At 40.7% G+C, this 60,948-nt stretch overlaps 2 long non-coding RNA genes across 2 annotated transcripts; both read right to left on the reverse strand.

The window, feature by feature from the left end:
* Positions 1 to 35,942: 35,942 nt before the first annotated feature.
* On the reverse strand, positions 35,943 to 51,426 carry LOC141982279 (uncharacterized). Its single transcript, XR_012638007.1, has 3 exons — positions 51,371 to 51,426; positions 40,168 to 40,277; positions 35,943 to 36,015 (listed from the first exon to the last, which is right to left on the reverse strand). It is a non-coding gene; the product is annotated as an uncharacterized LOC141982279 (long non-coding RNA).
* On the reverse strand, positions 51,427 to 54,892 carry LOC141982278 (uncharacterized). The gene is made up of 3 exons (XR_012638006.1): positions 54,628 to 54,892; positions 53,513 to 53,658; positions 51,427 to 51,629 (listed from the first exon to the last, which is right to left on the reverse strand). It is a non-coding gene; the product is annotated as an uncharacterized LOC141982278 (long non-coding RNA).
* Between the last annotated feature and the right edge of the window lie 6,056 nt (positions 54,893 to 60,948).

Below are 60,948 nucleotides of genomic sequence, written 5' to 3' on the forward strand. Positions count from 1 at the left end.
TTGGGTCATCTGGGTGGGATACAGAAGACCTCACCTTGAAGTCCAAGAACAAAGAGTCAGATGCTTCTGACAGTGGAAGTGCAAATCTAGGTGGGACTGGTGACAGGTAGCCCAAGCCTGGGGATACTGGGGAAATCTTGGGAAACTTTCCTTTAGACAGCATGGGCTTTTGTTGAGGCTTGGATAGCAGCACCATAGGATCTCAATGCAGCAAGGTTTGAACCATGGTCAGCAGTACTGACTGCAGACCTTCTCCTCCCACAATACTTGTACAAGAGGCTAAAGATGTCTCTTGTGGCAGCATATGTGTCTGGGGTTGTTGGGATCAGCACCATCTGTTAATTCCACAAATGTCTTTCAAGGGGATGGCCTCGACAGACCTGGCACAGGCTCTGAAGGCAGCGATCCCCTCTTGGGATGGGATGAGCATACAGAGGAGAGGGGTCTCTCTCCCAAATGCTTCTTTGGGTCTCTGCCTCTGCCTGGCTTCAGTACTGATGCAGTCAAGTGAGCAACTGAACCTCAGGAACGGTCATGAGGAGCCGCAGAATCTCTGACGGAGCGCTCCATGCCGAAGTTGGTGTACTTGGGGTGAACTTCCCACGTGATGACTCTGATGAGCAGCACTCCATAAGCAAGCACTTAAGCCTTGCCACCCTTTCTTCTTTTTTTTCTTTCTTTTTTTTTTTTTTGGAGCAGGGACTCGAATCCTTTGCAAATGTGACATCTCACTAACATGGGATTTCTCCAAACATTTCAAGCAGGCTAGGTGTCGGTTGCTGACAGACATGGGTTTTGCACTCATACGGGAAGACTTAAACTCTGGCAAATATGACAATCATTCCAGCACCAGTCTCAGTCCTGAGAGATAAAGAGTGGTCAAGAGAGACCAAAATCAAAAACCTAGCACTAAAAGTTGTCTAACACTAACTATAACTAAAACTAGAAAAAAAAAGAGAGAAAGAGAAAGACAGGATCTATATACAGAAAGGAGTGAGGGAAGCTCTTGAAAAAAGAACAGGAGTACTTGTGGCACCTTAGAGACTAACAAATTTATTAGAGCATAAACTTTCGTGGGCTACAGCCCACTTCATTGGATGCATAAAATGGAACATTAGATAGATAGAGAGAGAGATAGAGAGAAGGTGGAAGTTGCCATACAAACTGTAAGAGGCTAATTAATTAAGATGAGCTATTATCAGCAGGAGAAAAAAACTTTTGCAATCAAGATGGCCCATTTAGACAGTTGACAAGAAGGTGTGAGGATACTTAACGTGGGAAAATGGATTCAATATGTGTAATGACCCAGCCACTCCCAGTCTCTATTCAAACCCAAGTTAATGATATCTAGTTTGCATATTAAGTCAAGCTCAGCAGTTTCTTGTTGGAGTCTGTTTTTGAAGCTTTTCTGTTGCAGAATTGCCACCCTTAAGTCTTTTACTGAGTGGCCAGAGAGGTTGAAGTGTTCTCCTGCCGGTTTTTGAATGTTATGATTCCTGATGTCAGATTTGTGTCCATTTATTCTTTTGCGTAGAGACTGTCTGGTTTGGCCAATGTACATGGCAGAGGGGCATTGCTGGCACGTGATGGCATATATCACATTGGTAGATGTGCAGGTAAACGAGCCCCTGATGGCATGGCTAATGTGATTAGGTCCTATGATGGTGTCACTTGAATAAATATGTGGACAGAGTTGGCATCGGGCTTTGTTGCAAGGATAGGTTCCTGGATTAGTGTTTTTGTTGTGTGGTGTGTGGTTGCTGGAGAGTATTTGCTTCAGGTTGGGGGGCTGTCTGTAAGCGAGGACTGGTCTGTCTCCCAAGATCTGTGAGAGTGAGGGATCGTTTTTCAGGATAGATTGGAGATCCTTGATGATGTGCTGGAGGGTTTTAGTTGGGGGCTGAAGGTGACAGCTAGTGGTGATCTTCCGGAAAACACCATCCTGGCCACTATGGATGTGGAAGCCTTCTACACCAACATTCCACACAAAGATGGACTACAAGCTATCAGGAACACTATCTCCGATAACGTCACGGCAAACCTTGTGGCTGACCTTTGTGACTTTGTCCTCACCCACAACTATTTCACATTTGGGGACAATATATACCTTCAGTCAGTGGCACTGCTATGGGTACCCGCATGGCCCCACAGTATGTCAACATTTTATGGCTGACTTAGAACAACGCTTCCTTAGCTCTCGTCCCCTAATTCCCCTACTTTACTTGCACTACATTGATGACATCTTCATCATCTGGACCCATGGAAAAGGAGTCCTTGAGGAATTCCACCATGATTTCAACAATTTCCATCCCACCATCAACCTCAGCCTGGACCAATCCACACAAGCAGTTTATTTCCTGGACACCACTGTGCTAATAAGCGATGGTCACATAAACACCACCCTATACCGGAAACCTACTGACCACTATACTTACCTACATGCCTCCAGCTTCCATCCAGGACACACCACACAATCCATTGTCTACAGCCAAGCTCTAAGATACAACCGCATTTGCTCCAATCCCTTAGACAGAGACAAACATCTACAAAATCTCTATCTAGCATTCTTAAAACTATAGTACCCACCTGCTGAAGTGAAAAAACAGATTGACAGAGCCAGAAGAGTACCCAAAAGTCATCTACTACAGGACAGGCCCAACAAATAAAATAACAGAATGCCACTAGCTGTCACCTTCAGGCCCCAACTAAAACCTCTCCCGCACATCATCAAAGATCAACAATCTATCCTGAAAAATGATCCCTCACTCTCACAGATCTTGGGAGACAGACCAGTCCTCGCTTACAGACAGCCCCCCAACCTGAAGCAAATACTCTCCAGCAACCACACACCACACAACAAAAACACTAATCCAGGAACCTATCCTTGCAACAAAGTCCAATGCCAACTCTGTCCACATATTTATTCAAGTGACATCACCATAGGACCTAATCACATTAGCCATGCCATCAGGGGCTCGTTCACCTGCACATCTACCAATGTGATATATGCCATCATGTGCCAGCAATGCCCCTCTGCCATGTACATTGGCCAAACCGGACAGTCTCTACGCAAAAGAATAAATGGACACAAATCTGACATCAGGAATCATAACATTCAAAAACCGGCAGGAGAACACTTCAGCCTCTCTGGCCACTCAGTAAAAGACTTAAGGGTGGCAATTCTGCAACAGAAAAGCTTCAAAAACAGACTCCAACAAGAAACTGCTGAGTTTGACTTAATATGCAAACTAGATACCATTAACTTGAGTTTGAATAGAGACTGGAAGTGGCTGGGTCATTACACATATTGAATCTATTTCCCCATGTTAAGTATCCTCACACCTTCTTGTCAACTGTCTAAATGGGCGATCTTGATTATCACTACAAAAGTTTTTTTCTCCTGCTGATAATAGCTCATCTTAATTAATTAGCCTCTTACAGTTTGTATGGCGACTTCCACCTTCTCTGTATGTGTGTGTATATATCTTCTTACTGTATGTGCCATTCTATGCATCCAATGAAGTGGGCTGTAGCCCACGAAAGTTTATGCTCTAATAAATTTGTTAGTCTCTAAGGTGCCACAAGTACTCCTGTTCTTTTTGCAGATACAGACTAACAAGCCTGCTACTCTGGAAGCCCTTGAGTTAACAAGCCTGGATTGCTCTGACAACTGCTCTGACTGGCAGTAAGAAGGAACTGAGGTGGGTCAGGGATGGCTATACTCTCTTACACAAGCATCCAGTGGCACGTGGTGACAGAGGGCGCTTGAGCCACCCTGACAGGTACCGCTGATGAAAAAATATCCAACATCAGTGCACGGGGCTCATGCGCTTCTACAGTGGAATGGACATGTGCAATTGCTCAAAGAAGAATGTTTTCTTCCAGGTCAGGTAAAAATGTTAAATAGTGACATCCAAGGATCGTAGTCACCCTTTTGGCCACAGCATCACACTGGGATCTCAAGTTTACCTCATTATCCACCCTGACTGGTAGGTCTTTTTCAGTCACTGCTTCTCAGGATAGAATCCCCCATACTGTAAGTATGGCCTACATTGCTAGATGTAGAAGGCAAGTGAGGTATACATAATAAAAATTTCAATTGTTTTTAGTGGCCTCATCCCACTCTTCACCTCCTACCTGCAAGTTAATTACTAACGTGGATTTGTCTTAACACTCAAAAGCATCTTTTAATGTCTTGACATATACCACTAACTCCACCAAAGTAGAGAAAGAAGATTGATTAGAAGCTGTCAAAGCACTACTTAGGAAACTAGAACAGCATGTCATGCTTCCCAAATAGCATATATCATATCAGTTCCACAAATGTAATATAAATGGAGTTATGGACCTTGGGGGACACCATGGCAGCTGACAGAAGCAAATGCACACTGAAAACAGATCTTCTGACATCAGAGGCAGAATTAGAGAGTACGGAGGTTTCTGAAAGGATGCATCAAATCCTGGAACACAACAACAGGGCCAAGTGAAAGAGTATTAAGATACAATCCTGTTTCTTCTCTTTTCCAAGTCACCTCCCAAACAGCATAGAGGAAGCCAACAGGGGACAAGGTCAGCAGGAGCTGGACTGAACAGGCCTATGAACATGTTAGGGCTGACCTACCACTTCTCTTTTACTCCAGACAATATTTTGTTCTCCTTAACCTGCACCTCAAGGTCTCCATGAGCTGAAATGGCCAGATGGTCTTTGCAGGTGTTTCACACCATCAATGTACAATCACCAGCTTCCTTTGGGAGATTTAGATCCATCAAGTTTTGCTCCATACTGATGTCATCACCGGCTGAAGTAATTTTCTTGTGTTCTATACATAGATCAACTTTGGATACAGGGACCTGAGGAAAAACTTAGCTTGGACTAGGAATGTTACAAATATTTTGTTCACGTGTGTTTGAAAGGAAAATTACAACTTCCAGTTTGTTTGATGGCTTGAAACCTAAAATGTAAGCAAAAAAGTTTAAAAAATAAAGTCAGATTTTTTTTACTGGCATCTTCCCCATCAAATCAAGCTCAGTGTTTGGTAACTGGAAAGTATGAACAGAAGTTGCTTATTGTGTTTACAACAAGGGCATTTATTATTGCTTCTATTATACTTTTCCTCTTTCAACACATCATTCTCTCTCTCTCTTTTTAAATTAACATTGCAAGCAGTCTGTTCAACATCAGAGCCTCTCTGACCTTCTTAGCCTACCACAGAGATCCAAACAGGACCAAAAAAAAAAAAAAATCAATCAACTATTCCCTACTTCAAAAGTTTTCACCTGAGATCTTTCCATCCTTCAGCCTCTTTAATAAACTTTTTCAAATAGTCACTACGTTCCCACCACTACTTAGAGCAGGGCAATAGTTGTCAACATAACCCTGCAAGTTGCACATACAAAGAATACCAAAATGCACACATCCATCCATATTTACAGATGAACAGAAAGGGTCAATTTGACCAATTTAGCCTTCACCAAAGTACAGACAATGGCTTTTGAACTAGATTCTAACTGCATAAGCACTTCGGAAATGTGTATTTATAATAATTGCAATTATCTTTACTGCAGTATTGAAAGGTCTGTAATTCATCTTCCACAAAGGAGGATTATTTCAACAAGAGAATTGCCATCTTGAAAGAAAGTAAGAAGAAAAAATTTTGCTGCCACTATGCCACCTCAAATAAGAGGGTCCAAAATAAAGACTAAAATGAATAAATTCTATTTTCTGAGGCAGGCTTAGAACTCTCATCAGCAAAATTCAGGCTTCCTACAATGGCTATTATACAATTCAGTGAAGATTCTATTTGAGAGATTAATCAGGTGTGAATTAAATTATGTGAATCTATCCTCTTCAGGTGTTTTGTTCATCCTAAGGCATTCAAACCCTACATTTTATTGGAGAGGGTTTCACTTAAAATGTATCCAGAGAAGCAAAAAACTCAACACTTCAGTCCATGACTGGATACTGGAGACAAGGGCTAGTCCACATAAGACACTCCATCCACATACTTTGCATGGAAATTAGCTTTAAGTAAAGGGCTTTAAAATTACACTAGACATTGACCTTTATGCCCCTTTTTACTTTTATATTCTGTGCACTGTCTCGTACTTATGTTTACATTCCATTTTAGGTTGCAGAACTACATTCAAGCAACTGCATGCCAAGAGAGGCAGGTAGAGACAACAGTGGAGATCTGATTTTCCAATAATTAGAAGTGCACCTGATATGAAAATGTTCCACAGACATTAAGTTAATTTCCCTAAATAACCAATCCTGGTAAATGTATCTCATCAGTCTTTACTGATTGCAAATCAAATCCTAAATAGTTAATAGTCCCCAGTATACCATACATATTTCAGCTCCAGCTGGTGTTGTGTCCAATGTCATTAAACAAGTTTCCTTCTTTTTTTCTCTTCATGCTACTATTCTACATAGACATGTTTTAAGGGTGGTATAGTACTGTAAATGCTCTGTTTGTTTTTTTGTTGGGGTGGGAAGGCCAGTCCTGAAATGGGTGTTATATTTTAATAATTCTTTTTATACTCTCATTACAGCTTTTGAAAACTATTTGATTTCCTTTAAAATAAAAAAAAAATCTAATAAATGTTTTTGTGCCCTCTCTTATTGGTTTTAGTTCTTTTCCTGAAGACAAAGTTATTAAGGAAGAAATTAATTTTCTGTAATTACTATTTATAAGATCTACCTATGTGCCTGATATTAACAATAGCCCTAATTTGAACCCTTTTCTCCATTTATCGCTATTTTATTTTTACAATTTTGGATAATATAATATGAAAAAATAAAGCCTCTTTCACTTAAACATTTACATCATTAAAAGGCACTGGATTTATGGAACCGGGTGGCTTAAGAGGCAATATGGAGTCTCTCTCTTCTAAATCACTTGATCAAATCTGCACTGGCCCAGGCTGGTAATGACAGAAAATGGTAATTTTCTGATGGTTGTTCAGAAAGGCATGTAAAATGAGATTGTGAAATTAGAATTACTTCTAAAAGGCAATTATTTACATTGCAATTGGTGGCCACAGCACAAAGGCCAGCTACTGAATGGAAACATAGACCAAATTATTCTCTCTTCACCTACTGGTAGTCCCTACAGAATAGGGAGAAAGCTCTCACGGCTGCTGTTATAGAGAACACCTGTATGTATACTTCAGGGGTGGCAATCTGACCATTTTTCACAAGTGCTAAGATGCACTTAATGTCTCAATATTGGCTAACTGCAGTTGATGTTCAATTGTATAAAAGACAACGAATATTGCAAAACAGCAAGGACTGGCAGCCCTTCCACTTCAAGCAAAATACTTCGGTTTGTAATTTCAGAAAAGATTGCTCTAAGATTTGGTATAACATTATGGTGCAGTTAGATTTCAATATTTTAAATTTGTTTTCAAATTGACTGAAAAGAAGTTTTATTTCTGAATGTCTTTTAGCTACTAATCCAATTAATTACAACTGTTAATTGGATTCCAAAAAGTCTAACGCACAAATTTCCCCACATTAAAATAAATAAACTCCTTTCTTTCACCCCTTTTCTCTTGTTTTTTTCTCCAGAGAGGTATGTTACAGAAGTCTCATAAGTGCCTGCAGGATGTTCCAAAAAAAAAAAAAAATTATCACAATATGAGAAATACTCATGCTCATAAAAATACTCCTGAAAAGCCATAAAATGATTTGCCCTCTGCCCTCAATATCTAAACTATCTTGCAGAAATACTGAAATTACCAAATCAGATAAACCAATCGTTTATATAGTCAAGTATTCTGTTTCTGCGAATGACTGATACTGGATGTCTTAGAAGGTGCAATAGGAATTTATGGAATAATTTGGCCAAAGTTTCTTCCTACCCCTCAACTACCTACTGCAGGGCTTCTTCCACTCTCTGATGCACCTGGTACTAGTCGCTATTGGAGAGAGAATACTGAAGTATGTGTACAACTGGACAGATACAACAATTAAGTTACAATATTTTTGTTTGAGGAGTATACTTCTGAATATTAATTTCTAAATTATAGAGCTGGATTTTAAAAAAAAATTAGACTATTTAAATCACATAAAGTATTAAAGTTTGTCACTTTTCTATTTTAGTTTCCATTCAAGGAATTCAAAATATTTTACATCTCTTTGGGAAGGACTCAATTTATAATATAGAAGTCAACTTTGGATGTCAAATCCTTGCTAGTCCTCTTTTAGTGAAATATATTTTTCATTCCTCTAGTATACAACTGATTTTGAATTCTTTATTTTTCTTAACAAAACATCACACAAATACTATATTACAGTAAGATGAATATACTTACTGTTCCTCAGGATTACAGTACTTTGATATCAAGCACTTTAAAAAAAAGTCTCCAAGTGAACTCTTCAGCAAACACAACTTTCTCCTAATTTGTTAGCTATTTAATAGTTTGTGTTATGTAAAAATTGTATCTGAGATATTTCTAAACTATACAAAATACATTATTGTAGTAAAATTTCAACCTATCAACAGAAACAAGTGAAATTAATGTTACACTTGAAAGTTAATCCTCCCCCAGATTGAAACAAAGTTGATTCTATTAAATGTGATAAATGAAATGGAAATTAAAATTTTAATGAGGTGCTTGTTAATCCATTTATTCACATCTAATTTAAACTTGGTTAAATTGCTACTTATTATGAATACTATAGATATGATTTCTTCTAAATCTCAAGGGCAAATAAAAGTGAGAGGACTGCTTGTCCCAAGACAGGCCCACAGTATATTATCCCGGCATTTGAAATTAAGCACTAGAGCTATTTTCTGTGATACATTTCATTTAAGAAAATTAATGATATTTTAAAGTAGTTGGTGAAGTCCTTTGACATGGTAATTGTCCAGACCAGAACAATGGAAGAAATATAACGAAAGGGAGGCTGCCTACCTGCCATTTATCATTTCTGTAGTCATTGCTTCTCCAGATCCAAGTCTGGAAGGATTAATCGTGTCTGTTGCAGCTCCTGAGGACTTTATCAAGTACTACCATTTCTCATAGATAGAACTTTTTTTTATTTTAGTTGGTGTGTGTCAGAATTTGGCAGTGGCAATTACTGACAAGCAGCAAGAACTTTCCATCCTAGCGTGGTGTAAAGTACTGAGAGTGCAATAACACAATAGCATTTTATAAATGCACAATTCATGCAAAAATCTCACAATGCACAGAAATTGCAACAGCTGATAATGCTGTAACATTTTACAATTGATTCCATACAAAACAGTGCATTAAAGGAACATTAAAGTCAATATGTAGGAGCAAAAATCAGGAAATGACAAAGTCAAAGTTGCAACCCCAAACCTCAATTATGCCCCTGAGGCGTATATATTACAATACCATCTTTAATTACATGATCACAAATGATTTTTCAAATAATTGAATATGTTTTCATACAGTTTTTCTAAAAACACATTTATAATCTTTTCAGAACTTTGTAATATTTTATTAATCCTTGCACATTTGCACTAATTTTATTACCATGATGGTTCACTATATCTTTATTGACTTAAAGCCAAATTCCTAGAACGACTGAATACTTGCAATTCCTACTGACTTCAACAAGAGCCAGAGGTTTGGAGAATAAGAACAGTCTTTCTGGGTCAGACCAGTGGTCCATCTAGCCCAATATCCTGTCTCTGACAGTGGTCAGTCCTAGATGCTTCAGAAGAAATGAACAGAACAGGAGAATTTTAAGTGATCCATCCTCCATTGTCCACTCCCATCCTCAGGATCTGGCTCTTATTCTTTTAAGATGATAATATTATTAAAACACAGACCATAATGAAAATTTATCACTATCATTTACTATACATTCGAGGAAGTGTTCTTTTTGCAAACACTTATACCTCTGAAGAATAAGTTATGGACTCAATTCTGTAATTCTTACTCATTTTTATTAGCATTTTTTCATGCAAGTAGTCCTAAATAATAAAGGGAGTAATCTTCACGTTCTCAAATTCTGTTCATGGTCCTATGTAATTTTACATGTGTCAGTTGTAACACAACCTTGGAAGAGACATGCTGGGGGTGGGGGAGGGGAGACTCCTTTCAGCTGAGAACACAGAGCAGGGTATAAATCCAATGCTGTAACTTCACTACCTCTTCTTCTAGATAGAAGGGTACTATGTTTCCTCTCTCTGCATGAAACTCCTAATCTAAGACTCAAATAGGTGAACTAAAAGCAGAATTTATTAGGAATAGAGAATCAAATTAAAAAAAAACATGTGCATCACTAGTCTGATACTTGGCAAAAAGCCAGCTAAATAAACACAGCTTAGCTTTAGCTAAAGTGAACCAAATAACATTTTAAAACAAGATAATATTTCACCCTTGACACCCTTGATCTTCCAGCTGACGAGATATGGAACTTTAGAGCTCCCAGCCAAACAGCCACACTCCTCTTTCATAGATTCCAAGGCCAGAAGAGACCACTGTGCTCATCTAATCTGACCTCCTGTATAACACAGGCCATAGAACTTCCCCAAAATAATTCCTCGAGCAGAGCATTTAGAAAAAACACACAATCTTGATTTTAAAATGGTTAGTGATGGAGAATCCCCCACGTGACTTTTGGAAAATTATTCCAATGGTAATTACCCTCGCGGTTAAAGATGTATGCCTCATTTCCAGTCTGAATTTGTCTCGCTTCAATTTCCAGCCATTGGATCATGTTATGCACTTCTCTGCTAGGTTGAAGAGCCCATTATTAAATATTTGGCCCCCATGAAGATACTTCATACACTGTAATCAAGTTCTCTCTTAACCTTCTCTTTGTTAAGCTAAACAGATAGAGCTCTTTGAGTCTATCAGTATAAGACATGTTTGCTAATTCTTTAATTATTCAATTATTCTCAAAAAGAAAAGGAGTACTTGTGGCACCTTAGGGACTAACCAATTTATTTGAGCATAAGCTTTCGTGAGCTACAGCTCACTTCATCGGATGCATACTGTGGAAAGTGTAGAAGATCTTTTTATATACACACAAAGCGTGAAAAAATACCTCCTCCCACCCCACTCTCCTGCTGGTAATAGCTTATCTAAAGTGATCACTCTCCTTACAATGTGTATGATAATCAAGTTGGGCCATTTCCAGCACAAATCCAGGTTTTCTCAGCCCCCCCACCACACAAACCCACTCTCCTGCTGGTAATAGCTTATCTAAAGTGACCACTCTCCTTACAATGTGTATGATAATCAAGGTGGGTCATTTTCAGCACAAATCCAGGGTTTAACAAGAACGTCTGGGGGGGGGGTAGGAAAAAACAAGGGGAAATAGGTTACCTTGCATAATGACTTAGCCACTCCCAGTCTGTATTCAAGCCTAAGTTAATTGTATCAAATTTGCTCGTTCACCTGAACATCCACCAATGTGATATATGCCATCATGTGCCAGCAATGCCCCTCTGCCATGTACATTGGTCAAACTGGACAGTCTCTACGTAAAAGAATAAATGGACACAAATCAGATGTCAAGAATTATAACATTCATAAACCAGTCGGAGAACACTTCAATCTCTCTGGTCACGCGATTACAGACATGAAAGTTGTGATATTACAACAAAAAAACTTCAAATCCAGACTCCAGCGAGAAACTGTTAAATTGGAATTCATTTGCAAATTGGATATGAAGAAGTGAGCTGTAGCTCACGAAAGCTTATGCTCAAATAAATTGGTTAGTCTCTAAGGTGCCACAAGTACTCCTTTTCTTTTTGCGAATACAGACTAACATGGCTGTTACTCTGAAATCAATTATTCTCCTGGCTCTTCTCTGACCCCTTTCCAACTTATCAGCCCTCTCTTTACCACTGTCAGCCAGTATCTCAGATACATACAGACTACACTCTGTCCCCCCCATGCAGCATCTCAGGTTCATTCTTCAGTTATAGACTATGCCCTTTTGATATTTTAAAATCAAGAGTGGATGTTTTTCTAAAAGATCTGCTCTAGGAATTATTTTGGGGAAGTTCTGTGGCCTATATTATACAAAAGGTCAGACTAGATGAACACAGTGGTCCCTTCTGGCCTTGGAATCTATTAATTTTACAAATATTAACCTGCCCACTATAATAACTAGCATCTCTCACAAAAATATTTATACAAATGTACTAGTGTGTCATCATACCAGATATTCACCCATAAAGGTGTGGTGTCACATATTACTTCAGGATCACATTCAGTCCTTCTTTGGTACATCTTTTATTACTCCAAAATATTCTTTTGCAGATGGGGCCCAGCTGCAAATATCTAACTTTGGAAGCCATCCTCCATGACCGCTATTGGAAAGAAGTCTTTAGAAATACTAATTAAATCCCCTTTCTAATGTTGAGTGCCCTGATCTAGCAGACAATCACTGTCTGCTTTTATGCATGTGGATTTATGGAGCGATTAACCAATCTGTCACAGGGACTACTGGAAAAAAATACTATTCTATTTTTAAATCAATTCTTATTCTGTGCTTCCAACTGAAGTTTCTAAAGGATACTTGGCATTAGGAAGCACTACAGAATTGGACCCTCACTTCACGTCTCAATTTGTCAGAGAAATACACATTCAGCATCACATTAACTGTGCATATTTTTAATATTTTAACTACATACCTAATCCGTAAGTGTAATTACTTTGTTTGCTTCATGTGACAAACAAAGCTCACATATTTGCCTTTCTCCAAGTAATAAGTTCTTAAAATTTTGTTCAACTGTTCATTCTGATAAGTAAAAACTGTCATAGAGAGTGTGTGTGTGTGTGTGTGTGTGTGTTTATGTGTGTACATATGTACTATTGGTTTGGAAGTCATTAAAATATTTCTAATTGGACAAATATAAGTAAATTGGAAAACCCATTAGTCCATAAAGTAATAGAAAAATATAATTGTTTTTCTACACGCAAAGTATTTATTTTGTACCAACAAAATATATATAGTAAAACGTATTAATGAAACACCACTATTACAGCTACAGGCACTGAAAGAGTTAAAGTTCTACATGTGTATACACAGAGCACAATGAAACTGCAGCAGACTCAGGGGTGGAGACACTAATGAAAACCCATCAACTTCTATAAAAGTTATTGTTATGCTTGAGGTGGGGTGAAATTTCATTGAAGCTGTGGGCAATAGCTGCCATTCATTCAGGATAAATGCAAGAAGCCATGAAGACTTTATGTAATAGGATAACTGAAACAATAGGGGACAGCACCCAAAACACAGGCCATACGTCGGTCGGGAATCTCAAAGACATTAAGGCCAGAAGGGACCAGCATGATCATCCTGCACATTGCAGGCCACAAAACCTCACCAACCCACTCTTGTAACAGACCCGTAACCTCTGACTGAGTTCCTGAAGTCCTCAAATCATGATTTAAAGACTTCAAGTTACAGGGAATCCACCATTTACACGAGTTTAAACTTGCAAGTGACCTGTGCCCCACGCTGCAGAGAACAGCAAAAAAAAAAAAAAAAAAAAAAAAAAATCCAGGATTCCTGCCAACGTTATCTGGGGGGAAAATTCCTTACCAACCCCAAATATGGCAGTCAGTTGGTCCCTGAGCATTTTGGCAAGACCCACCAGCCAGACACCTGGAAAAGAATTCACTATAGTGACTGAGAGCCTTCCCCATCTAGTGTCCCACCAGCAGCCATGGGAGATATTTGCAACTAGCAGTCACAGATCAGCTACGTGCCATCGTAGGCAGTTTCGTCATACCATCTCCTCCATAAACTCATCAAGCTCGGTCTTGAAGCCAGTTAGGATTTTTGCTCCCACTGCTTCCCTTCGAAGACAGTTCCAGAACTTCACTCCTCTGATGGTTAGGAATCTTCATATATGTTGACAGAAGGGTCTCCCTTAGGGGCTGTTTGATGGAACTGCGTGTGAGAGAGAGAGAAGCAGAAGAAACACCATACAAGCAGACAGAGAAGGCAGCAAGGAAACACCAGAGACAGACAGGGAAGCACTTGTAGCATGATCCTGAGAAAAAATTAAGAGTGCGTGCTTTTGGGTAGAGTGCTGTCTGGAAAGAGGCTTGGATCTGTGAGAAAATAAACTGTCTCCTGTTGTTTGATTGCTACAGTGATCAGAGAAACAGGACTTTAGGTACATTCTTTGTAAATATAAAAGGTAGCATCAAAGAAATACCTGACTCACTCATCAATTTCTCATTCTAAAAGAAACAACCTGCAAGAACCTGAATATTGGCTAATAACTCTGGTTAAAAGGGGTAACATTTAACAGCCACGCAGTCAAAAAAGCTTCCGTTTTCAAGGCTTGGTCTGAAAAATCCTCACAGTAAACTGCATGGAACTCAGTGTTCTTGCCATAAAGATGAAGATGAGAATCAATCTTTCATAGATTTCAAACACTGGCTCCAGAAAAAGACAGGTTTCAGAGTCCTTTTCTTTTTCCAGAAAAAGAGAGTGCATGAAAATATTTCAAATATAATATACAGACCACTAAGTGGAGCTTGTAATTTCTATTGCTACTAAAATACCTCTGCTCTTATTTCTTTTGAATCATCTTTTCTCTCTGAAGAAAATGTCTTCAGAAAAACATTTCCCCAGACCAATTTCTTCTCTTCTTATATATAATAAAATTCTCCTACCCACTCTAGACTATTTGGTAGGTAGCAGACCTAACACAAAAGGAAGAATTTTTGTTCTTTCCCTCTGCAGTGCTCTTTTCTCCTTCATGCTTCCTTGGCAAACAATTACTTATACAAAAGTTGCATGTTTTTAAAAAGCTATACAAACATTTATAATTAATCCTCACAGCACTGTGGTGAGGTAGATAAGTATTAATATCCCTGTCACCTGATGAAGGGGAAAAGGGTAAGAAACCAAGACAAGAACCAAAGTAGCTTGGTTTAGTGTTCAAAGCCTAGCCCAAGCAAGTTACTCAGCTTTTTTATGTCTCAGTGTTTCCACCTGTAAAATACTCTGAATACTACTGTTTTGCACTTAACTGGTGCTTTTTTACCTGTAGGTATAAAAATACTTGATAAAGTTGGATAACCATGAGTAGACCCATTTTACAAGCAGTAAAGCTGGCTATACAGATTTAAAACATTTTTTTTCTGAGGACAGCTTCTGGTTTATACCCACTATTGAAACACCTAAGATTACTATAATTTAAAGAAGTGACTGGAACACATACTTTTCTCTTTTTCATATTTTATTCACTTTGTGCATTTCACATTTCCTTAACAGTAAGTGGCAATGTTTGTTGATGGTCATTTACACTTCCTGTTTCATGAAGCCAGCCCAGACTACTGCTGGGTTCTTGAACAGTTAAACACCTGAAATGCTGAGATCACTGCCTATCTACTGGCCATTATCACCTCATTGTCCCCGTTTGGTCCTCTCTCTCTCTTTCTCTCTCTGTCTGCTTCCATCTTTTGTCTCTTGACTTATACCTACATTGTAAGATCTTTGGTCCAGGGACTGTCTTTTTGTAATATGTTTATACAGTGCCTAGTGCAGTAGTGCCCCAATTTATGAATGAGGTGCCTAAGGCTACTGTAATTTAAATAGTAAATAATACAACTTTACTGGATTTTGCCCTTCCATTCCTGAAGGAAGAGGGGTCCCTTGCTGACACTCATGAGAAATCCTGCATCTTGGCAGGGGGTTAGACTAGATGACCCTTACAGTCCCTTCTAATCTTATAATTTTACGATTCTATGATGCTATGAAAAGAGGTGGAGTCCACCACCTCTACCTCCTTCTCTCCGGGAGGGAAGCCCCTTGATGCTGCCCCATCTCTCTAGGGACAAGGGGAGCCCCAACCTGCACAAGAAAGAGTGACAGTAGGCTCCCCACAGCTGCAGCAGCAGCTCCTGTGTGGGTGGCACCTGACACTCTGTATGGGAGAAAGATTATAAATATTTATCATTTCAGTAGTGAGAGGGTAAACTATTATTTTTGCTTTTTACCTTTAAGATTAAGCATATCTTTTTTAAATGGTTCTTTATTAAAAAAAAACCTTTATTATAGGAACTGAAACTTGTATAGTTTTACTATTTATAGACTACTAAACCAGACAATATTTAAATGGCTATTTTTTAACCTTTTCAGCAGCTACATTCCATTAACCACTTAGTAACGGTTAAAAAAGAAACCTAGTGAAAACATTGCATATTTTTTATAAAAGTCATTCAACTACATAAGCCATCCCAACAGTGAAATTTCAGTGGATTCTGTAGCCAAGAAAGGATTCTCATTCCCTCGCTCACTGAAAACCAGGCCTACCACACTTAATCTACAAAAAAGGTACCAGCTGCACAGTTTAGTGCTGTTAAAGGAGTCACCCATGAATCATCTGATAAAGTACAGGTATGAGCTTGGCTTGAGGAAAGGTCTCCCAGATGGAATGAACGGAAACAAAGATGACATAATACCAATAGCAAAGAGACTCTTTAGCTAGGAAAAATATTTTGTTAAAAAAATACAACAAATCTTCAGTTCATAGTCTATGTTTAGAAACAAAGCTTTTGAAAGATATTTGAATGCAAACCAAAAACAAACTATGTAAATGAAAGAAATTCAAATAGACATCAGTGACACGGTGTTTGCACAGATCACTAGTGAGCACTATAGCATCATATTGTTAATTTGGTACATAACTTGAGATTATCAGCATGTGTAGGTATTTGATTCTCAGCATACTAATAAACAAATTATGTGGTATTTTGTGACAGGCTTCCATTCCCTAGAAAAAAGATATGAAGAAAAAGGAGATTTGTCTTGGAATTCTTCACCGTATGACATTCAAATCTGACTAAAGCCAAGTGCAAACTGTAAACCATATCTTATGGAAAGGCTAAAATAGAACAACCATGAAGAAATATATGAGTCAAACATGCCAAGGGGCACTGAAAAGGCAGTGAAAGGGCTAAGAAGGGACATGCTCCATTTAAAATATCAGTTCAAACATTCCAGTAAATAGAGTAACATGCAGCTCTGGAGAACAGAATTGTTACAAAACCCAAAAAGGCCAGAACCTGGTGAATCAGATGCTAGCCGTTGAACCTAAAGGAGCACCTAGTGGCCACCAAAATAGCCTATAAATGTCACACCAACAAATATTGCCAAAAGGCCCCATTTCTGAATGTTAGTAAAAAAGTATGGCTGTGCACTAAATATCTACAGGCTGGCCAACCTACGCACAAATTGGACCATCAATATGCAGGACCTTACACCATTCTTTGACAAATCAATCTGATAACATTTGAATTGCAGCTCCCTTGATCCTGGAAGATCCATCCAGTGTTTCATGTACCTCTCCTGAAGCCATTTCTCAATGATCCACTTCTTGGCCAGCATCCATCACCCCCACCCCTAGTTCAAGTACAGGACCATGAGGAGTATGTAACTCAGAACATCATGGATTCTCAAATACTGAGAAGAGCATTGTATTGTTTGATTTATTGGGAAAATTATGGGCCAGAAGAATGTTCTTGGGAGCCAGCTCATCATGGTCATGCCCCTGAAAAACTACTGGGTTTCCACAAGGATCAGCCTGAAAAACCTGGCCCCAAGGCACCTGGGGACTGCCCTCAGAGGAAGATAGTGTCGAGCACCGTGGGTCTCAAACCCAGGCCCAGGTGGTTTCCAAGAAGGAGACTTTGTCTTTTTGTCACCACGTTGGAAGGCCAGATGTGGAAACTGCAGGTGATACCCCAGAAACAGAGGCTACAGCTGTTGACTAAGTAGGATCAGCTGACTAACAGACAGTTGCTGACTGATCACCTCCTAGCTCAGTGGTTCTCAAACTGTGGGTTTGGACCGCAAAGTGGGTCATGACCCTGTTTTAATGGGGTTGCCAGCAATGAAGCCCAAGCCCAAGCCCCACTTCCCCTGGGCTTTAGCTTTGCCATACAGACACCCCGCCTGGGGCAGCGATGCTCGGGCTTCAGCTTTGGACCCCCACCTTGGGCAGTGAGTCTTGGGCTGGCTCAGGCTTCGGTCCCCCATCCTGCGGTCATTTCGTAATTTTTGTTCTCAAAAGGGGGTCGCAATGCAATGAAGTTTGAGAAGCCCTGTCCTACTTCAAAGTTTCTTATTTCCTGTCATACCCCTTGTCTGAGCAACTAGTCACTTGGTCTGCTGCTGACTAGACCCCTTTAAACCAAGTTCCGCCTCCTTGCCTGGTTCCTACTTCTTGTTCCTGTTACCTTGCCTTGTTTCTCACTCCTTGTTCCTGCACCCTCGTCCTGACCTCAGTTATTGACTCCGATTTTGACCCCTGGTTTGCTTCCAACTCTGGCTGTGACCCTTGGCATGGCTCCAGATCATGATCATGATGCTATCTATTCTGGGCTTCAATCATTAGATCAGACTGCCCATATACAGGTCCTGACAAGCACATATCTGGGCTCCTATTGTTTTTTTTTTTTTACGGAGGAGTTAAATACACACCTTGCTGTGTCCCTCACAATGAGATACGCTAAACATGTACACATTCTTGAGCCCTTTGAAGAATTAAACTGAACAATCCTGCATTTTTATTGTTCTACCAGCATTGTGCACTTTGAAATTAGCATGGAACTCCCAATCAAAGTAATAAAGCCATGACATACAAAGCACTGAATGCTGTTCTTCACGGTTCATGGTAATAAGGCTACATATTATGGAGCTCAGAGAAGAGGAATGAAAACGATCAGAGAGCTGGAGACAGTAACTTGTAGAGTTAGTAACAATTTATGGAACTGAAAAATGTAATTTGGCTAAGGTGATGAATGAGAGGTGGCAAAGATATTGCAATAGTAGATAGATTTTCAGGGGTTCTAAAACTTCATTGCTTCGTGACCGCCTTCTGAGAACAAAAATTACTACACGACCCCAGAATGGAGGGACAGAAGCCAGAGCCAGCCCAAGACCCACTGCCCCAGGTGGGGGTCCAAAGCTGAAGTCTGAGCCTTGCCGCCCCAGGCAGTGGGGGCAGGAAAAGCTGAATCCCTGGTCCACAACAAGTCTAACACCAGCCCTGGCATCCCCATTAAAATGGGGTTGCAACCCACTTTGGGGTCCCAACCCACAGTTTGAAAACCGCTGAATTAAATTCATAGATAGACATATTTACTAACCAAGGAATAAAAGAGAATTGTTCAGCAGAGTGGAAAGATGAGTAACATAGGGTAATAAGATGAACATTAAGAAAAATAAAATTTAGGTTTAGTATCATGGAAAAGTCCTGGACAATAAGATAAATGAAGTAATATAAAAGCCTCTCAAGGGAAGAAGTGGAATCTCTATTGCTTGGATATTTAAAACTAGACAGAACAAAACATTAGAAAATGTATTGCAAGGAACAGTTCTGAATTTGCAAGGAGCTGGACTGGATGACCTAATGTCTTTTCCATCTGAAATTTCTATAACTGTCTTGTGTCCTCAATCCACACATAAACAGTCCTCACTTCATCTCCAGTGTCAAATTGTTTGGATCCAAAGCATCCACTCTTTTTTGCTCCTCATTTAAAACAAACACAACAAATTTTGCTAAAGAATGAAAATGCCTTTCATGGCAAAATAAAAACCAAAGAAAAATAAAAGCTTTTGAGGCCCCATCTGAGCACACACTCCTAGACCGTGCAAATCTCTGGAATTACTAGGAAAACTCTATAATGGGATCTCAGCCCAGAGTTTCCTCAGAACATTAGATACAGAGATGCCACTGCATCTACAAAAGTGCTGCACTTGTTCAAGATAGCACTGTACAAATGGTGGAAGCAGAAAACAACCAGGCTGCTAAATCTTTCAGCAACCAAAACATTGTTTTATGAAACAAAGTGGCTGATTCTGGAGATATCAAAGCAGAACTAAGATATAATGGGTTTAACTTGCAACAAGGGAAATTTATGTTAAATATTAGGTTAAACTTTCTAAATAATGGGTATTTAAGCTCTGGAATAGGCTTCCAAGGGAGGTTGTGGAATCCCCATCATTGGAAGTTTTTAAATGGTCAGGGATGGTCTCGGTTTACCTCTCCCTACTCCTGTCAGGGGGCTGGACTTGATGACTTCTTAAGGCCCCTTCCAGTCCTATATTTTTATGATTCTATAACTTTGTTGCAGATATTTACCAGAAAATGCAAAGAAGTAGTTTTAATAATCAATAATTAAGCACAAGTATGGAAGAGATCTATAGATACAAAGTTTTTCACCAAAAAGTGTTTGTCTAACACAGGGGTGGGCAAACTTTTTGGCCTGAGGGCCACATCTGGGAATAGAAATTGGGGTTGGGGTGCAGGAAGGGGTGAGTGCTCTGTTTGGTGGTGCTGGCTCCGGGTTGAGGCCAAAAATGAGGAGTTCAGGGTGCGGGAGGGGGCTCTGGGCTGGGGCAGGGGTGGGGGATGAGGGCTCCGGCTGGGGCTGTGGGCTCTGGGAATGAGGAGTTTGGGGTGTCAGAGCCTGCTCTGGGCTGGGACCAAGGGGTTCGGAGGGCAGGAGGGGGATCAGGGCTGGGGCAGGGGGTTGGGGTGTAGGAAGGGTGATGGGATCGAGGGCTTTGGAAGGTGGGAGGGGGATCAGAGCTAGGGTAGGAGGTCGGGGCACGGGGAGAGGCTCAGGGGGGCAGGCTCCAGGCGGCACTTACCTCAAGCAGCTCCTGGAAGCAGTGGCATGTCCCTTCTCCGGCTCCTACATGGAGGTGTGGCCAGATGGCTCTGCACGCTGCCCCGTCTACAGGCACCCCCCTGCAGCTCCCATTGGAGTGCCCTTCTCCACCACAGGGAAAGGCTCTGCCAGTTCCCCACTGCTGGACCTTTCCCGCACAGCAGGAAAGGGCTCTGGTAGAGGGAAGGCAACCTTATACACAGGTGTAGGAGGGAGCAGGCCAACAGTTCAAATGACGGGTTCATAAGGACGAGGTTCAGGTCCCAGGTAGGAGCAGATACCAGAGGGAATATCCATATAATGCTTTTTGGGAACTTCACAGTGGCAGGGTAGGTGAACAACGAACAGTTCTTCACCAGGGAAGGAAAGGCATTGATAGCTGCCAAATGTACTTGTAAAGAACTGATGGAAAAGCCCAACCTCAAGGAGAGAAAATATTCCAGGACAAAAGGGACTGCCAACTCCTCAGGAGGTAAGTGGTGCTGCTAACACTAGAGTATCGCTTCCACTTGACAGCATATAGCACTTCTTTGTAGAGGGTTTCCTGCTGTTGTTAAGGATGGTTTGGACATCCTCTGAGCATGATTTCTCTAAGTTCGCTGTCCATCCACAAACCACACCACCAGATGGAGAGAAGCCAGGTTGGGGTGGCTGGTCCTGACTTCATTTTGACGCAGCAAGCCTGGGAACAGTTGAAGATAAATGCATGGGTGAGAGGACAACTGCAGGATTGTGGTGAACCAGAATTGTCTCAGTCACCAGGGAGCTAGAAGAATCACTGTTGCCCTATCCAGTTTGATTCTCCCGAGGACATAAGGTAGCAGGGGGATGGAAGGGAAGGCATACATCAGCAGGTCCAACCACTGCACCTGTAAGGCATCCCCTCCGGAGTTAAGGCTGTTGGTGGCTCAAGAGCACTTCTTTTTTTACTAGGTTGCAAAGAGGCTGGGATGTCCCATTGACAGAAGATGTATTGCACTACCAAAGGGTGGAGTTCCCACACATGTTCCCAGGGGAAATGCTTTCTGAGGCTGTTCACCAGGGAGTTCGCTCCAATGGAATACATACTGCCAAGAGGGTAATCTGATGCTAGATGCACCATTCCAGAGCTGGATCACCTCGCTGAAGAGTGGCATAGATCTGGCTCCCCCATTTGTTTATATAATAGAAAGTGGTCATGTGGACCAAATAAGCAGTAGGACTATCTTGCACACTTCACGTACTGCATGAAGCTCGAGAAGACTGATATGTAGCTTTGATTCCTGTGAGTCTCAGAACCCCGAGCTGCCTGGCTGTCTACATGCACTCCCCATACCAGTAAGGAAGTATCTGTAATAAGAGTCTTTGTAGGAGGAGTGGGAATGAAGGGAACCCTGACGCCGACTCTCTGGTCTCCCACCAGGTGAGCAACATCAGGACATTGTGGGGAAGTGAAACCTGTTTATCTAGGGAGTCCTGCTTGGAGCATAGACCATCCACAACCAGATTTGAAGGTACTGTATGTGCAGCCTTGTGAAGAGGTGTATGCAGCCATATGGCTAAGCAGGTCCAGGCAGGACTGGATTGTCATCTGAGGTTTGAGCCAAAGCAGAGCAATGAAGTCACTCATCATGAGAGATCTCTCTTGAGGTAAGTAAGCCCTGATCAAGTTCAGCTCCACGCCAGTAAATTCTATAATTGGTGGTGGGGGGCTTAAAGTAGATTTTTCTGAATTTACCTGAAGTCACAACACTTGAAAGTGGTTGAGTGAAGAGGTGACTGAAGCTTGTACTTCCTGAGATAGCCATCCTGTGTGAAGCCAGTTGTCCAGGTAGGGAAAAATTGGGCTGCCCTGTCTCGAGTTATGCAGTGAACCACCAACAGTACCTTTGTAAAACCCTCAGGGTCATCAAGAGGCTGAAGGAGAGCAGTCTGTATTGAAAGTGCTGTGAAGCGCAGAAATCTCCTATGAGCTTGGTGAATAACTAAATGAAAATAAGCATCCTTCAAATTGAGGTACGCAAACCAGTTGCCTTCATTCAGGAAGGAAATTACTGCAGCTAGGGTGGTCATCCTGAACCTTGAGCAACATATAAAGATGTTTAGTGGTCTGAGGTCCAGGAAGAATCTCTGGATACCTTCTTATTAGGGATGAGGAAGTATCTGAAGTAAAATCCCTTCTCCCTGTGCAGAGGGCACAAAGGCTCTATAGTCCCTAGCTGGAGTAGGGAGTCCACCTCCTGTTTCAGAATCCTCTCATGACAGTGGTCCCTGAAGAAGGACAGGGCATGGGAGTTGGAGAAGGAGCTGACAGGAACTCTATCATATAGCCAGGCAATATGATGCCTAAGATCCTTTGTCCAAAGTGGTGAGCTGGCACATCGGAAGGAAACGGGCCAGGCAGCAACCACAGAATCATAGACTTTAAGGTCAGAAGAGAGCATTATGATCATCTAGTCTGACCTCCTGCACAACGCAGGTCACAGAATCTTACCCACCAACTCCTGTAACAAACCCCTAACTTATGTCTGAGCTACTGAAGTCCTCAAATCTTGGTTTAAAGACTTCAAGGTGCAGAGAATCCTCCAGCAAGAGACCTGTGCCCCACGCTGCAGAGGAAGGCAAAAAAAACCCGCGGCCTCTGCCAATCTGCCCTGGGGGAAAATTCCTTCCCAACCCCAAATATGGAGATCAGCTAAACCCTGAGCATGTGGGCAAGACTCACCAGCCAGACACCCAGGAAAGAATTCTCTATCGTAACTCAGATCCCACCCCATCTAACATCCATCACAGGCCACTGGGCATATCTACCGCTAGTAGTTGAAGACCAATTAATTGCCAAAATTAGGCTATCCCATCATATCATCTGCTCCATAAACTTATCAAGCTTTGTCTTGAAGCCAGATATGTCTTTTGCCTTCACTGCTTCCCTTGGAAGGCTGTTCCAGAACTTCACTCCTCTGATGGTTAGAAAACTTTGTCTAATTTCTAGTCTAAACTTCCTGATGGCCAGTTTATATCCATTTGTTCTTGTGTCCACATTGGTACTGAGCTTAAATAATTCTTCTCCCTCCATGGTATTTATCCCTCTGATATATTTATAGATAGCAATCATATCTCCTCTCAGTCTTCTTTTAGTTAGGCTAAACAAGCCAAGCTCATTGAGTCTCCTTTCATAAGACAGGTTTTCCATTCCTCGGATCATCCTAGTAGCCCTTCTCCTTACCTGCTCCAGTTTGAATTCATCCTCCTTAAACATGGGAGACCGGAACTGCACACAATATTCCAGATGAGGTCTCACTAGTGCCTTGCATAATGGTACTAACACCTCCTTATCTCGACTGGAAATACCTCTCCTGATGTATCCCAAGACCGCATTAGCTTTTTTCACGGCGATATCACATTGGCGGCTCATAGTCATCCTGTGATCAACCAATACTCTGAGGTCCTTCTCCTCTTCTGTTACTTCCAAGTAATGCATCCCCAGTTTATAACAGAAATTCTTGTTATTAATCCCTAAATGCATGACCTTGCACTTTCCACTATTAAATTTCATCCTATTATTATTACTCCAGTTTACAAGGTCATCCAGATCTTCCTGTATGATATCCCAGTCCTTCTCTGTATTGGCAATACCTCCCAGCTTTGTAGCGCCTTAGAGTGAGCTGTAGCTCACGAAAGCTTATGCTCAAATAAATTGGTTAGTCTCTAAGGTGCCACAAGTACTCCTTTTCTTTTTGCGAATACAGACTAACACGGCTGTTACTCTGAAACCTCCCAGCTTTGTGTCATCCACAAACTTTATTAGCACATTCCTGCTTTTTTGTGCCAAGGTCAGTAATAAAAAGATTATATAAGATTGGTCCCAAAACTAATCCCTGAGGAACTCCTCTATTAACCTCCTTCCAGTCTGACAGTTCACCTTTCAGTGTGACCCACTGTAGTCTCCCCTTTAACTAGTTCCTTATCCACCTTTCAATTTTCATATTGACCCCCATCTTTTCCAATTTGACTAATAATTCTCCATGTGGAACATTGCCAAATGCCTTACTGAAATCGAGGTAAATTAGAGCTACTGCGTTACCTCTGTCTAAAAAATCTGTTACCTTCTCAAAGAAGGAGATCAAGTTAGTTTGACAAGATCTACCTTTTGTAAAGCCATGTTGTATTTCCATTGACCTCAATGTCCTTAACTACTTTCTCCTTCAAAATTTTTCCAAGACCTTGCATACTACAGATGTCAAACTAACAGGCCTGTAGTTACCTGGATTGCTTTTTTTTCCTTTCTTAAAAATAGGAACTATGTTAGCAATTCTCCAGTCATATGGTACAACCCCTGAGTTTACAGATTCATTAAAAATTCTTGCTAATGGACTTGCAATTTCATGTGCCAGTTCCTTTAATATTCTTGGATGAAGATTATCCAGGGTCCCCGATTTAGTCCCATTAAGCTGTTCAAGTTTGGCTTCTACCTCGGATGTGGTAATATCTCCCTCCATATCCTCATTCCCATTTGTCTTCCTACCATTATCCCTAAGCTCCCCATTAGCCTCGTTAAAGACTGAGGCAAAGTATTTGTTTAGATATTGGGCCATGCCTAGATTATCCTTAACCTCCACTCCATCCTCAGTGTTAAGCGGTTCCACTTCTTTCTTTGTTTTCTTCTTATTTATATGGCTATAGAACCTTTTACTATTGCTTTTAATTCCTTTTCCAAGGTCCAATTCTACATGGCTTTTGGCCTTTTTCACTTTATCCCTACATGTTCTGACCTCAGTAAGGTAGCTTTCCTTGCTAATCCCTCCTATCTTCCACTCCTTGTTGGCTTTCTGCTTTTTCTTAATCACCTCTCTGGGATGCTTGCTCATCCAGCTTGGTCTACAACTCCTGCCTATGAATTTTTTCCTCTTTCTTGGGATGCAGGCTTCTGATAGTTTCTTTGACTTGAAGTAATTCCAGGCCTGCTCCACCTTTAGATCCACAAGTTTTTCAATCCAATCCACTTCCCTAACTAATTTCCTTAAATTTTTTAAAGTTAGCCTTTTTTAAATCAAAAACTCCAGTCACAGATCTATTTTTGTTTATCCTTCCATTTAGTTTGAACTGAATTAGTTCATGATTGCTCGAACCAAGGTTGTCCCCTACAAGCATTTCTTCTATGAGGTCCTCACTGCTCACCAAAACCAAATTTAAAATGGCATCCTCTCTTGTCGGTTCAGCAACTACTTGGTGAAGGAATCCATCAGCTATTGTATCCAGGAAAATCTGAGCCCTATTATTATTACTAGCACTTGTCCTCCAGTCTATATCTGGGAAGTTAAAGTCTTCCATGATCACACAATTCCCATTAGTATTTACTTCTTCAAAAACATTAAAGAGGCATATCCACATCAGATCCTGGCAGTCTATAACACACCCCAAGCACTATCCCAGGGCAGGCTCTAGTAGCTTTCTTCCCCAATGTGATTTTTGCCCAGACAGACTCTGTCTTATCCATTCCATCACCTCTTATTTCTTTACAGTCTACCTCATCATTGTTATACAATGCTACTCCACCACCTTTGCCTTTATTTCTGTCTTTCCTAAACAGCACATACCCTTCAATACCAGTACTCCAGTCATGACTACTATTCCACCATGTTTCTGTTATCCCTATAATATCTGGTTTCACTTCCTGCACCAGTAGCTCTAGTTCCTCCATTTTATTACCTCGGCTCCTCACATTAATGTACAAACATCTTGTCAATGTGGGTGGGAGTAACAGGTGGTATGGAGCATCTCATTGAAATGTTCTTGGGCGTCCCATCAAAATGCCTTCTTAGTAAGCAGATGGAACTGGAAAGGGAAGGGAGGTGATGAGATGTGTGCCTGCCACACTGGACCTTCTGTCACTTCCTGGAAGCCTCATACTCCTTTTCATGAAAGAAAGGCTAAGGTGCCAGATGTATGAGGAGATAGCCTGGAATATTTCCTATGGGGTTTCAAGGTATATACCCCCGAAGAATGAAGGTAGTGCAAAAGTCCTTGAGGGAGTGAAGTGACTTAGCTTCTTAGTCTTTTTGTTCAAAAGGCTGTTACCCTCAAAGGGAAGTCCTTGACCATTGCCTGAACCTCCTTGTGGAGCCCCAAGAACTGTAACTCTGAAGCCCAACTCATGACCACTGAGACAGATCTGGTAGTACTGGCTGTTCTTCTTTGACCAAGTGTTCCTGGGAAATTTCACTCTCTGGAAGGGGATCACTGTTAGAACATCTAGGGTCCTCAAATTGTGGCCCCTGAAAGTATGGATTCCATGAATGCCAATAAGGCTCGCATGCAGGATAATAAGATTAGGGATGTGGTCCCCATTGGGGGTACCCAATAGCTTTCTTGACCAACAATGCAGTTCATGGGGATGCAGAGGCATCCGGGTGGCTCTGGAAGCCCTGGCAGGGTTGACAGCTCTTTGCTGAACCATCAGCGAATCTGCTGGGAGCTGCTCTTCTTCAAATGAAGAATAGGAGTTGTTCGACTCTTCTGGCAGAACCAATGGTACTGTGTGCCCTGTCACTGTCCAACTGGGGACAGGAACTGGTGAATAACATGCTGACAGTATCGGAACCTCCATCCCATGGCTGGAGCTCAGAACCAGTGAGTATCATGTCAATGGTGTCAGAATAGTGCTGAGCAGTAATGGGTCCAAGAGGATCAAAGGTCTGTGTAAATTGCTAGATCCTTGAGAAGAGCATACTGAGTTCTCACAGGAGGAACTTTGGCAGGCATCTTGGTTAGTTCCACCAGTGCCATCTTCAGTGCAGTCATCTTCTGCTGGTCCAGTACCCCTGCCACGTGAACAGTCCGTTTTGTCTGTGTGGTGCCAGCCAGGGCTGGTCCTGCCCCTTCAGTGGACCGTTTTGGAGTGCTAGTAGTTCCCACCCACTTCTCCTCATGAACTTCAGACTCACTCATTCGGGGATGAAAAGTCAGTCAGTGCTGAAGGGAAGAGAGAAATAGCCCTCCTCTTATAGGATTTATCCCCCTTCTTGTGAGGGTGTTTATCCTTGCCTTCCTCATACCTCTGTTTGGGGAGTCCTGGGGCCTGATGGTGGATTCTGAGCTGGAGGATCCTGGTGCCAGAGCACAGGCACTGGTTTCTTCCTTTTCTTAAGGGTGCTCAACCCCTGCCCCGTCCCAGGCCCCTCCCACCTTGCAGGATCACTAAGTATCTTGGAATGCTATTCCTTATCTGTATGGATATCATTCCTGGCCATATGCATTCCTTGGCAAAATCCAAATCATTAATTCCTTCCTCCCTCTAATTCAGGTCACAGATCCCCATGAAGACAAGTTTCATTGACTACAAATTCTCCTCAGAATTCCACTATTCAGCCTCTAGCTGACAAATATGAAGAGCAAATTCAAAATGATCCTTCTTCAGTAGTGCAGTTGCCATCTCCTTGTCCTGATGAGACTATTGTGTCTTCTACTCTGACGACAGTAGATGACTTCAAAGCTTTTCAAAAGCTGTTAAAGAGGATGAGGGAGACATTAGAAATTCTTTTAGAATTTGTGTAAGATAAATTATATAAATTATTTGATATCCTACATGCTTCTACTCAAAACAATGTAGCCTTACTTATTCATGAAGATATCCTTGAGCTGACAAAAGAATTATGGGCAACGCCATTTTCTGAACTGCCAACTTCCAAATGAGCGGATTGGAAGGATCAAGTTATTTTCTTTTTTATACTTACCAGAATCCTTCATCATTAGTAATTATTCCTGTTAATGAGAAATCCAAACAGAATTCCAGATTTGCACCAAAAGAAAAGGAATAATAATAATTAAAAAATCTGTATGGGAAGATTTACTCCTTTGGCTCTCTTCAGGTCAGAATTCCCAGCTATCAAACAATGATCCTTCTGAAATGAGAGAAGAAAGTTTACTTCCTTATGTTCTGAAGGATTGTTAATTGCTAAAAGCTCATTACAAACTGCATTGGTTCCAGGAGAGACAGGAGTATGAACAATGGCAGTGGGTATTATTATGAGGTGAGATTCTTGAGTTTCAGGCTCAGGTCTACCTAAAGAGGTTCAAGATACACTATAGGACATACCCTTTGAGGGTCAGGATCTGTTTAGCTCCAAGATGGATGATACATTACATTAATAAAGGAGTCAAGAGCTATGTTAATATCTTTGGGCCTTTACACCCCATATTTTAAGAAGAACAATATAGACCGTACATGACTGAGGTTCTAGGGGGGTCACATGGAGATTGCTCAATCAGGGAAAACTATCCCCAAAACTGGTGGTTATTTCTACTAATTAGATTCACCAATCCTGCAACCAAACAGCTTCTATAATACCTTACTAGTTACCCAGAAGCCAAAAACACAGCTCCCTTAAACAATCCAGCCTTGGGCTCCTACCCAGACAGCCACGTCAAATATGATGAGGATTACTGAAAATCTTGTTCATCATATATAAAGTTCTACCAATCCCAAAGATCAGACACATTACCCACCAGGTCAATGAATATTTCAGATCTTACCCAAATACATGCTTACAGCCAATTCTTATTAACTAAACTAAGATTTATTAAAAAAAGAAAAGAGACAGTACTGGTTAAAAGATCATTGTACATACAGACATGAATAAAAGTTCATAGGTCAGTTTCATGGGAGAAATGGTGAGCTTTAGAGTTGCAAAAAGTTCTTTCCAGAATCAGTTCATCAGATTATAGTCCAAAATAGGCAGTTTATGTCTAATATCAGGGTAATCCAGACTGGAGCTGGAGACCTCAGTCTTGCAACTCGAACTTCCCCTGATGAAGCTTAAGCAATCTGAGATATAGGATCAGGGTCCTAGAGTTCTTTTATAGATCTCTAGCAAGCTATCGATAGCCTCTTGAAAGCAAGTATTCCTTGGATAAGGAATTATGGCTTTGAAGTAAAACCTCCTGTCGCCTATGTATACACAGTTGCATTCATCATCATAAGATAGGTTTCAGAGTAACAGCCGTGTTAGTCTGTATTCGCAAAAAGAAAAGGAGTACTTGTGGCACCTTAGAGACTAACCAATTTATTTGAGCATAAGCTTTCGTGAGCTACAGCTCACTTCATTGGATGCATAATTATTCATTAGGCACTTCATAGACAGTTTACTACAAACTTCAAAGAGAAATGTACACAATTATATTATTACACCCATCTTACATCTTAATGTTAATATCCCCTTTTGATCTCTGAATCTATAGAATATAGTAACAGACAGACAGGAACCATCTGGTTACATTGTTAGCCTCTAACAATATATAGGTAAACACAGACACATTCATCTTCCAATTCTTTAACAATACAAGTGTACATTTCAAAGCTCCAGACTATCTAACATAGCTTTGTTAGCTATTTATAAAGAATAGCCCTAATTTACATACTTTCCTAATATGTCTTTAAAGGTTGAATTTGGGTCATTTAGCCTGCAAATTGCTTAACCCTTTCTGGCTCAGCATCACAATCCCAATTTTCTAATAAACAGAAACCTCAACCCTCCACTGCTGGCTACTTCTTCCACCAGAAATCTTCCTTTAAACACAGTAGACAAAGATTCTAGAATAGAAAATCTATTGAATTCCTCCTTTCTTTTGGTCACTCGCAAAAGAAATCATTTTGAGGATACAGTTGAGTTTGTAGAACCAGTCTACATACATCTATACTGCCCCCCCCCCACACACACACATACACACCTTTTTAGTTTCTGATTCTCCTTCTTCAAAAAGGCTTGGTCTGGAATAACTATAAACCAATGGGTTCTTCAAGTCATTCAAGATGGTTACACCATATAGTCCATTCCAGTCCATTCCTCCTCACCACCCCTCTTCAGGAACCACTCTTACAAGGTTGTCATGCAAAGAAGAAAGACTCAATCTTACAATGGAGTATGATAGAGGTAGTTCTTCCCCACTTTGTGAAGAGGGTATTTTGTTCTCCATACATACTGATTCCAAAAAGGAGGAGGATTGGAGACAGATTCTCAACCTAAGGTAACTAAATGTGTACATTTCTTAATTACATTAGATTTTTCATAACACTCATTTCTGTCATACCCCTCTCTAGATCATTTGGACTGGTTCAGTACCCTGAACTTGCAAGACGCTTCTTTCATGTACAGATTCTCTGTTTTGCAGTGGTAGGCAAACATTACTGGTTCTCCTGTTCAGACTCTTGATGGCCCCTTAAGTCTTCACAAAGTGTTTATCAGTTTTTGTTGCCCACCTTCACCATCAAGAAATACATGTAATCCTTATCTAGACGACTGGTTAATAAGGGGAACTTCTGCAGAAAAAATTTTTTGGACTAATTATCAATTTAAATAAAGTAAATCTGGTTCTGACCCAGACTATTGAATTCACTGGTGAGGTTCTGGACTCCAAAGCAGCAAGAGCCTTTCTTTCTAAAGAACAGTTTCTCAACATTTACCAAATTAATTTCCAACTTGAAGGTTCATCCTTCAAATTTGATAAGAAGCTTCCTAAAATTGCTAGGTCAGATGGCCTCTTGTGCTTATGTAACCCCCTTCTACAGGCTCAGAATGAGACCTCGTTAGTCTTGGATCAAATTGGTGTACAGACCATGTGTTCACTCTATGGAAAAAAAAGTTCAGATCCCTCAATGAACTTTACAATTCTTCCAGTGGTGGTTTAACCTGCACAACGTGTGTCAACGGATTCCTTTTCATAGTTTGTTGATGGACCTTTCCACTGCAATGTATTATATAAATAGACACGGGGAGCAAGATGGAGATTCAAATAGAAATAAATATGATTGATGGAAATAAATTATTACAAATGATACAAAACATTAAAATGCAAACAGGGGGGTCTAAATTTATTAATAGTTATCTTTACTATTTAATAAAGTAGATTCTCACCCCAAAGTTCAGCCTTTTGCAGCACTTGCTAGCACCAAGGAGCTAGGTTCCAGTCTTTCAAGAAGCATCACCACTCAGCACAGTAACTCCTCAATGAATGGATCCAGAGTCTCTCTCTCCAGCCTTTGATATACTCAATCCCGTATTTTGTCTTTATTCATAGATAGGGCAATCCCCTCACTGTCACATTGTTCCTTTTCACTTCCAAGTGGTTTCAAAGTGTTTACTTTATCTTTGATGGTTTTCCATTGGCTTTTATGGGTGCAAAGACAATTGAGCAATACATTACATAATCAGCTAGCCAGGGAAGGGTGACTTCTCCTGCTTGAATGGGCCATCACCAACACATATTATTCCCTGGTGACTTGCTTTCATTACAAGATCATCAGGGCATAATTTTCAATATACTTACATTATTCCTTACATATTACCCATACATACATCTCACACTGATTATGAGTATTGATAAGTCACAAGCTTTCAGTAGAGACCTCACATACTACCTTTTCGGATAAATACTATGGAAGTGTATTAGATGTAGTGAGTTTGTCAGGTCTGAGACAGCAGTTGCTTGTGAAGAACCGTGATCCTTTAGCCAGTTGGCCCTAGAGGACCTCTGTGTCATACTCAGATACAACAGTGAAGAGTGTGGGGGAGGGGAAGCCTCTGAATAAATTTATTAAATATTCTGTTTTCTAACAAGATATAAGCTTGGTATTTGGTGTTTCAGAAAATATCAAAAATGTGGATTTATCACATCTGTATTGAAAAACATTAACTTTTTCCGTCTATAGTAATTCTTTATTTGAGAAATCAGAGGGATTAAAAGAGATTTCTTATATTTTCATTTGAACCTTAAACAATTATATGAAAAAACTGATTTTCCTCCTCAAAAATGTGGAGAGGAAGGGAAGAGAATTGTGCACTAAGAAGTAATTTTAGAGAAAACATGCCACCATTTAAGCTAGTTAATATTAACAGACTGGCAGCCCAAAAGGTAAGTAAGAGATCACATCTCTCTAGATGATCACTACTATTTCTTTTTAAATGCAAAATGAAAAAAGCAACAACACAGAGATACTGATCTGCTAACAAATGAATCTTGTGCCTACCTAAAACAAAATGCAAAACAGCAGTTATAGAAAAGCTTTCATAATATGCAAGAAAATCATAATCAACCAAGGCACGCAGAGGCAAACATTTATTCAAACATCAAATAAACTATCCATTGAATACAACATAAATCCCAAAAGATTTGACTTAATATACCTTTTCTGTATTACCACTTGTGAAGAGTAGAAGAACAAAAGAACTGGGATTTTATATTGCTTTTTAAAATTACTTATTCCAAATGACTGCACATTGCTATATGTGCTCAAGGAGTTATTCTGAAAATCAGTAAGTACCCTGCAAAGGAGCAATGATGGCTTAGGAAAGATGAGTCTGAACAAGAATAAATATTTAAATATAACTGATTGACAAGAGACTGCTGTACAGCAGGGATTCTACATACTTTAGCCATGTAACAATAAATACTAAGCTACAAGTACTTATTTACCTTATTCTCAAAGTGTAGCTAAACCAGTTTACCAAAATGAGCAACTTAAAACATGGAAACTATGACAGATATATTAGTCATATTTGTAATTAGTACTAAAGAGCCAGAGTATACGGCTACAACTTCACTTTCCATCTTTGGTTTTATTCCATAGGAATGGACTCCGCTTCAAAATCTTCATCCCTTCATGTTTGACTACATCAATCCAGGTTGCCACAGGTAACAGTATTTAAAAACAAACAAACAAACTATTTAAACTATGACAAATTTAAAAACCAAAAAAGCTAAACAGAAAATTTATTTTAGGCTTGAAAAAATTCACTCATTCACATGGCCTGATGAGTGAGGGGACCTACAATATCAGTTTTATATGCCAAAAAAAAAAAAAAATCTAGACTTTATGGTTGCAGTGAACCAAGTGTAAACTGATATACTGTTTTAACTTCTGGACTGCAGTCAGACAGGTCCAGTGCTTCTACTGTAATTCACAGCTTTACCAAGCAGCAACATATTAAAAAAAAATTAATGTAGCCACAGCTTGGCAAACATATGAGCAGCAGCAGAGGCAAATACTTGAGTTACTCAGTGAGGAGAAGAACCCAATAAGCAGATACTAAGGGACAGGTAGAGTAGCAGAGACTTATTTCCCTCAGCAGCCAGGAGGCTCTGAAAGGTGGGGAAGGCGAGATACAAAAAGCTTCTCCTTCTCAGCAGTTAGAAGGAGTAGAGAGCTTCACATTTGTAAGATACGTAATAGCCAGAGGCTGATATGAAAGACAGAATCCACAACCAGGAACAGGATATGGTAGAAATAGCAGGGTCCTCCCCATTTTGTGTTTTTCACAAGGGTATTATCCCTGAATCTTACCATAGGAATCTCCATATCAGCCTCATTTTAATTATCAACCTCTACCTAGAATCCTTTAGCTGGTTGGTATCTGATAAATTATTTAAACCCTACTTTCAGGTCCCCTGCTTAATTTTTTTTCTTAAATCCTAGCAATCTTAAAATGTATTATGTTACAGTGTTCCTAAAGTACTGCTAACCCACTGTTTTTTTCAAGGTAATGCAATGCAATGTTTTTGCAATGTACTGAACTATAAAAAGTTGTGATAGGCCATATGATGAAATATAATGCACAGAAACCTGTAATATAGGCTTACAAAAAGGAATGTTTATGTTTTTTATTAGTAGCCAGTTAAATGCCAGTGATGTCATACATAGAAGTACTGTTTACAAAAACAGCCACTAAATTACAATACAGAATGATGTACTTTCAACTGTAAATAACAAGGCCAATTACATCAAGTGATTCATGTTTGTGAGTGAAATATTAATTTCATACATAAAAACAGAAATGTTATTTATATGTAATTTTTTCTCCATTATGAGAAAGCTTTAAATATGTTCTTAAAATCAGGAACAATCTGCTAGGGTATAGGCTGATGATGATGTTGACACCAATACTTCCCTTAAAGATAGGAAGTGGAAGTAGCAAAGCCACAAAAATGTATTTCCAAGAGGATGACTGTACAGACATAATTACTATTACTTCTATCCTGCACTTACATAGCAACTTTCATCCAAAGATCTCAAACCATTATAAAAAGAATATTAAATATATTATTCCTATTTTCATATTGGAGAATTTAGGCATGGAGGGGTTAAGTGATTTGTCAAGATCATAGCAGCAAGTCACTTGCAGAGTCAGGAAGAGAAATTTGACCTCATATCTGCCTTAACTACAAGACCAATGTGACTTTTTTCAGGGTATCCAGAACTGTGACCTTGTTAGCCCTCTGCCCTAGCAAAAGAGAGATTTGCTGGTACTAAACTGAGTAATAACTCCCTGCCATCCCAGTTGGTTAGCTTGCCAGAAAAACTCTTGGGGACATTAACAGCCTTTACTTTGCCTTACAGGTAACACTTGGTGCACCCCAGTTCCTGAACCTTGTGGAAGTGCCTTCCACTGCAGTATTCAGCCCCTGTCACTGGACACTCTCAGAAATTACCAAATCTGCTGTCTCCAAAGAGACAATACACACAGCAGCCTGTTAGCTTAGCTGAGGATTCACACTTTAATATTACAGAACTGAGATAAATATATAGTAAAACCAAGAATACGTTTATTAAAAGTGAATAAAGATTTAAGTGATACTAACCAAAGAAAACAGAAACAGCAAATTGCTACAAATAAAACAAAAGTATAACTTGCTTTCTAGTGACTAAAACTTAAGCAGCTACAGTCTTTTCTAAGGCGGTTTCCCACCTAAAGCCACATCTCAGAGTCACTAGCCCACATGGCTGGGGATCCACCAATCACTGATACAGAAGGCTCTGACTACTTTGTTCACTCAGTGATATATAACCCAGAAGTTCGGTCCCCTTCTTCTTATAATCCAGAAAACCTTTAATGTGTATTCTTTTGAAGTTTATCCCTAGACAAAGTTCTTCTCCCCTGCTGACTTTTCCTGTTGACTTAGCATGCAAACAAAGCTTACTTTGTGTTGGCTTTTATCATGCTCAATTTACACCAGAGACATAGACAGACAGGTAAATCAACATTCCTTTGTCTAGGAAAACCTTGTCTATCGACCCTGCCTGGTATGTTTGGTTTAAACATATTTTCAGTATACCCATATGACTTTTCAATTGTTACCCATACATACATCACACAATGATTATGATGACCAGTATGATATAAGCTTTCAACTGATACCTTACACAATATTCTTTACAGATACATACCATGAGAGCAACGGATTAGGTGTAGTCAGTTTCTCAGGCCAGATAGAAGCCACTGTTTGTCATATTCTGAGGTGCAATTCAGACCAGTGAGAGATTGTGTCACTGTTTTATAACCCCGAGTTCTCCAAGATACTTCTGCTACTTGTGGCTCCCTGTTCTGATTCAACCACTTTGAATCCAACAACCTGCCAGCAGTTATTAGAGACATACTATTATCTTTACCAGACCTGTTAACGTAAGCAGATGACCCCAACGCGCCCCCAGTCCCGATATTTCCAAACCACTGTGCTCTGTAGTGTCCAGCCCACTTCTGCAACATTCAGAGGAGTAATAAGATCCGTTTTCTCCTTTAAAGGGACAAACCCCATCAGCTTGCCTTATTAGCTGGGGTTAACATTCACTTTCATTCAAATAAATTTTAACTGGCTTAGTTTAATAGTAAATCAAGTTTATTAACAAAAAGAAGATAGGCTTTTAAGTGAGTTCAGGTATGAGAGATGAAGTTAGAAATGGTTACAAGCAAATAAAAGTGAAAACACACACCTAAAAGTCTACATCTTAATTTTCTAAGGTACAGGCTTTGTTCAAGATGGCTTTTCTCACGCACAGTCTTCCAGCAAGATGGTGGCTGATCCCCACCTTGGTGAGGTTCTCTTTCAAATGCCCAGAAGTGCTGTACCATTTGTCTTCTTAGGTGGAAGAGATAACTTGGGGGTTTCAGCATTTCTTTTTAAACTCTCATGACCCTTTGAAATTCATTCTTCTGAAGGTTACACCTCAAAGTAAAGTTTATACAAGCTGTAAGGAAGGTGACATGGAGTCTCATGGTAAAGTAAGCTCCATGCTGTTTCCCACCCCTCTGCTGATGTTTGCTAAAAGGCAAATTGTTCCGTTCCCTGCTGTCTTGATGGTCCTGTTTCCTGCTTATATGTAAATTGAGGTAAACCCACATTCCTTTCTTTAGGAAAGACCTGTTCACAAACTCCCCCTGACATGCCTGGTTTAAATCACAAGGCATATTTTATACAAAGATTACAACAATATCATGTAGGGTGTGAATACTTGGGTGCTCTGGGTCACACTGTTATATGACAGTGAACCCTTTTCCAGGAGGCACTTCTAGTAGGGGTTCTTAGGGTCACATGCATGCTGCCGCCAGTCTGCATAACATGGAACCAAGTAAAAACTTATGCAACAATGAAATATTCACAAGTTTTTAGTGATCTAGTACTAGGAGAAGATATTGGGGGATGCTGGAGGAGTGTGTATGTATTGGGAGGGGGCATTTGGGGAGTGCTGGAGGGGACTGCATGCCCCCTCCAGCCCAATCACCCACACCAACTTCCCCCCAGAGTCCAGCTGCAGGGCCAGACACCCGCACCGCGCCCCCCCGACAGCGCAGCCACGGGACTTGCATCGCCGCTCCCCACCAAAACCCAGGCGCGGGCTTTGCTCATTATTTCATTACTATCCTGCCAGACAACGAAGACCTGTATCTGCTGATAGTGGGGGAGGGGGCACAACTTAAGGGTTCCGCTGCCCCTGGTACATCTCGAGTCACGTCCCCAACTCTGCAGACCCCTTACTCTCAGTCTCTCTCTTCCCAGAAAGCAGCAGTGTCTTGCTCTTGCCTCTCCCCACGGGATCCCAGCTGCACCATGTCACTGAGCAGGACCAACAAACCTGGGAACTGCAGCCCGCCCGCACCCTAATAGAGACCAGAAGTTCGTTCACACCAATTCTGTGGGGGGAAAATGAAATTCTGCCCAGAACATTGATTTTGTGCAAATTCTGCATTGCACGCTGGCACAGAATTCCCCCAAGAGTAAGGTTTTACACATACAGAAATGCAAGCATACTTTTGTGTATGCACTTTTTAATATACACCTTAATCCTTCTGCTTTAGTACTTTCATCTGTAAAAAAGGAATAGAACAATTTACTTTTAAGTGAAGATTAATATTTGTAAATCACTTCGAAGTTAGAATATGCTGTATAGTGGGTTAAGCATTATTTTGACTATTTCCCCTGAACATCCAAGAAAGACCTGTAGCTGGAATAGTTAGAGAAGTATTTCCTGAAGTCTGTAGCAGAAAATGGCCTAAGGATTGTCAGCGGGTGAAAGTTTGGAATTTTCAAATGTAACTTGAATCTCTGAAGGAATCACAAAAAGAAAAATCTTTCCACACTTTTTCCTGGAATTTCCTTAAGAGCTTGATCACTATCTAGAGCTCTAAACTACATATTCACTGGGCCTGGCTTTACATAATAGAGATACTCGGAGGCAAAGAAAGCAACAATTATTATAAATATATGTTAGCACTTACCTAGCATACAAGAATCCCTATACAAGAATCTCTATACAAGAATCCCAAAACACTTTGGGAACATCGTGAGAGTTTCTTCACATGAAGGAGAACAAGCAGATTTGAGAGATTTCAATTACTTTATAGTCTCCTTTTCTAGCTTCATTTTGAGAATGACACTACCATAAGGTCCAGTTAAGGAGGTACCTGCAGTAACTATACGGTACAGGATATGGCCCTCATGCCAATGGCTGCTGATTTAAGCCTACCTTTCAAAAGGAATTTTCTACTTTTGTCACAAGTTCTAAAGAGGTCCAGCTCTATATCTAGATGGTGGTGATGGTGCGGGTTTGTTATTGTTGTTGGTTTTTAAGATGATGGCTGTGACAGAATGTCAGGAAGTTGGTATAAATGAGTGCTGAGGATAAATTTTCTAATTTGTAGTTGAAACCTAATATAATTTACTGAAGCTCAATTAACTGACCTGTTGTTCTCCAAGGTAGCCATTCCAAGACCACTATGTTTTCAAGGGACACAAGAATCATTATCTGTGATGACTTTAACATAGAGAAATCTCATTTAGCAGAAGATGAGTATGTCCAAGATTGTGTCAACAAACTATCATACGGTCATCTCAATCAGCCCCATTGTACAATCTACAGTGTAGAGAACACAAATCAGTCTTCAGGAAAAGAGGAAGAAATCTCTTAGATGATAATAAATTAGAATCAGTCCTCATAACATAAATCTGAGCTTTAACTCTCCCTCTTCTGAAGATTTCACTGTAGGTTTTTGTTTTTTGGGTTTTTGGGTTGTTTTTTTTTAATATCTTTGGGAAGAACCATCAGAGAAAGAGGAAGATGTTCCTGTGTGTGGAATTTTGTGTTTACCCTCCTGGTCTGTAACAGGAAATATTTAATGCAGTTCTTTCCTGAAAACTCTTCCAGCCAACAACCATTTCAGTTATATATTAACCTAGATTTTAGTGAGGAGGCTTTTGTGAACCTGTAGATTCCAAGCATTTTCAGTGATATTTGAAAGGAGATGTGCTTTATAAACTCCTTAGCAGCATAACTCTGAAGGGAGGATGAGGTCTTCTTGGAAAAGGCCCTGCCTTTGAGGAGGGGATTCTTAGTATAGAGAGAGAAAGTCTCTGGTGCTACAGCCATTCCCTCATTCTTCAGTGCAGCGTGCACAGAGTCTGCAAAATGGCTTTGTAGACTATCTGATATTGGGGATACTTTTCCCCTTATTACTCACCTTTCTTCTCTCCAGATCTGCCATTTTGTGGTCCACTTAAATCATATAGTGATTCATAGATTTTAAGACTTAAGGGAGTATTGTGATAATCTAGTCTGACTTCCTACATGAGACCGGCATCAAATCCATAACTCCTGGCTGAGCTAGTGCACACCTTTTAGAGAATTCAAGTGATAGAGAACCCCTCCCACCCCCGATCGCTACATAATTTGTTCCAATGGTTATATGCTCTCTGTAAAATATTAGCACCTTATTTCAAGTTTGAATTTGTCTAGCTTCACTTCCAGTCATTTGATCTTGTTATGCTTTTGCTAGATTAAAGAACCCTCTACTGTCAGAAATCCTCTCCCAATGTAGGTACCTACAGACTATGATCAAGTCACCTCTTAACCACCTCGTTGTCAAGCTAAATATATTGAGTTTCGTTAGTGTCTCAGTATAAGGTAGGTTTTCAAACCTTCAGTCATTCTTGTAGCTCTTACTGTATTTGAATTTTCACATATAGTGCAACCACTCTTCTGAAAATAGTTTAGGGGGAAGGAAATAAGAATGTTGATTAATCTAATTTAGGGACTGTTTTGAGAGTCAACAACATTAGTATATTTTAAAATGAAAACATAACTAAATAAGCTATATATATATATATATATAAAAATTTGACACAAAAGTATAAAAATAATTTAGTAAGCAACTAAAGACTCAATAAGCTGAGCTATAATTTAAAAAATGACAAAAAAGTTACTATATAGCAACTCACTACCAAGGCTCTTACATTAATTATCTGGTCAGCTTTCAGCAGTTTAGCATCCAAATAAGCAATTTTTTCATTAGCTTCTGATCACTTAGACCATTTACGCAGGATTGTAGAATCCTTAGTTTTACCTGCAATGAGAATAATACATATAAAATCAGGGCTTTATCTTGAGATCCATTCCAAAATATCAGTGTTTACCACAGGTCATAATCCTCGTTTTCCTTACTCCATCAAGCTTTATGGGCCAGTTTTCTACGTATTTTTACACTTCTAATTTTTCTAAGCACTCAACACAATATTTATCAAAATAAAATAGAAATCAAACTTTTGAAAGAGTAGCCCCAAGCAACTACTAAAAAACAGAAAGAAGATTTCTTACTTTTATTAGAATTTTAGACTGAACTAGAGGCTGAAGGTTCTACAGTGTATTAGTAATGCAGTTTCCTTCAGGATATAGCTTTTGGAAACTGATCAAGACAAATTTTAACTCCTATTCAATTCAAAGACAGTTTGCCAAGCAACCATCTTTTCCCCATACAAAATCCTTTCTTAAACTGATTTCTGCCTCAAAGCCTAGAAGAAGTGAATAAAATTAATACATTTGTTTACTAATGAATCATAACTCATTGTGTCACCACATCGTATAATTTATATTACCCAGTCCAAATCTATCCTATTTCCCCCTTTAGTTTGCTCTCACTATCTTTCATTCAAACTCTGGATTGAAAACTCTTTAGAATCATAGACTATCAGGGTTGGAAAGGACCTCAGGAGGTCATCTAGTCCAACCCCCTGCTCAAAGCAGGACCAATCCCCAATTTTTGCCCCAGATCCTTAAATGGCCCCCTCAAGGATTGAACTCACAACCCTGGGTTTAGCAGGCCAATGCTCAAACCTCTGAGCTATCCCTCTGCCCCCCAAGTACTTTAGGGTAGGATCCTTGTCCCTTTTGCAAGGTTCCCACACCTTTAATTAGCTGTCATATAATTATATTATATCATTCGTTCAAAAGCATCTAGCGGTCCAGATTTGGCCTGCAGTCTGCCTATTGTCTATTCCTGATATACACCCTCAGTATAGAAAGAAACTGAAGGATATCAAAGATACTGAAGCCTTAAAGTTTACCAACAACCAGTTAAATTTCTACAGAAGATAAGCAGTTTGCAACAAACTTGGAGCCTACCACTAATTTGCATTTGTTTATTCATTTACACCTCGTAAAAAGCAATCATTCCGATTTGGTAGAGTTTTGTATTCACCGAGTACAGATATAAAGGACTACATAATTAATTAGGCCCCTAATGGCTCCCATAATGGAAATGAAAGAGATGTTTAATATTTGTACAGTTCAGTCATCCTCTACAGAGAAGAGGTGCAAGGAAATCCAACTCATATAAAGGCATCATTTGGTACTTGGTTTTTGCAGGATCAGTTGGAACATCTCTCTTTTTTCCCAAGTGAAGAACTATTCCTATAGTACAGAAGCTAATGTTATTTCCCAAGTACTGTAATAATCAACAAAAGCTTGTATAATAAAGAGAATAGTAAAGGCAAGTTCTAGGTTCTGAATGTTACCCAAATTAATTAACTAGATAAAAAAACAAACTTCCCTCCAAGAACCTGACTAATCATTGAATTCAAATGTTAATAATTATTTTTTTTGCGGGGGGGGGGGGGGAGTACCATAAGGATAGAAAAACAAGGAATGAGATTAGTTGCTGAAGTCAGATCAAAACCAGGGTTTAGTCAATAAGTTTTATTTTGAGAGCCCGTCTGGCAGTCAGAAATGAAAAAGTAATATGTTAGCACGTATTATATCAATTATATGTAATAAAACTGCATAATACCAACTAGAATTAGCAATGTTTTGTTTGTTTCAATACAAATTCAGTGAGAACACAGTGTAAAGAGAGAATGTTTTTCTTTAGCCAATTTCATATAGAAACAGCTAAATGTATAAATGTAATGCTATATGAAAAGAAAAAAAAAGATATATTCTCAACCATAATGTTGCATTTACTTAAACGCACATCAGAAAATACAAAGACATGGATTCCAAGAAATATGAAGTCTGACTGATTACAACATTCAAATTAATGCAGTGTGATAATTTGAATAGAAATCTTGAGAAAAGAAAGTATATAATAGCTCCATTTATGTTATTGTGAACTGACTCAGCTATACAACTTTTTTTGTGTAGAGATTCTGATATCTAAAAATCAAAGTCATTAAGAGGAAGGTGGTTGTGTCAAAACTAAAACACACACTCTGATACCCAAGACTATGCCCCAACTAAAAAACAAACAAAAAATCATTCTTCTATTTGTTCCTCCCACCCTAGAACAGACAAAGACAGAACTGATTTCTTCTGTTGCTCCACAGCAGATCCTCAGCAGCAACTGCAGTGAACTGTCATTATACAGGTAAATTTAACTCTGGTGCTTCCCTTCCACAGAAGGGGCAGAAAAATTAAACAAAGGTCACATCATTTCTACTTAGCTAATGCTGGCTTCGTATTTACTTACTAGTAGCAAGCGGGACAATAATTGTGAAACTTAGTCAAATTTTCATATTCACAGTACAGTAGATCCTCAGAGTTATGAGCCCAAGAGTTACAAACTGACTGGTCAACCACACACCTCATCTGGAACTGGAAGTATGCAATCAAGCTGCAGCAGAGACCAAAAAAAAACCCAATCAAAAGGAAATACAGTACAGTACTGTGTTAAATGTAAACTACTAAAAAAAATGAAAAGAAAGTTTAAAAAAGATTTGACAAGGTAAGGAAACTGTTTCTGTGCTTCTTTCATTTAAATTACGATAGTTAAAGGCAGCATTTTCCTTCTGCAGAATAAAGTTTCAAAGCTGTATAAATCAATGTTCAGCTGTAAACTTTTGAAAGAACAGCCATAACGTTTTGTTCAGAGTTGCAATCATTTCCATTCCTGAATTGTTCATAACTCTCAGGGTCTACTGTAAGTACATTTTATTACTCACCCAAAATAGGAACACTTTGGTCAGTATGTTGGGGTTAAAGTCTCTAAAAACCATAGATTAAATTCAGCCATGGAATAAGCTTGCAGTTACTATTTACTTTAATAGGAATTATATCTGCTTAGTCCAGGGTTGAATGTGATCAGGTAGGGTCCAGGACAGGAGGATAACGTTTCTTGCAGAAAATAAAGAATGGATAAATTATAGCAGCTGCTGACCTACCCATTTATAATCTCATTTAATCTCTGGGAACTCTCAACATAAATATCTTATACTATTTTATGTTTCTCCTCATCTTTTGACCTTGCCACTAGCTATTAATAAAAAATTGACTCTAGTCTCCCTAAATCAGACCCATTCTATCATCTTCTGAAACACACAGCTTTCTCAGTCCATGTCCTTTCTCTTCAGAATCCATATTTGCTAACCCTGTCCCTCATGATACATCTGTGGACAGCTCAGCCCTATCTTTTGTTTGCCAACTGGTCAATGTTCAACGCTATAAACTCATACATCCTTCCTGACTACCCACACTGCTTTGTAAATAAATGGTTTCTGTGATCTCAAATCCCATTTGTAATTGTCTGGAGAGTGGCAAGTGATCTCCAAGGTATGCAAATAAAATATGTGTCAAGTCAACTCGGTCTATAAAAACAGTCTCTAGGGTATAAAAGCTTATATTATAACATAAATATTAAATTAAAACAGAAGGCCCTGGGTAGCAGTTAGTGTCTCTTATATTAAGCTGTCCATGCTGCCTAGCATTTGGTCAAAAATCTAAAAAATGGTTACTAACCTTCCATAAGTGTTGTTCTTCAAGATGTGTTCCACATGTCCATTCCACTCTAGGTGTGTGTGGGTGTGGGTGTGTGTGTGGGTGTGCCCTGAATACAGTTGCTGAAAATTTTTCCCTCAGTGGTACCAGTTGGGGCAGCTCGAGTGCTCTCTGGTATGCCACGCTCATAGCACCGATATAAAGCTCCCAGCTGACCTCACACCTCCTTTCCGGAAACTCCAATGTCAAGGGCAGGCGGGTGGGTCATGATGCAACACATCATGAAGAAAAACAGTTATGGAATCTTAGTCACCATTTTCTTCTTCGAGTGATTGCACATATGCATTCCACTCAAAGTAACTCCCAAGCAGTTGAATAGGTGGAGGGATTGGAGTTCACGGTCACACTGATTGCAGGACAGCTCAACCAAATTTCCAATCATCTCTGGACTGCTGAGTGATGGCATAGTGGGAGGAGAATGTGTGCACCGATGACCAGGTCACTGCTTTACAAATATCCTGAATCTGCGCTAGGATTTGCGCTAGGTATGCTGCTGAAGAATTTTTCAAGTTTGTGGAACGAGCAGTCAGGGTAGTCGGAGGCAGAACACCCACTTGACTGTAACAAGTACAAATGCATGAAGTGATCCAGAACAGAATTGTCTGTGAAGAGACTGGGAGACTATTCATCCTGCCTGCTACCACTATGAACAAGCTGGATGGACTTTCTGAATGGTTTAGTCCTTTCTGTGTAGAAAGCTAGGGCTCATCTAATGCCCAGTGAGTGAAGGCACTGTTTCTTCCTATTTGCATGCGGCTTCGGGTAAAAGACAGGAAGATAGATTGCTTGATTGCTATGAAATTGCAAAACCACTTTTGGGAGGAAACTGGGGTGAGGATGTAACTGCACATTTTTTTTAAAGGTCTGTAGAGAGGCTCTAGATGTGATGGCATGGAGCTCCGAGACTCTTCTGGCCAAAGTGATGGCCACACAGGCCTTGGCTATGGCTACACTACAGAGTTTTGTCAACACAAGTTATGTTGACATACAGCCACCACGATAATTAAACAGCTGTTGCATGTCCACACTATGCTCCTTGTGTCGGTGGAGCGCATCCACAACAGCAGCTCTTGCATTGACAGAGAGCAGTGCACTGTGGATAGCTATCTTACTGTGCAACTGGACGCAGGGTGCTTTTGGAAGGGTTTGCAATGCCTCATGGGGCAGGTACAGCGTCACATGATGAGGGTTTCTCAATCCCATCATTCCATGGGCATCCTACTAGATTGCCAGCTGCTTTTCAAGTGCCCTGGTAACCTGCAAACCAGCCATCCCTGTCAGAAAGCATGGTTCCTGCACTGCTGTTCAGTATTGTGCTGTGCATTATGAACACAAGGCTATAAAAGGAGCCCAATGGGGGGTTATTCGGCTGGGGGATGCCTTGATGGAGCATATTAACAATGAGCCACAATAATGTGTGTTGCTGTAGTGTGCTGAGCCTGGAATTGTTTGTTTGCACTGTGCTATGAACCTTGTAATGATTGCTGTGTGCGCCAAAAAGTAACAAATTTGAAACCACTTTTAAAAGTAGCACTCGATAATATGCCCAAACTGACATGGCTGAACACTAACACGAGAAGCCCACAGAACTGTGAACGTGTATCTGGGGGGAAGGGGTGGGAGGGGGGAGAGGGACGAGTGCGTGAGAGGGAGCATGTGTGTGTGTGAGTGAGAGAGAGAGTGTTGGGGAAGTGTGTGTGTTGGGGGAGAGTGAGTGTGTTGGCACGCTGTCTCTTTAAGTTCAGACAGCAGCTGGAAGCAACCAATCCTGAGGCAGAAGCTGGTGTACAGACAGCTGGTGTCCCCCTGTTTCCCCACCCCAGCTCAGTGGAGACCAGTACACCAGCAGAGGAATGGGGACACCCCGACATCAGCCCCTGCCTCACTCCCTGGCTCTGCAGAGAAAAGCAGTCACTCTCCGCCCAGGCAGCACTTCGTCCTGCCTGCCTGCTGCTGCAGTCCTAGTGCTGGGGAGAGCAGGATTCCACATTAATGTTTTGATGCCGTGATTCCCTCCGAGTTCTCCCACAGCCTCTTTTTCCCCACAGACCAAGAGATCCACCCTCCCCTGTAGTCCAGGCAGGAGTGCGTTTGCTGCCAAGAGCCAGCATGCTCAGCTGGTTAGTAGCTATGTGAGTTCTCCACGCTGAGCAGTTTCAAAATTTGAAAGGGGAGCTTTGAGAGGAGAGGGGGGTATACCTGTGTAGCTGGATGCAAAGCAGCAGAGTTCAAAACAGTGAGCAGAGCGGTCATGGTGGGCATTGTGGGATACTTCCTGCAGGCCAGTTACGGTGACGTAACAAATGCAGCGTTTACACTGATGCTTTGTCAATCTAACTTTGCCATAAAAAGCTCTATGCCTCTCATCAAGTCAGCAAAGCAGGAGAGTTTTGTCGATGGAAGGAGCATCGTAGTGTGTACAGTCTACTGTTTTGTTGAGAAAAGCTGCCTTTTGCCGACAAAACTGTGTAGTGTAGACATGGCCTAAGAAAACAGCTTTTCAGGAGAGGTACATTAAGAAACACATTGCCGATGGTTTAAATGGAGGACCCATGAGCCTTAATAAGACCAAGTTCAGGTGCCAGGGAGGAACAGGCTCTCTTACTTGAGGGTAAAGCCTTTCTAGGCCCTTCAGGAATCGGACAGACATGTTATGTGGAAACAAGGACTGGTTATCCAACCAGGCTCAGAAGGCTGATATTGCTGCAAGCCGAACCTTGATAGAAGAGATAGCTGAGCCTTGCAGCTTCAGGTGTAATAGATACTTGAGAATTTCTTGTAAGGATGACCGCATGGGCGAGACCCCACGTTGGGATGCCCAGACAGAACACCACTTCCATTTTGAAAGGTAAGTAGCCCTGGTGGAGGCTTCCTATTACCGAGTAGGACCTGATGAACCTGCTCCAAGCAAGCCTGCTCTCTGGGATTTAGTCATGGAGCTTCCACACTGTTAGGGAAGGGAGCTCAGGTTCACATGGAGCAGCCAACCGTGACCCTTAGACATCAGGTCTGGGTATAATGGAAGTGGGATTGGGGTCACTACTGAGAAGCCTAACAGAGTGGTGAACCAGTGTTGACAGGGCCATGCTAGGGCTATCAGAATGACCCAGTCTCAGTCCCGCTTGATCTTTAACAGTACTCCGTGCAAGAGCGGGATGGGAGGGAAAGCGTAGTAAAGGTGTTTTATCCATGGTAGCAGAAAGGCATCCATGATAGACCCCAGACTGTGGTCATGTAGGGAGCAGAATTGATGACACTTTCCATTGTACTGAATTGCAAATTGGTCTATCTGGGGAATCCGCCACTGCTTGAAAACACCCCTCACCACATCTGGGCAAGAGGACCACACATGGTGACTGGAGGAAGTCCTGCTGAGGTGATCTGCCAGTTCATTTTGCGCCTGCGACTAGAGCCATTGTCGAGTGAGGGCATATAAAAGGAACGCCTGCACAAACAGTGAGAGGATTCAACTACCTTGAGGGAGACAAGGACCCTACGGAGATACTGTGAGTGTAGTGTCCAGATGGTGGCGGTTTGGGGAGTACACTGAGGCCAGCCATGTCTGGAGGGGCCTGAGGTGTAACCTGGTATGTTGTACCACGTAAGTGCATGAAGCCATGTGCCCTAAAAGCCTCATTCAATTTTGGACTGTTGTGATGGGATGACTTTTGAGGTGTGTTATCAGGAATGTGATTGACTGGAAACGTCCTTCTGGGAGGTAGGTACTGGCCTGAGTAGAGTTGAACAGAACTCCAATAAACTCTATCCTCTGCACCAGAGTGAGGGTAGATTTCTCCCCATTTATAAGAAGGACTAGGGCCTTGAACGATGACTGGATGAGTTGAATGCTGGATGCTATCTGAGCCCTGGACCAGCCCTTGATTACTCAGTCATCTAGATAAGGGTAGACCTGTACCCCTAACATCCTCAGGAAGACTGCCACTACCGCCACACATTTTGTAAACACCAGTGGAGCTGCAGACGGGCCAAAAAGGAGAATGATGAATTGGTAATGCGAGTGGTTCACTACAGATCTGAGGAACCTTCTGTGATCTTGGTACATCTAAATATGAAAAAATGTGTCTTAAATCGAGGGTAGTGTACCAGTCCTCGGGATCCAGGGAGGGAATAATGGATGCCAGGGTGACCATGTGGAACTTTATTTTCTTGAGATAGCTGTTAAGTTTGCGCAGGTCTAGAATTAGTGAGACCTCCCTTGGCTTTTGGGATTGGAAATAATGGGAGTAGAGCCTTATGGCATTCTAAGGAACCTCTTCCACAACTCCCACCCAAAGGAGAGATTGAACCTCTTGGACCAGAAGTTCTTCATGAGAGGGGTCCCTGGAGAAGGACGGGGACAGAGGGGAGGAAGGAGGAGTGGAAATAAACTGGAGGGTATATCCCACTTCCACCATGCTCAATACCCAAAGGTCCATGGTGATACAAGGCCCTGCACTAAGGGTTTGTAAACAAAGGAGAAACAGAGCCTGGCATCATGGGAACTGGTACAGAGTCCTCGCGTGTCCCATCAAAATGTCTGTTTAGAACCCCCTGGATGTCTGGGTGGGGCAGGCTTTGACGTTGAGGTAGAAGGGGTGCTGGCCTATATCTAAAATCCCTGCTTCTTTTCTCTGTGGATCCTGCTGGACAGAATATCAAACAAGCTGTTGGGGTCTGTTGTGCTTCCTTGAAGTTGCTGGTGTGTACAAACCAAGTGTACTAACCAAGAGGACTTAAGGGTCTCCCTGGAGTCTTTTAACCCATGAAGTTTTACATCAGTCTGGTCTGAAAAACTCCCTCAAAAGGTGGGTGCTGAAAGGTTTGCTGGACCTCCTGCGGGAGACCTGAGGACTGAAGCCATGAAGCCTACACATAGCCACTGCCAAAGCCATGGACCTGGCCACCAAGTCAGATGCATCCAAAGCAGCTTGCAAGAATGCCCTCGCTACTGATTTTCTCTCATCCACCAATGAAGAGAACTCTTGCCTGGCCTCTTGTGGGAGCAAGTCCTTGAACTTCTGCATGGAGTCCCACATGTTGAAATCATATCTGCCCAGCAGCGCCTGCTGGTTTGTAATCCTGAGTTGTAACCCCTAGTAGAGTCAACTTTTCTACTAAATAAATCCAATTTTTTGGAGTCCTTTGCTTTTGCGGTTTCACTCTGATGACCTGTAGTTCTCTTTCACTGGCAGCGGATACTACCAGGGCTCCTGGGTGTACAAGAACTCATAACTCTAGGCAGGAACAAAGTACTTTCGCTCACCCCTTTTTGAAATGGGAGGGATGCAGGAGTCTGCCCCAAGGCTTTAACAGGGTCCATAATGGCCTCATTGAGAAGCAGGGTCACCCTTGAAGTGCCCGCAACAGCTAAAATGTCAACTAAGCTGTGGGAGGATTCTTTCATTACCTCCACCTGTATGCCCAGATTTAAGGCCATCCTTTTCAACAACTCTTGGTGAGCCTTATAGTCATCTGGGGGTTTGTGACAGCTGCTTCTGAAACAGCCTCATCAGGGGAGGAGGAGGTGGACAGAACCGGTTGTGGACACACTTCCTTTCTTTCGACCTGGCAGGATCCCATTGAGCTGTCTCCTGTAATTCTGTGCCAGGCTCAGTACATGAGTCTGGCCCGGTTGCAGTTGGATGGGATGGTGATACCCTTTGTTCTGAGGCCACCGAATAGGAGCACCTAGAGTAAGCTCCGGAAACTGGGGCGAAACCCCATGGGTTCAAAAACAGCCACTGGACCACCATAGGTCCCCAATGATGACCTGACCATGCACTCAATGGTATCCCTGTGCCAGGTACATGGCAGGGTAGGAGTGTCTGGGGGAGCAGCGGGAATGACTCCTCGAACAAGAGGAGTAAGACTAGACCTCCAACTCAGAAGACAACGACGCTATCCAGTGACCATGGAGGTACAGATTCCACCAGTGCCAGGGTCTGTGTGCCGTGGTGAAGACGGTACTGAAGGGCCTGGTACTGAACAATGACCAGAACCAATGGGTTCCTTCCTGATCACCGGCACTGATACAGCTGACTTTTGTACTGCCAGTCATACCGGAACCAACAGTGATAGAAGGTCTCTAGCAGCAGCAAATGCCTCTGGCATGGTTGGCACTGAGATAGTGTAGGTACCACACTATATCGCAAATGTAGACTCATCTGGTACCAGACTCGATGGTGCCTGCATGGATGCCTGAGTCAATGATGTGGACTTCTACAATACTGAGACAGAGGAGTGCCCTGACTTAGGTTGCACTCTACTCTGATCCTCATGCCTGGCCGTCTTCAGTGCTGGAGATCGTCCCCTCTTGACTAGCTATTTTTTGTGCCTTTTCCTAGGCACTGTGGAGGGTGAATGGTGCTGGGACTCTAATACAGTAGGAACAGTGTTCCTTACCAATGCCAAGGCATTCTGTGCAGTCAGATTGGCCTGGCTCAGATGGAGGTCTCAGTGCCGCCTCCATGAGCAAAAAACTCAGCCTGGTCTCCCTGTCCTTCTTTGTGCAAGGCTTAAAGTCTCTGCACATCTGGCAGCAGTCCTCCTTGTGAGATTCTCCCTGGCACTTCAGGCAGATTGAGTGCAGATCACTCAGCCTTGTTGCAGAAAGAGCGGGCTTGAAGCCTGATGACCAAGGCATGCCTTGGCACCAGGTAATGAACAAAAACTCCATTAACTCAGTAAGTTACAAACTTATACTAAAACTGACTAAAACTATTTAGAAATAGCTGACTGTGTACAAATACACAAAAGACAAGAGAGCTTGCCAAAGCAAGGATAACAGTTCTAGCAACCGTCACAGGCGATAAGAAGGAACTGATGGGGTGCAGGATCAGCTGGGTGCTTTATGCCAGCGCTATAAGCGCGCGGCACCAGAAGGCATTTGAGCTGCCGTGGTGGATACCACTGAGGGAAAATTTTCTGATGACCGTGCTCAGGGTCTGCACACGCTTAGAGTGGAATGCACATGTGCAATCACTCAAAGAAGAACTATAAAGATTAAAATGAAAAGATTAATTTATCCTATTGTAAAGATTCCACATATATTTTAGTAAAATCAGTTGCTATTGAAGTCTATCACCATGGCAGCTAAAATGGCTAGATAGGATGCAACAAATAATCAAAGACAACTTTCAGAGGAAGGAAATTATTTGGGGAGGTTTGTGGTGAAGAACCTATATCTGAGCAGCCCCACCTAGGATCCAGTAAAAATGGAAAGGGTATGTGAGTACAAAATACTCAAAATGTTGTAGGGTTTTATGTGTTTGTCTGGACTTTGGGTGGTGGGTTGTTTTCTTTGGTTGGTTGGTTGGTTGGTTGGTTGGGATTTTTTGCATCAAACAGTTTTTCAATTAAACTTAAAGTGAAACAAAAACAAAACCTTTCTACCTTGCTCATTCAGTTTTAGAGTATGCTGGGTCAAGACAAGAATCATATCTTCATCTGTGACTAGATCCATTGGAACAAAGACTTAAAGCTAGGTGTTGGCAGTGTATTGATGGCCCTGGAGCCTGTAGCACTTAACTAATTGTCCAAGAAGTCTCATATAAATGTTGAAAAGGGATGAAGTCAGGATCGATTCTTGTGCAATTCTAAAAGTGAAGACTCTTGGGAGGAGGAGGAGTTGCCCATCACAATTCTCTGACATCTATATAAGAAAAACAGATAATGTAGTTTATCTTTAGTAGCTCGGGAATTGAATGCAAGTCTATGGCACTCATTATTTGATTATATAATAAACTGCAGATATAACCAACATACTATCAGGACTGAAATTTTTCCTCTCTCCATTGCCACAAGGAGGGCATCCATGTAACAGAATAGTCTCAGTGCCTTTTCCTCATCTGAAGCATCACTGTAAAGTCTCTAGTATACGGACACTGACTAAAATGATGCACTTCTCAGAAGCCTCAACTAAGAAAAGTGAACAGAGGAAGGCAGGAGAAATGTGGAGTTTCCATTGTTATTTTGTCACAACCTTAAATGTTATTTTGAAGCATTTTTTCTATTAAGTTTATTCCTTTTAAAACAGTACTATATTAAACTAGATTGGAAAGAGAAATAAAGCCCATCATTTATTATTTTCATTTTCACTTCTGTTTTCTCTATTTCAACAAATTGAAAGTGGTTCCCAAGAATGTCAGTTGTAAAAACAAAAATCAAACAACATTCTTTTTACATAATTATTTCTTTTTTTAAAATACTGGTTTCAATCCAAGTTGAATTTTTAATGGTCAAGCTATAAACTAATTAATGACAGTGCTGAAATGTGGGCATTGCTATAGAAAATCCTGTCTAAAGCAGAAAAGCACAAGTGGCAATATGGTAACACAACAAGATAGTTAGATATATGAAACACAGACTCAAAGACAAAGAGAAGAGAGTGAAGATATGGACAGCGAACAGGAAACAATCTTTTATACTACAGCCAAGTTGATGTGAGAGTCCCATGTGATCAACCCAGGCATTAGTGCTTTGTAAAAGCATGTAATGACTACAAGTTGCTCCCCTCAAGGGGTGAAACTGACCTGAGACTGGTTATCATTGCTGCCACAATTCTGGTAAAATGAGCTTTAATTTAATCCTCAAGTGACAATCCCAAGAAACACACAAAGACAACTAGAGTATTTTAAAATAATTCTTCAGAACTCTAACAGACCTAATATGTTGGTATCAAAAGGAAAAAAAAATGTAGGGCCTTTTCAAGGGTTTATATCTATTCAAAGTAGAAATCAAGACATTTTGTTAAATCCACTTTGTGAAGCATGGCCTCTCCAATACTAGAAGGAAAGATAGGAAAGTCCACTGATGAAATGATTGACTGATGCGACACTCAGACACAACCTTAAAAAAAAAGCCAACCTCTAAGTACACATACCATCTGATCTTTATCAGACCTAATGAAGGGTAGATCACTAAATATTCCTACTAGATAAGTTTGTGTTAGGACAATTTCTTAAACAGAAGTTGTGATGGCCCTCATGATTTAAAAAGCTCTCTGTGCTCTAACAAGGACAGAGTTCATAATCCATAACTGAGGAAAATGTTCTTTAATTATGTTTTTCCTTTAATACATAACACTTATAGATCCATAAATCTAAACAAAAACTCTCACCAAATTAGAGTTAAGATTACTAAAGTAATTCACACAGCCCTAATGCAAAATGTATAACTAACATTAAAAAGACCAGAATGACCTGTTTACACTGTTACCTAATTTCTGTCATCCTTACAGTGCATATATTCAGTTAACTTCAGTGTTGATGTGAAAAATCACCTTAGACATTCACAAAGAAGGTGTCTTGACTTTGACTCACAAGTCATATTTAAGAATACTTCAACACAAATAAGTCTTAATTATGTAATTAGAAGGGTATAGAGAGTTTGTAAGCACATTACACATCATCTACATCTACAGGCCTAGAAGTTCACATAGAAAACCTTCTGTACCTGGTATATACGTTATAATATACCTGTGTTTTCCCCAGTGTCAAGCTAGGTGTGCAGGAAGGCCATTCCACTGTTACTCACCTCCTAGTGTGCACAACAGAGCTCCTCTCCTTCCAGCCTTAAGGAGGAATATGGCTCTCCTCCTGGCTCTTACTCCGGTTTGCAAGAGTTTGAAGGTTCCCTACTTCATTCCTTTGGAAGTGTACACATGAGCTTATGTTTCCAACCTAATGAGATAATTAGCAGTGTAGTTAGCAGCTCCACTTTTTATTCCTCTCTCAGAAGAAAAGACATTTGAAATTTTAGATGCCAGAGTTTTAACATCTAAAATATTAGATGAAGGTATCTGAAAAACAAGTTAGTATTCTTTGGCTTTTATGATGCTATTAAAATCAGTTTTGAAGAAAAATGGTAATAAAAATTATTTTAAAAAGTTTATCAAACTAAATCTTCTCCCATAAATTTCAACATTTAAAAAGAAGGCATTAGAGGGTTGTGAAAAAATGTTAGACACCAGCCATAAGTGTTTTAAAAGTAACTATTTTAGCTTTCTGGTGTTCTTAAATTGCTGAATATATTTCCTTGCAAATTTCCAAAATATTAAATTTCTCCCTAACAGTGGGGTAACTTGGCTATGATCATTGGTTGTTTTTATGCCTAACAAAGTGGAGCTTTAAGTCCTTTTTAACTAAAAACCTGAATGTAACCTTAAAAATTTAATTACTACCAACACATAGTGTTAGGTATAAAAAGTAAAAAAATGTTGGTGTTGTTTAATATGTTTAATTAGGTATTTTAATAATGTATTTCTGAAGTAATTGTAAGTAAATCACTGGCTTCAATAGAATTTAATATGGAGTATATGAACTATGACCCCTGGACTCCATCTTTGTAAGCAAACTTCTTTACAACTTAGACAATGGAGTTCTCTGGCTCCAACCGGACTGAACCAGCTTTTCCCGCCAGAGCCAACCCCCAACATTCTATTCCCTCAAAACTTTTCCCGCCTTAGAGAATATATAAGATCTTGCTCAGCGCCTGCGCAGTGCTGCCCATTCCAGCGGCAGCGCATGCACGGTCAGGTCTGCCCAACTCTCCAAAGCTAGAGAGAAGAGTACCATTTATCCCGCAGCAAGGTTGAGAAAGGAACAGCCGGTCATCACTGTCCCCGCCACAGCAAACCGAATCCTTTTTACCTGTGGAGGGTCCTGCTTTCCTGGTGTCCATAATCCCAGAGGGTCTCCCTGCCTGCGACGAAATCCAGCAGTCGTCGGGACTCCACAGCGGTCCTCCTCAAAGACTTCCAATTAGCTGGAGAATAGAAGGTCCTGGGCCTCGCGTCTGTGCATAGTGTCCACTGCGTCTAAATCGTAAGAAAGGTTTCTGTATTGAGGTTTCATTTATTGTTTTTCTGAATGCCAAGGGAGGTTTTGTGAGTCTGAGCTTCAAGCTCCTAGAGCCAGTCACGGAATCACTGTACAGTTAAGTTTGTGTTTCATCCCCCGCCCCCCCCCCGTCGCAGTTTTCCCAGTTACCTTTACTCTTAATCACTTACCTTTGTTTGCACCATATTACCTTGTCTTTTCTTCATTTTTATTACATCATACAGGGAGGGAGGGACACCCTTATTGTAAGCTAAATCCACCGGCGACAGATATGGAAGGGAGTCGAGTCTGTTCTTCTGAGAAAAGGGTCTTTCCTTTTATCTCCCCTCTACCATTTCTAAGTTTTCCTTTCTGAAGCGTTGCTTTATTCCCCTTGAGGTAACAATAGTAAGCAGCAAATACAGATCTATTTTAAGAAGAATGATATATTAACACACCTTTAATACGTTGCTAAATACAAAAAAATCTTGTGTAAGAAAATAAACTAGACCTCAAGTGTCTTTTTAATTCCCTTTCTACTGAACACTTTGGGACCAACATCCACTCATTCTCAAAACTAATCCATGTCTGAACTAAAAAAGTGTATTGGTTTGTGTGATCAATTAATGTAGATTACAAAAACTATTCATGGGACTCTTAAGCAATATCAAGAACTTCTGTACAAGAGACTTCTAAAAAAGGTTCATGCATCAATCCTTAGTCCACACAGCCTTTGCTTTAGCAATAATTTGTTTTATGTTGTAATAACATATACTTTTTGGTACATCACTACGTGATCCAAAATATATATATTGTCAAATCATAAATTAGGGTGTAAACTGTTTATTTAAAATAGGGATTGAAGTCAAGCTTAGTACCTCATACATAACACAAATTCTAACTATGCTCCTTTGTGTAGATTCACCAAAGGAGACTTCCCTCAGAGAGAGCCAGGTTCTGCTTTTCTCTGCTCGTTGTGCTCCACGTAAAGTAAATGACCATCCATCCAAATATAATTTTATTAATAATGATAATTTTATAAAGATAAATCAGGTTTTCTCACCTTCCATTTTGTTAATGGAGAACTTCACCACTGCCCACCACCCAAAACAACCATTTGCAACGTTTCTCTCTTGCCACATAACCTCAGAGGGTATGTCTACACTGCAGCTCAGAGCAAACCTCTCAGCTCAGGTAGACATACATGCTAGTGGGGGCTCATGTCAGCACACTAAATATAGCTCTGTTGACATTGTGGCACCTACAGAGGCTCAGGCTAGCCCATTGATCCAAGTTCAAGTGGCTAGGGTAGGCCTGAGCTTGGGTGGCTGTTCTGAGCCTCTACCAGTGCTGCAACATTCACACTGCTATTTTTAGCTCACTTACTTGAGTTCCTCTAGCATAACTCTGTCTACCCAAGCTGAGAGCTCAGTCTCAGCTGCAGCATAAACATACCCAGACCAACACATATGCCAAGAAATCATCGTATTTGGATCTGGCTGGTAATTGCATGGAAAGCCATAAAAAAAATTGCATGCCCTGCAATAAGTGTGTGATTAATGACTGGATTAGTGTCCCAGCATATAACAGACTGCAGCATAGATGAGTAACATTCATTTGATCTTTAGCTTGCAGAATAATTAATAACGGTGACTGTATAACCTATCCTGAAGGACGATCCCTCACTCTCACAGACCTTGGGAGACAGGCCAGTCCTCACTTACAGACAGCCCCCCCAACCTGAAGCAAATAACCACCAGCAACGACACACCACACAACAAAAACACCAACCCAGGAACCAAACCCTGCAACAAACCCCGGCGCCAACTCTGTCCACATATCTCTTCAAGGGACACCATCATTGGACCTAACCACATCAGCCACACCATCAGGGGCTCGTTCACCTGCACATCTACCAATGTGATATATGCCATCATGTGCCAGCAACGACCCTCTGCCATGTACATTGGCCAAACCGGACAGTCTCTACGCAAAAGAATAAATGGACACCAATCTGACATCAGGAATTATAACATTCAAAAACCAGTAGGAGAACGCTTCAATCTCCCTGGTCACGCAATAACAGACCTAAAAGTGGCAATTGTTCAACAAAAAAACTTCAAAAACAGACTCCAACTTGAAACTGCAGAACTGGAATTAATTTGCAAACTGGACATCATCAAATTAGGCCTGAATAAAGACTGGGAGTGGTTGGGTCATTACAAAACCTAATTTCCCCACACTAATTTTCCCCTACTATTACTCACCCCTTCTTGTCAACTGTTTGAAATGGGCCACTCTCATTACCACTACAAAAGTGATTTTTCCTCCCTTGGTATCCTACTGTTAATTGAATTGTCTCATTAGACTGACCTCCCACTTGGTAAGGCAACTCCCATCTTTTCATGTGCTGTGTATTTATACCTGCTACTGTATTTTCCACTCCATGCATCGATGAAGTGGGTTCTAGCCCACGAAAGCTTATGCCCAAATAAATTTGTTAGTCTCTAAGGTGCCACAAGGACTCCTCGTTGTTTCTAATTGGGGAGTACTGCATATAGCCGGAGGATCCTTCCCAGATAACAGAGACTCAGCACCGGGCCACAAGCCATCATTGCAACTGCATCACAGCCTGGCCCAGAGATCTCACCACCAGCGGTGTCTACAACCGGGGAGTCCTGCCAATAGCAGGGGACCAGTCTCAGAAAGCAGGGACTCAGCATCAGGCTGAAACCATGCATCAGACCTTGAGTGTGTTTAGTTTGTAGGGTTTTTTTTTATAATCTTGTTCACCTGCCACTCATGCACAGCTCTCATGATACCACTCTTCTGCACCATAACATCTGTCCTTCTCCTACTGCCTCTCTTTCCCCATTGGATTCATCTCCCATTAATGCTTACACATACTCGTCTACAGTTCACACTGCCTCTACTTGCTCCTTATCCCCTGTCCACCCTGATCTCCTCCCTCCTCCAACCAGCACAAATCAAGGTCCCACATCCGCAGGCTCATCCTCACCTCTGATAACATTTGCCCCAACTCTGGCCCTCCTTCAGGTCTCACCTCCTACACCCAACCCTGCCATCACTACTGCTACTCTCAAGCCACCATTCCTAACCTTACGCTCATTCCCCTTCTTTATTCCTCCCTGCTCCCCTTCTCTTGCTGTCTCCATTTCAAAAAAAGATCACAGCCATTTATAACCTATTCATCTCATTCCCAACAGGTCCTGGCTCTCAGGGAGACCTGGATACCTTCGTCTGACTTTGCCTCTTCAGTTGCCCTCTTTTACAGAAACCTCTTCTTCTCTCATGCTCCCTGCACTGGATCAGACTATGGTGGGGGTGTTAAGCTTCTTTTCTCCTGTTTCTGCCGCTTCTATAGATTCATGGATGCCAGGGCCAGAAATGACCATTTTGATCACCTCCTCTGACCTCCTGAATAACACAAGCCATCAAACTTCCCCAAAATAATTCCTAAAAGATGACCCTTGGTAAACTGTTCCAATGGTTAATTACCCTCACAGATAAAAATTAACACTCTCTTACTAGTCTACATTTGTCTAGCTTCAACTTCCAGCCTTTGGATCATGTTATAACTTTCTCTGCTAGACAAGACTACAGAGTCCATTATTAAATATTTGTTCTTTGGGAAGGTACTTATAGACTGTAATCAAGTCACCCCTTAAACTGCTCTTTATTAAGCTAAATAGTTGGAGCTCTATGAGTCTATCACTTTAAGGCATGTTTTCTAATCCTCTATACATTCTCCTGGCTCTTCTTTGAACCCTCTCCAATTTAGGAATATCCTTCTTGAAGTGGGCACACCAAGACAGGACACAGAATTCCAGCAGTGGTCAAACCAGTGCCAAATACAGAGGTAAAATAACCTCTCTACTCCTGCTTGACACTCCCATTTATGCATTCAAAGATTGCATTAGCCCTTCTGGCCACAGTGTCGCTCTAGAAGTTCTGGTTCAGCTGATTATCCACCACAACCACCAAATCTTTTTCAGTCACTGTTTCCCAGGATAAAGTCCCCCATCCTGTAAGTATGGTGTATATTCTTTGTTCCTAGATGTATGCATTTACACTGAACTATCTTAACATATATTGTTTGTTTGCACGCAGTTTTCCAAGTGAACCAGATCATTCTGAATCAGTAATCTTCTTCATTATTTATTACTCACCCCCAATTACTGTGTCATCTGAATACTTTATCAATGATGATTTTATGTTATCTCCCAAGTCATTGACAAAAATGCTAAATAGCATAGGACCAAGAACCGATCCTGGAGGGACCCCACTGGAAACACACCTGCTCAATGATAATTCCCCATTTACAATTACATTTTGAGACCTATAAGTTAGACATCTTTTAAGACATTTAATAGATGCTATGTTCGTTTTATATTGTTCTAGTTTTTTTAATCAAAGTGTTGTGTGGTACCAAATCAAATGCCTTAGTCTAAGCTTATTACATCAACATTATTGCCTTTATCAACCAAACTTGTAGTCTCATCAAAAAAGGTATTATGTATGTATGTTAGTTAGTATGATCGAATCTATTTTTCATAAACCCATGTTGATTGGTATTAATTATACTACCCTCCTTTAATTTTTTATAAATCGAGTACCATATCAGCCGCACCGTAATCTTGCCCAGATTGATCTCAGACTGAAAGGCCTATAATTACCCAGGGCTTCCCATTTACCCTTTTTAAATATTGGCACAACATTAGCTTTCTTCCAATATTCTGGAACTTTCCTAGTGTTCCAAGACTTCTTAAAAGTAAACATTAATGTTTCAATAGGCTACTCAGCCAGCACTTGGATGTATGTTATCCAGACCTGCTGATTTAAAAATATCTAACATTAGTAAAAAGAAAAGGAGTATTTGTGGCACCTTAGAGACTAACCAATTTATCTGAGCATAAGTACTCCTTTTCTTTTTGCGAATACAGACTAACACGGCTGTTACTCTGAAACCTAACATTAGTAGCTGCTCTTAAACATCCTTTTGAGATACTAGTGGAATGCAAAGAAAGTTATGGTATGAAATGACTACATCATCTGTTTTTTCCCCAAATACAGATCAGAAATATTTATTAAACATTTCTGCCTTTTCATTATTATTATCATCAATTCTACCATCTCCATCTACTAATGGACCAATACCATTGTTAGGATTATTTTTGTTCCTAATACATTTTAAAAAATCCTTCTTATTGTCCTTAACTCTGCTGGCCATAGATTTCTCTTTGCATCCCTTTGCTTCCCTTATCAATTTTCTACAATTCCTAGCTTTTGATTTATATACATTACTATCAGCTTCCCCATTCTTTCAATTATCATACATATGTGTGTTTTACATCTGCCTTCACTTCCCCTCTAAACCTGGCCTGTTTTTTAACCAATATTGCCTTCTTCCTCGATGGTGGCTTTTTGGGTAAAATGTTCTTAAACAATTCCCAATTATCATTCACATTTTTCTGATTATATTCGTCCTCCTAGTTGTTTTGACTTATAATTCTTTTGATTTTTGTGAAACTGGCCCTTTTAAAGCACCTACTAGGTGTATTACTGGTCTGTACTTTACTCTGTTTGCACATACAAATGTAATCAAATCATAATCACTTGTACCTAAGCTATCATTAATTTTTAATTCTGTGATCAGTTCAGAGGACTCTGTCCTTGGTCCCCTTCTCTCCTCTCTCTAACACCTTATCTTCAGACAATCTCATCCACAAACACAAATTCAACTACCACCTCTATACTGGTGACTCACAGACCTATTTCTCATGTCCAGACCTATCTGCTTCTGTCCAAACTAAAATCTTGCCCCTCCCCCCCCGACATCTTCTTATTGATGTCTAACCGTCAGCTAAAGCTTAAGAGCTCTGCTTTAGATATGTTAATTTTCCTCCCATGCCCAGCTCTCCCCTCACCTCCTTTCTCAATCACTGTGGACAACACCACGATCCTATCTGTCACTTAGGCCAGTTACCTGGAGGTCATCTTTGACTTGCACCTTTCTCTTAGTGCTCACATGCAGGCTATGTCTAAATCTTGCCAACTTTTTCAGCATAAAATCTCTAAAATACAGCCTTTCCTATCCATCCACACAGTTCAAACTCTCATCCAGGCTCTCAT

Source organism: Natator depressus, chromosome 2 (genome assembly GCF_965152275.1).
Source record: "Natator depressus isolate rNatDep1 chromosome 2, rNatDep2.hap1, whole genome shotgun sequence".
NCBI classification, from domain to species: domain Eukaryota; kingdom Metazoa; phylum Chordata; order Testudines; family Cheloniidae; genus Natator; species Natator depressus.